A 72,089-nucleotide genomic window follows, 5' to 3' on the forward strand; every position below is an offset into this window, starting at 1 on the left:
TTTCCTTGTCTCTTTCTGCTCCTGTTTTCGCATTTAAGCTTTCCACAACCTCAACACTGTAATTCAAAGTACTGACCAAATGTGCCCAGAATGTATTCATGTTTTCATAAGAAATATATTTAAAATATTTAAAATCTCTACAACCCTTCTTATTCAGCAATCTCATTTTATATTAGGGAAAGAGATATCATTCCTTATTTATAAAATAAATGCTCCTTTCTTTTTTTTTTTTTTTTATTCCTTCAGAACATTATATATGACTTTCCCTAATGTATTTACAGTGTTTGTATTATAATGCAACTCTTTAGGCAGGAGGCTTATTTTTGTTTCTTCCAGATCCATGATGCAGAACACTAAATCTTATTTTGGGATGATGCGGACTGAGTTTTGGTAACGCTTAAACTGAGCCCAAACCGAGAAGAGCGAGAACAGTGCGCTCACAGCTCTCAAAAGCAGAAGCACTTTTCTGCCAAAAACATTCACAGCTGCCTTCTCATTTCCTGGGAAAGTCAAGGTGTTCCCCTGGACCTACTTTACAAATTTGTGATTATGCAAGTATTCTGGTCTTCCTTTGTAATATATGCAGATCAATTCAGCCTTGTTAGTATTACCCCATCCTCATTCCTGCAGGCTCGTGCCAGCCTCATCTGTGAGGGTCGGCAGCTCTTAGCAGCTAAATATGCCAGCATTCACAGCTGCTCTCACTTTGCGTGTCTCTCTCTGCAGTGAGGTTGTCCTTGTTTAGTGCTGTCTGCTGCTCACTGGATACCTACGCCCATGCATACCAAATGCTGGGCAAAGAGGGACATCAGCAGTTGTCTTTTCTTCTGCATGCTCATTGCTCTTTGGTATGCCAAAGAATTTGCCTTACTTACTGGAATCATTCTTAATACTGACAAAAAGTGATTACCCCATTGTGCCAGTAATGCTATTGCACCCTCCATGAATGCTGTTTGTCAAAGGTTGTACTTTTGTCACTTTTGCATTGACTGTACTCCAAAGTCTAGACCTCAAGTAGCCAATATAATCGTCATTCTGTAAACATTCTGGATTTTAGTACTTAAAGCACCAGCTCAGACAACACATAAAGAAGAACTACCAGCTGAATATTGCAACTTTCAGCACATGAAATAGCAGCATTTAGGTACAGAAATGTTAACGTAGCTCACTTTAACCACTTGCAGGTTAACAAATTATTCTCACGCCTTTTGGTCTAGCCCAGGTCTTACCTTGCTGTACAGGTAGTTTACTTCCATGATTATTCCATCTTTGGAAGAATCAGACAGGAAAATATTCATCATCATTTATCTGCTATTTTGATGTCACAAACCTGGAAAGTGTTTTAAAAAAGGTTTCTGAAATTTTTTGATGATATTTCTTCTTGAAGAGACTTACTAAGCTAAATCCTTCTTAGTTAACCCAGTAAAGATTAAACTGTACCTTGACAAGAAGGAAAATAAAAAGTTCAGTCACTATTACAGAAAATGTCATATATAGAGTCATAGAATCATAGAATAGTTAGGGTTGGAAAGGACCTTAAGATCATCTAGTTCCAACCCCCCTGCCATGGGCAGGGACACCTTACGCTAAATCATATCACCCAAGGCCTCGTCCAACCTGGCCTTGAACACTGCTCCAAAATACTTGCAGATGCAACTACAGACACTCAAATCTAGACTAGAAACACAGATCTCAGTTAATCACAGGAGCAATTCATATGGATCACCTTCAATCAAGACTTTTAAATTGGCTCACAATTTTTCTGTAAGAGATTATGCTCTAGCTCAGCAGAAGATAGATACATGTATAGTGTAGAAGTGGCTGAGCTCCAAAACTTGTATGTTACAGAAAATCAGCCTAGATATTTTCACATTAATATTTTACCAGAACTGTGGGGTTTGACTGGGAACACAATGAATGAAAGAAATGTATATATGAATGTATGAATGAATGAAGAATGAAATCAACTACCAATAATTCATAACTTTGATGGAATATGAGTCACTGTATCTAAAACCTGGAGAAAAATAAGATCAATAACTGGTTCACTATGTGTTTATCTGACTTGCTAATAGAGCCCACATTTATCAAAAATTATTTTTCTTCTGGACAGTAACTGAATCTGATGTGTTTACTCTTTTCACTTTCAACGCATTAGGAAGTGGAACACCTTTCTCATTTGGCCAACACCAAAAAGCGAGATTCAGTTACCAAACCCAGGGTTTTAATTCTTGCTTTATTCAGTGTGTTTTATAATATACTCTTCTAAGCTTCAGGAAAGATCCTAGTGACCTGTTGGAGCATTTATGTCAAAAGGTTGATGCTGATGGCACCAAAGACCAATATGGCAAATAATTTAAAACCTAAAAGCTGAAACACTAACCTATTACAATGAACATTTATTGGTCAAACACAATAGCAGAGTCAACAAGAGAAACAGAACAGTCCGTCTACAACTGCTCTGCGTGGTACTCTACGTCTTGATATCTGTATCCATAGACAATAGGAAACTGGTCATACCAGCAAAGAACAGAATTGAATTCTACCTTCTAATATTGTGACTGAAACTGACTATTATATTTTCTTCTCAGCTGAAAGTATTTGCACATTGCATGATTTCAACCACACTGCTCTACCTCCAATTATGAAGTACCTTCCTGCAATCTGCTTTGTTACTTCCTGAGCCCCAGAGCAGTTCTTTTTCTGTGAATGTTTCTCGTGGCTTGTAGGAAGCACAGACCTTTAAATATGAAGGGTGTGAATGTTGTATCAGACCCAAGTAAAATTAAATAATATTTCTCCATTTTAGTATCAAAGCTGTGAAAACTGGTAACTTGGCAAAAACCCAATACATTTGCATATGTTTTGGGTCAATAAGGATTATTACTGCACCCTATCTAACATGCTAATGGTGTAGCCAAAAACATTTTAGTCAAGACTAGATTTTCCTAAGCAATATATGCACTCCATAATTTCAAACAAATAATATTTACTTAAAAACTCATGGGGAAAATATATTTCATGGGGAAAAGGCTGCTGAATTTAGGTAGCATAACAAAATACCATGTTTTAACTGGCATTCTACAATTATTAAGACAATACCTTTTATAACTTTTAATAATACGTTTCACTTCTGGTTTATACAACAAACCTCTCAATCACCTGATACTGAAATCACCCTCAAAATTTATTTCCTACTATCAGGCATATGAAACGGTTTGTTATTTATAGGATAAATGTTATTATTGTAGGGTTTTCCGTGGATGTTTACTGGCAACTACTGACTAACTGACTTTGGAAAAACAAAATTACTGTGACTTTTTCTAAGACAATAAACCAAGAAATTCACAGCCTTTATAAAGAAAACAATTCTTCCAAATACTACCACCTCGAATTATTCACTGAAATGGTTCAAGTTGCATATATTAAGTTTGGTCTGAGAAATACTACTATTTTCTGTTTGGTTATTCATATATATTAGGCAAGTACTGTCACATTTTTCTGGTCATTTAGTATTTTGGTTGTTGAAACAACAGTCTTAAACAGGTCATTAGAGCTGAGCCTTTATGACTCCTGTCATCTCTCAGACCAAAGTACCTAAGAACCACAGATGAAAAGGTTTAGGGAACAGATCCTGAAAAAAATAACTGTTAAACTACAAAGTCCAGACTACAGATTATTTACACTGTAAATAAAATTAATAGATAAAACCAAATATATTAAATTTTACCAAATTAACATCTGAATTAATGTAATGAGAATTTTTAAAAAGATTACTCAATTCACAGAGGCGAAGATTGAAATTTCTTTGGGCCAACCTGCAAAAGGCGTGGAACTACACTGAACTTTCTGTTATAAACATTTCACTCATCAGTTAAAAACTAGTGTTAAATGTGTACAACTCTTCTGAATTCTGATTGCTGTAGTTTATATTTAGAGATTTTAAGAACACTCTTGATCTCCAAAACTAAACCTAATAATTTGTTTCATCAGTTAGGGGTTCCAGCTTCAAAGGCTGAACTTCCAAACAAGGCTCAATTTTTGATTACCATCTACAAAGAGACAGAGGAGTTCCATGACTGTGTTTAGCTTGCATCGCCCTACAATAGTAACTAGTAACTCCTGCTAAATACAAGTAACCCTACAATAAAAAACAGTCTGCAATTTGGCCACCTAGGTTAACTTTTGGTCTCAGACCCTTATATAATGGAAATTTTCACACTACAACAGGTAGAGCCAGTACCAGCTGGTACACTGAAACCACTGTTTTCCATACTGGCCGTATTTTGGTCCCAACCATGGATACTGTTATGGTATGAATGTCATTAATAATTCTTAAGATCATTAAATTCATTGTCATACTGCTTGCCACCAGTTTACTCTTCAAATTCTGGAAAGCTAAATATAAACATAAATCGATCATACACTGACGTGATTTTTTTTTTCATTCTACAGGTCACTATTATAGAAGCAGACTGCCAACTAATGAAGTTGTGACCTTATGAGCAGAGCTCCAGCTAAAGCAGGATTCTATATTTGGAAATTGAAAGCTTTAGTGTCTAACATTGTATAGACTGCTCAACACTTGTCAAATTCTTTTCTAAATCAATGTAGACCAACATAAAGCAGATGGCTAATAATACTGAGAAGCAAGTCATTAGTTCTATTCATTTCACCTTATGAAAGCTATTACTTTTCTTCATGGTAAAAGAATATCTGAAAACAGCAGAATTTTCACGAAATACACCATAAAGCTATAAAGCCAACAAATTCACCACTTATTCACTACTTTCTTTATGTCATTATCTTACTTTGGCTGCACCATTTTAAACTGACAAATATCTAATATCTTTTCATTTTCTGTTAGAAAATGATGAAGTCTCTTTCCATTGTGTCTACTGCAGTGCGCATGTTGACTCATAATATGAACTTTCTGGATTAGAAAACTGGCAATTTTTTACAAAGTGAAAAAAATTTGAAATTCTCTGCTTTGGAAAATGACAAGTTTTGCCACCGAGGCTAGTGACAGAAATCTTAAATTGTGTCTAATGCAAATAGGAAAAGCATCTTGGAAAAAAAAAATAAAAGTCACATTTGGGTACATTTACCTTGTTAGTTCCAATGGCACAGAGAAGTACGATGTCTAATCTTTCACTATGCATGAGCTTCATAAACTGCCTGAGGGACTGGCAGAAAGGGACAGAAAAAAACAGCAGTGACAACCATTTTCACATAAGAACACAGCTGGAAGGAAAGACAGTAATGATGCCCTCCTTATGCATAGTATTTCTGTGTTTGGAGCACTTGGGAACAAGTTTATTGCTTCTCTGGAGACTATGCACAAAGTCAAGCTACAGATTAAGTTGGGAAGGGGTTGTCTACTCTTCCAAATGAACTATGGACCTCTCCCCCTTGCAAATGAAGAAATGTGGATAAAGAAAAAGTAAACTGACAGTGCAAGAAGTAGAGTACACAAGAGGAAGTCAAGCTTTGCATCTTAAGGGTGAGAGCACTCAATGTGGCAGGGTGGGTAAAGGGTTTTTTCTGTACTATTATTGATGTATTGATAACAGTACTGTTATCAATGTATTCTGTTATCAATGGTTTCACTCTGGTGACTGAGCAACAGAGAACTACCAAAATCATACTCTAGGAGGCACATCCTCAGTACTCTGACACAAGATGCATTCAAGCATTGTAAACCCTAGCAGGTCAAATCTTGTTTGTCTTGCAGGAAGTCAAGAGATACCAATAACATAGTGCTATCCCTTCTTTACCTCAAAAAAATTAAAAGTATATGCAGTCTGTCAGGTTCACCTGAGTTCTCTTTTATGCAGTGTACCATTTCAAAATGCTAGTAATTATTTTTTTTTAAATTGAAATTGAAAAGGGAAACTTCAAGCTAAAACTATGAAAACAGGAATGTGAAGATCAGGCTCTTATTCTAGTTGTCACCTACGAAGCTCCTGTGGGCTATAGCAAAAGGTGCTGAAACCATACCCTGAGCCCTTTATTTCAGGAAACTGTAGGATTTTGGAGGCAGGATGGCAACAGAAGTCATATTCATTCTGAATGAGTTCATTCTAGTGGTACAGTGTGGTATGGTATTGTCCCCAGCAGCAGGTGCTTCTCCCAGCAAGTCCACTGCCATCACATTGTACCACTTTTTCATTGCCTAATCTAGGAGAGATGGAAGCCCTCATAAAATTGGACTCTACAGGTAGGATGGAAACTATCCCTCAGTCATTAATTACATACCTCAGATAACTGGTTCTATTTCAAGCCTCCCAGTGGATATTCTTGTGGTACCTCAGGTTACAATTTTACTTAAATATTTTTTTTCTGATGACTCTAACAGTCTTCATTAATCATTTGGATGCATTTGACATCAACACAATAGAAATACTAGGTTGACCTTAATATAAGTCATTAATGCCTATGAATAGAACTTCCAAGATTTGCTGAGATCATTCTTTAATTTTTGCATGTTTGTTTCATCTCATGTAACTATTATTGGTTTTGAAAGCAAAGCTGGTCACTGCATTTTGCACTGAGTAAACAGAAGTCTATCTGCTGTTTCAAAATGCTAGAGATTTCTTTCTCCCCCCCAAAAAAAAAACCACAACACTACCAAACTTAATATTTTTTAATAAAAAACAGTTTCTTCTGATCTTTATATGATAATAAACTTTCCTAATATTTTCCATTGAAGATTAATACACTTCTCTAGAAAGTTATATCTAATTTATGTGACTTTAAGGGTCATGCTTTAATAACAATGATGAAACACGATTATTACTTCCTAATGCTGAAATTACAGTTTTTACATTGTAAATTTTTCCTGCTATGCGCCCTGTGGCACTAACATTTTTATCACTCCATGTGTTTCTAGTTTTAAAACCTTTACCCCTGCTGTTTGAAAAATATTTCTCATTTTCGTCCCCTATGGAGTACAGAAATCCCTAAAGGCAAACCATTAGTGATCTTTCTGCCTTTTCCCAAACACTTATTATGATCACCAGTGTTGCTTCCACTGCCTCATTGGCTTTTGGTAAAGTATGCAAATGAAATGTTCAAAACACACACTTTTTGCAACTGTGCAAGTTCATACTGATTTATAAAATGGGAAGGCTATTAAACTGACTGAAAATGTCAGCAAGATTTATGCATGGGTGACAAATTGTATTGGAAATGTTCATTTTTAACATGCTGGCCTGGGTTCCTTCTCTTTTTAAAAAAGTATTGTATGTGATACATTTGCTTTAAGGCCATTTGCCCCTCCCATCTCCCCATTTGTTTTAAATATACACTGACAGTGACTTTTTGACCAGGAAAATAAACAAAACTATTCACATCGATTGTTTTTTATCATGGAAAGCAGAAATTGTTTTTCTTCTTACTTGTGTTTTTCCAGGAAGCTATTTAAGGAATTACTTTCACCTTTGTGTTGCAATGAAACACTTGTGGACCAAACAGCTACCTTCCTGGAAAAAAATACACTATCTGAAACAGCACAATTCTCCAGATACTGATATACTCAAGTCCTGTCTCTGGGTATGCACACATGAGAATTCTCCTTTTGAGAATGCAAGGCTTGTATTTCAAGTCAGAAACTGCCCTGACACATGTAGGACTTGATCTTTGAAGCAATGCTCATTCTCAAGCAAAAATTCCATATCCAAATATCATAAAGACCATTAAAATGCAAACATGTGCCATGTGCAAATATTATAGCTGTTAAATTTGCCAAATACATATGAAGCATTTGTGGAATCGTGTGAAAACTAGTAAAGAAACTCTATTTTATAATTGTATGATAAAGAAATATATTATAAAGCAATGAAAGCACTATAGTACATTTCACAATAGTAAGGAAATGATGGAGAAATTTATGAGGGTTCATTTCAATTTCAGCACCAAAGGCAAAGAACCTTGTCACTGATGTTAAAGAGAAAAGGTTTAGGCCCATAATCACACATCATATTATCAACATATGTAAAGGCAAAAATGTTGTAAAGAAAGAAAATCAACAAACTATTGAATGCCTTGAAACACTCATACATCATCTCAGCTGCATAATGAGAAATACAGGTCTGATAGCAACATAAGTATAATTTCTGTCAACATGTACAATATTATGTGAGGTTCTTTAAATAGTTTAAAACATAGCATGTTCTATGATACTAATGTTATGGAAAAGAAGCTGTGCTTTTGTGATTACTTTCTTCTATTCTTGTGTATTCATTTTGGTGTAAATCCCACTCATACAAAAGCTTAAACCAAGCAGTGTTTGGGTTTATACAGCAACACCAGTGTGCAAGGTTTCATGTCACCAGTCTGTGGGATCAGCCGCCTAAGCCGTGTGCTCAAGGTATTTAAGTACCTACTGACCACAGATATAGTATTTCAACCGTATTTAGCAGCACACAAATTCAAATGAGGCTTGTCATTATCTTGTCCTTACTTCTTGGGGTTTGCTGATTTTTTCCTGATTAGTTTTTTTGTTTTGTTTTTTTTTTAAATTCTTAACCAGTACACAAGTGTGCTTACGCAGTTCAGTACATGAGATAGATAGCAGATCATTTGCGTACCCACAGCAACTACAGATGCAGTCCTCCTTCACCTCAAGTTCAAAATGCTTTAAAAATTATTATATAATCCTTTGTGTTGAAAAATTCAATACTGAGAACTTAATGCTACTTTTTATATTCAGATCAGTCAGTACCAGTACCATTATTGCTCTGATTTTCCTAATTAGTTCATTAAGTTGCATAATAATTGGTTTACTGCCACCAACTTTTTATTATGCTAGAACTGTGAAAATTAAATTGATTTAGGGCCTTATTCTGATCTAGTATGCTTACTCACTCACATATCCTGGTGCTTGTTTCAGGCTTTTTTTCCTCCTCATCTCTCAAAATCTGCATATTTTTCCCTAGTTTCACTTAAAATGCAGCCCATATTCCAGTTTTATATAGGTGGGCTTCAGATGTGCATTTTACAAAAATAAACAAATAACCAAAGCATTGCCAATGGAAAACATCTGCCTCTCACCTTAGGAGGTCAAGATAAAACTCAGTGTGTGAAATACAACTTACGAATTTGAATTTATTTCTATTGTGTTAATGACATATATCAATGCCTTGACATACAAGTATCTGGCATTATAATAATGGGGTACCATCCTAAAAGAGATGGCTCGTTGCCAAAACATCCAGACAAAAACATGATGGACTATATGGAAAGGAATAGGGCAACTATCTGTTGCTAACCTGTCTGAGTAGCATGATTTATGGTAGCAGTACAACAGAGATGGCAGCAGGTAAAACTCAGTACATTTCTCTCTGGAAGGCAGGAGGAACTACATAGTTGCAAAGTGTCCATTCAATGCAGATGCCTGGTGCATCTGTAAAGTTGCATATTTGCTTACAACTTGGGGCAGTTACTGGTTGGAGGCACTTCTGCACACTTGCAACACCAAAGTTTGAACAAGAACACCCGCCATTTCCTCCTGTGGCAAAAATAAAGTGATGTCCACACCTTGTAGTCCCCAGTGGTCTAATCCATAAGCCCAACACCAAGCTGTAGTGGTAAAATGAATAAAACTGAAATGAAAAACAGCAGGTAGAGGCTGTTTTCATGAGTTTTTGATACTCTTGGCCTGCTTCTTTATTTTTGGCTGTCAACTTTGTGGCTTTTGGAAATGGAACTACACAGACACTATGCAAATTGAATATTCCCTCCAACAGAAGCAAGGAACTGACCTTTGTGCAATTGTTTTAAAAGTTAAAAGTTTATTGAGATTGCAAACAGTTTAAAATGTTATTGGGAATGGAATATGGTGCATTATATTCTCATGTTTACCAGATGGCTGCCTTAGACAGATTCCATCAGTTATGCCGTTAACACTTCCAAATGAAGAGACACCAGTTTAGAGATGGCTAAGACCTTTCAGTCCTCCCTGCCAGAAACACCTTTTCTCTCCTGGGTTCCAATACACAATCATTGCATTTATTGCTTTGGACCATCAAATTCCAAAACTGTTATGCCAGCTGACTGTTGTCTACTCTCAAAGCCTCTCTCAGATGACAAAACACTCGAGTCATGAGAAATTTAGTTAAAACCTTCTGAAGACACAGTTGACAGATTCTGACTGTTCTTAAAACATCTAGATGACTGTGTCTTTGGAGTACAATCAGAGAACCACTGTCAATCCCATTTAATATACTCATAACAAACCTGAAGTACAACATTCAAGAGAAAGGGATTTGTCTACTGATACTGTGCTACACAACAAGTTCTGGAATTTCTCTTTATGCTGAGGTATTCATCTTACTATATTAATACTATCATTTTCTGGAAAAAGGCTATTGAGTCAAGAGCCAGTTCTGACCATGTAATATTTCACTTACATTACTCCATTTTCCCTGTTGTCCCAGAATAAGGCCTCATTTGATGAACATTTTTTCTTGCTGATGTAAATATTTTCAAACACTGCAATAAAAATTTCATTACAACAGTGATTGAGATGTTTTGGGTAGTTTTGCTAAAAAGAAATGATATGCACATTTTTCAAATATACACTTGAAGGGAATGATGTGAAGTTAGTGCTACAATAAAAATGTAAATAATATTCATTATAGTTCATAGATTTACTGATATCATCTTTATTGACTCGATAATATTGAAAAACGTAAAAATAAATATAAAATTATTTTGGAAATACATCAGTACACCTTATTTTATCATTATAAAATAATAATGGAAAATTTCTTTAGGAAAAAAATGACATTTACAATATATGAACTTGCTTATGTTTTCCACAAGTGTGATGTTACATAAAATTAATGCATATAATTAATGTTCCTCTGTTTATGAGCAGCATTGCTTTATTCTTACTGCATACAATGTCTCAGTGCCAAGATATAATATAGACCCATTGGATCCAATTTCCCTACAATATCACAACATTTTTATGGTTTCTTGTAACCATCTAAATGGTACTACTTGAATGATGCTTGTCAATGAATCTTGTAGCTTAATTGCAAGATGTCGTAAGTGTTTCATGACCTGTTTCTGAAGTTAAGCAACATTTATATCTCACTTGAGCAAATATAACTTTTAGGATTGAAATGCAGTATTTGATGAGTTATATACTGGACATCTGACAGATGTCAGATATGATTTGGTTTTCCGTATGCCTGATCAAGTGAAAAAATAATCTCTGATCAGGTTTCAAGAATATAATACAGAGACTTAAGGAGCTGTAGTGCCAAATGAGAAGCGTCATGACTATACAGCAAAAAGTCCTAATCCGGTAAAATATCATTCTGCCACTTGAAAACGGTTCAAATGTGGCAAGGGGTCATAGAATCATAGAATCATAGAATGGTTAGGGTTGGAAAGGACCTTAAGATCATCTAGTTTCAACCCCCTTGCCATGGGCAGGGACACCTCACACTAAATCACATCACCCAAGGCCTCATCCAACCTGGTCTTGAACACTGCCAGGGATGGAGCATTCACAACCTCCCTGGGCAACCTATTCCAGTGCCTCACCACCCTAACAGGAAAGAAATTCCTCCTTATATCCAATCTAAACTTCCCTTGTCCTTTCACTACAGTCCCTAATAAAAAGTCCCTCCCCAGGATCCCTAAGGCCCCCTTCAGATACTGGAAGGCTGCTATGAAGTCTCCACGTAGCCTTCTCTTCTCCAGGCTGAACAGCCCCAACTTCCTCAGCCTGTCTTCATACGGGAGGTGCTCCAGGCCCCTGATCATCCTCGTGGCCCTTCTCTGGACTTGTTCCAACAGTTCCATGTCCTTCTTATGTTGAGGACACCAGAACTGCACACAATACTCCAGGTGAGGTCTCACAAGAGCAGAGTCAAGGGGCAGGATCACCTCCTTCAACCTGCTGGTCACACTCCTTTTGATGCAGCCCAGGATACGGTTGGCTTTCTGGGCTGCAAGCGCACACTGAAGCTGGCTCATGTTCGTTTTCTCATCAACCAACACCCCCAAGTCCTTCTCCGCAGGGCTGCTCTGAATCTCTTCTCTGCCCAACCTGTAGCTGTGCCTGGGATTGCTCCGACCCACGTGTAGGACCTTGTACTTGGCACGGTTAAACTTCATGAGGTTGGCATCAGCCCACCTCACAAGCATGTCAAGGTCCCTCTGAATGGCATTCCTTCCCTCCAGCGTATCAACCAAACCACACAGCTTGGTGTCATCAGCAAACTTGCTGAGGGTGCACTCAATCCCTCTGTCCATGTCAGCGATGAAGATGTTGAACAAGACTGGTCCCAACACCGATCCCTGAGGGACACCTCTCATTACTGGTCTCCCGCTGGACATTGAGCCATTGACCACAACTCTTTGCATGCAGCCATCCAGCCAGTTCTTTATCCACTGAGTGGTCCATCCATCAAATTGATGTCCCTCCAATTTAGAGGCAAGGATGTCATGTGGGACAGTGTCGAATGCTTTACACAAGTCTAGGTCGATGACATCAACTGCTTTACCCCTGTCCCTCAGTTCTGTAGCCCCATCATAGAAGGCCACCTAATTGGTCAGGCAGGATTTCCCCTTAGTGAAGCCATGCTGGCTGTCACCAAGCACCTTGTTGTTTTTCATGTGCCTTAGCACGCCATCTAGGAGAATCTGCTCCAAGATTTTGCCAGGCACAGAGGTGAGACTGACAGGTCTGTAATTCCCCGGGTCATCCATTTTCCCCTTCTTGAAAATGGGAGTTATATTTCCCTTTTTCCAGTCATTGGGAACTTCACCTGACTGACATGATTTTTCAAATATGATGGCCAGCAGCTTTGCAACTTCATTCGCCAGCTCCTTCAGGACCCGCAGATGGATCTCATCAGGACCCATGGACTTGTGCACATTCAGATTTTTAAGATGGTCTCGAACCAGATCCTCTCCTACAGTGGGTGCAAGGTCTTTATTCTCACAGTCCCTGCGTCTGCCTTCCAAGACTTGGTCAGAGCCTTTGCCAGTGAAGACTGAGGCAAAGAAGTCATTCAGAACCTCAGCCTTCTCCAAATCCTGTGTAGCCAGTTCTTCCGAGAGCTTCCTGAGGGGGCCTACATTCTCCCTAGCCTGTTTTTTATTTGCTATGTACCTGTAGAATCCCTTCCTGTTATCCTTAATACCCCTAGCCAAGTTTAATTCTAACTGGGCCTTAGCTTTCCTAACCTGGTCCCTAGCTTCCCGGACAACATCCCTGTACTCTTCCTAGGCCACCTGTCCTTGCTTCCACTTATTATAAGACTCTTTTTTCATTGGAATTTTCCTCAGGAGCTCCTTATCCATCCAAGGAGGTCTCCTGGCCCTCCTGCTGCATTTCCTACTAATTGGGATGCAACACTCCTGAGCTTGTAGCAGGTGATCCTTCAATATCAACCAAGAGTCTTGGGCTCCCCTGCCCTCTAGGGCTGTATCCCATGGAACCTTACTAAGCAGGTTCCTGAAGAGGCCAAAGTCTGCTCTTTTGAAGTCCAGGGCCATGAGCTTGCTGCACGCTCTTCTCACTGTCCTGAGGATCTCAAATTCGACCATCTCGTGATCGCTGCATCCAAGGCTGCCCTGGAGCATCACATTTCCAACGAGCCCTCCCCTGTTGGTGAGCATGAGGTCAAGCATGGCACCTCTCTTTGTTGGCTCCTCTATTACTTGCAGAAGGAAGTTGTCTTCCACACAATCGAGGAACCTCCTGGATTTCTTGTGCCAGGCCATACCGTCCTTCCAACAGATGTCAGGGTGGTTGAAGTCACCCATGAGAACAAGGGCCTGTGAGCCTGAGTTTTTTCCTACCTGTCTATGGAGTGCTTCATCCACAGGGTCTCCTTGATCAGGCGGCCTGTAACAGATACCCACAGTAATGTCTCCCATAGCTATATTCCCTTTAACCCTGACCCACAAACTCTCTGTGGACTGCTCACCTGTCCCCAGACAGAGTTCCATACTCTCCAGCCTATCCCTAACATAAAGGGCAACTTCCACTCCCCGCCTGCCAGGCCTGTCTTTTCCAAAGAGCCTGTAACCTTCCATTCCAACACTCCAGTCATAGAAGCCATCCCACCATGTTTCAGTGATGCCTATTATATCATACCCCCGTAGACGTGCACAAATCTCTAATACCTCTTGTTTGTTCCCCATGCTACGGGCATTTGTATAGAGGCATCTGAGCCGAGCTCCAAATGAAGCCGGCTCATTGGCTGGAGTGGCTGGGATATCTCTACATTGCTCCGAGCATTTATTATAGGTGCTGGCAACTGACTGGGAGTGTTGGAATGGAATGATGCCCCCCTCCCCCAGCACAACTAGTCTGGCAAGCCTCCTACCAAAACTGCTCTTTCCCTGCTTTAGACCAGCTCCACCAGCCCCCAGTAGACCTGGCCTACAAACTTGGGTCCCGTGTTCAAGAAACCCAAACCCCTGACTATGACAGCACCCTTTTAACCATTTATTAACCTGTTCAATCCTCCTAGCTTTTTTTAGGTCCTCCCCTATATCCTGGAGAATTGATGAAAAGACTATCTGAGCTCCAGAGCCCCTAACCATCTCCCCCAGGGCTCTGTAGTCCTTCTTTATGTTCCCCAGGCTACCACTATCTATATCACTAGCACCCACATGTATCACCAGAAGTGGATAATAGCCCCTTAACAAATTTTGTACTAGACCAGGCACCATCAGCCTTCCTCCAACCAGCATAAAACCAACAGAAATTTCTCTGAACTATACAGCTTACAAGGATTCAATAATGTGTAGATGCTGACTGAGAACAAATCAGTATTTCTAGGCAACCTGGCCATGGCCACCTGTAGAACTCCTGGTCACATCTCTGCTCCACAGCCTCCGCTTTCCCAGTCATAACAAAGCAAGTCATGAAACAAAAGCCAGCATTTTGATACTGGCCATGAAAAATCAGAATACTTTTTTTCTGAAGAATTATTTTAAATAAGCTCTGAATATCAAGAATTACACTGTTCCCATCTATAAACTCCATACAGCTGTAACCTTTAACCCAGCCCTGTAATCAGCTCTGGGTAGAATTGAAGTATGACACCAAATCCTGGGATAAGCATTTTGTTTTTCTACAGTGGATAAACAGGCATCCTTCTCTGTGCATTCCTCACTGGATTTTCAAGCCTTTGCCAAGTATGATTACACAATTCTTAACTAAATATTTGCCAACTGCAGCTGCCATACTAAGCAGTGCTGCTTGAAAATTCCTTCAGCAAAAAAAAAAAATATATTGTTACAGCACTTTTAGCATCTTTTACTTTTATGAAAAAAATCCATTTAGGAGTATTAGATAGCATGTAGAAATGAATAAGAACTTTAAAATATATATCTATCAATAATTGTATATGTAGTGCACTTACTTTAACGAATTGTTGCACAAACTACATAGACAGCATTTTTCCTGTGAAATCATTACACTTAAATGAACTTTTGACAATGTATTAATTACAAGGACATGACCACATTTATTTTGCTGATCCAGTAATTACATGCATTAAAGAAATATTTATTCAGAAACGATGGTTCACTTCAAAACAGACTTTTATTGCCAAATTACATTTCCTGTATACAACTGCTTCTTTGCCATTTATGAGCCTTTTCAAACTTTTACAGAGGGCAGAAAGGGGAACAAAAATGCTTACTAAACTCTGGGCTGACAACTTTCTCTGCACATTTGAAATGATCAGGAGTCTCTTGGTCAGACATAGATCTCAGGCTGCACGGAGAGGTTGGGGCAACTTTGTACACATTTGTCCTATCTGGGTTTTACACTGCTGCTTTATGAGAAAAATGTAAGAAATAGGTTCAATGATTTTCTTTCTAGCTGGCAGTTTTTTTTTTTTCCTCTGGACATGAAATTTATGTGACCCAACATTCTTGTTATTGCAATACTAAAATTATACATTTGACTTTCTAGATATGTATACAGCCCTGATAATAAAGGTTTTCGCTATTGTAGCATGCCTGACCACTCATATGCACAGGTAAAATGGAAAAGTATTTCAGTCTTTGCTCTTGTCACAGAGAGAGATACAGAATTATAGATAAATTGACCATCAGGTTTATTTCTTATAGGACAAGGGGTAACGGTTTTAAACAGGGGAATTTCAGCTTGGATATAAAGAAGTTCTTTACTGTGAGAGTGGTGAGGCACTGGAATGGGTTCCCCAAAGAAGTGATAAATGCTCCATCCCTGGCAGTGTACAAGGCCAGGTTGGACAGAGCCTTGGGCAGCATGGCCTAGTGTGAGGCACCCCTGCCCATAACAGGGGGCTTGGAACTAGATGATCTTAAGGTCCTTTCCAAACCAAACCACTCTATGATTCTAAGATTTTGCAGTTTGTGGTTGTCCTGGGTTCAGCAGTAGCAGTCTTTCTTTTTCTCCTTCTTAGTAGCTGGTGCAGTGCTGTTTTTTTGACTTTCTGCCTGGGAACAGCACTGGTAACACCGATGTTTTTAGTTACTGCTCAAATGTTTAGTCTGACCAAGGACTTTCTGAGTCTCATGCTCTGCCAGGGAGGAGGGGATGCTGGGAAGAAGCAGAGATAAGACACCTGACCCAAACTAGCCAAAGAAGTATTCCATACCACAGCACGTCATGCCCAGGATGTAAATGAGAGTTATGTGGAAGGGCTGACTCACTGCTCAGTTGGGCTGGGTATCGAGGGATGGTATTGTATTCTCTTCCCTTGTTATTTCCCCTATCATTATTATTATTGGTGGTAGCAGTAGTGGGTTTGTGTTATACCTTAGTTACTGGGCTGTTCTTATCTCAACCCGGGGGAGTTACCTTCTTTTGATTCTCTTCCCCGTCCCTCTGGGAGCAGGGTTGGGGAAGAAAGGGGGGGAGGGAGTGAGAGGGCTGTGTGGCTGACTAACAGCCTGGGCTTAAGCCACAACAGTGGTGCAGCCTTTGAGTTTTACTCAACATTAAAACCTGTGAGTGACTCAAATAAAACCCCCAAAGTGTAAAAAACAATAGGTATCATCTCCAAATCTAAATCTAATATTTCATTTTAGCCAGTGTACATAACACTTAAATTTTCATTTAATTTCTTATTTTCTTTTAAGGCCATCTTGTGCTGTTATATTTGATAGCTAGTGAAAAAACCTGAAATATTCTTACTTGTATCACAATCTTTCCATTAAGCAAAGGAGAATACTTTAATGAAAAGAGAGTATTTGTCTAAATAAAAGTGACACATTTCTGTCCTTTTGCCTAAAAGGATGTTTCATAATGCCAGGAAAGGTATTTATGTAGTCCTCTAATAATGACCTGTTCTTGACTATCAGCAAAACCAAAGGTCAGAGTCACATGAGAAAAAAAAAACACTGCATGTTGAAATAACCTAATTCTACTCTATAGTTGTTCTTAGCAGTTGCTATATAGACCTGGCTTTGGATTTTTTTTTTTTTTTTTCTTACTTTCATTTTAAGGAAAACTTGTAATACAAGTGAGGAAAGAATAAAATTTGAAATTGTGAAGGAACAGCTTTAATTATCATAACAACACCAGCCAAAAGAAACAATTTATTATAAAAGAAGGAAAGTCACCCACTATAAGTGTCTTTCACTAAAAATACAAAGGAAAGCACTAAGGGAAACAAGCACTGTGGTACAAATATTCTGTATGGAAAAATGTGGTTTTATATTCATTCATGGTTAAAGTCTCTAGAGCAAAGGGACATTTCCTACCCATGTGAAAAGATTTACTCATGCAACTTGGTGTGCAGAATGTTATTCCAAGGTAATGGCGACTGGTCTACTGTATTTCTACCTTAAATAGTTTAACGAATATTTTTTCTTTGACTGACTGAGAAATCCTTTGAAAAAAAGTGAAATGTATCAAACAGATAGATGGAGGGACTGTACTAAAAGCAAACGAATACTGATATAAGTAATCCTTATTTACTTTCAACTGCTACATTTTGATAAAGTCTGCCACAAAAGCATGGTTACTTCATAATCTCTATAAACCAGTATAGAGGAAAAATATGGGAATTTCTGTTAAAATGTAGACTAATTTAATAATTTGTTTTACTCATTACTAGCATATAAATACATATATATATATTCCACAAAAAAAATCATTAAAATTGTGGGTTATTTGCTAGAGCTGACATTAAAAGAAGTCTCTGGTGGCAAATACATCAAGCTGATCTCAACATTACAAGCTCTTTTTCAAACCAAATTTTAACTTTTATAGTTTTCACGATTTCTGGCAATTGATTTTCATAGCTATCTAAATTCTACTGCTGTTGTCTTATGAATAATCTTAATTTTCTGCATAGCATTTACAACAGCAATGTAAATGCCAAGCTACTACTTCTCTTCATATCCAATCAACAGTTTCTGAAAGAAAAATAATTATTCAAAACACAACTGGCAGAAAGCTAAGAAAACCTCTGGCCAAGGACTTAACTAGCTGATTCTCCTTTGCTATACATGATTAACCTGCAATCCTTTCTAGCAAAAGTGCTGTCTAGACTACATAATCTATATTGCTACCAAAAAATAACCATTTTCTACCCATTGCCATTGTCAACAATAAGTATTTGGTTAGGAAACCATTGTCTTCTAGACATTTGTCTGAAAAGCTTTTCTTTTAGAAGCATTAGCAATGAAGTAAGTAGAAGACAGTAAAAGACAACCGTAGTGACTGTAAAAATATTTTTCAGCTTTTGCTTTCTCAGGGACCTATTTTATGGTTTGCCCTGACACCTAACAAAGATAATTGTTCAAGCTATGATATTTCACAGGTCCACTACTACTACTATTACTTATTCTGCCTCAATTTTATAGACACGCTTCATACAGCATTCCTGAACTATTTCATCAGCTCTCTAGGAACTACTCAGGCCAGCCAAAAAATATGTAATGTTCAAAGAGCACTCACAAACAGGTACGTTGATGGCAACCTTTCAGGATATAAGTTCACATGGTACTTTGTAAAGTGCACTGACTCTCATGGACACCTGCTTTGGTTCTGGACATTCTTTCTCTGGCCTTGAACAAACTTCATTCTTACAGTCCATTTTAACTACCTGTCCTGGGCTCAGCAGTAGCAGTCATTTTTCTCCTCCTTTGTAACTGGTGCAGTGCTGTGTTTTGACTTTCAGCTTGGGAACAGAGCTGATAACAAGGATGTTTTGGTCTGGCCAAGGACTTTGTGAGCCTCATGCTCTGCCAGGGAGGAGGGGAAGCGAGGAGGAAGCAGAGACAGGACACCTGACCCAAACTGACCAAAGAGGTATTCCATACCACAGCACGGCATGCCCAGGATGTAACTGGGAGTTAGCTGGAAGGGCTGGGAGACTGCAGGGTTGGAGGAGGTATGGGTCGGTGCTTGGTCGGGCTGGGGGGGGCGAGTTATCGGTCGGCTGGTGCTGAGGTGTTGTATTCTCTTCCCTTGTTATTTCCTTTATCATTATTATCATTGGTGGTAGCAGTAGTGATTTGTGTTATACCTTAGTTACTAAACTGTTCTTATCTCAGCCCGTGGGAGTTGCATTCTTTTTGATTCTCCTCTCCGTCCCTCCGGAAGTAGGGGGAGGGAAAGAAGGGGGGGGTGAGTGAACGAGTTACCTGACTGGGTTTAAACCACGACAGTTCTTTTTGGCGCCCAACGTGGGGCACAAGGGGTTGAGATAACGACAGATCTGACAGGATTAATAGTCACTCGTCACAATGCTGATTTATTGGCTCTCAGAGTTGTTCCTCTTGATCTCACAGTTTCAGAATGCAGTACATAGAGACGGTATTCGCTGTGTTAGTGTTTATCAAGTGTGGGGCTTGGGCTAAGGTTCTTGTCTCACTGTACTTCATGGTGATGACTTGTAATACGGGTGGGCTCCAGCAGCAGGGCGGGACGTACGTGGCCGTGGACTTGTACCTGGCCGTCCGGCTGCTCTTCACCGTCCTGGCCCTCGCCCTCGCCTCTATCTTCGTCAGGCCGCGGGGAGCCGAGGGGGAGCGGCCCCGGGAGCCGGCGGCGGGAGCGGGGCCGGAGGCCGCCAGGGGACGGCTGCCGGTGGAGGTGGTTGAGGAGAGGAAGGAGGCGGCTGCTGAGCAGCGGGAGAAGGCGGCGGAGGAGCCGAGCCCCGCGGCCGAGCCGAGCCCCGCGACGGCCGAGAGCATCCCCCGGAAGCCGCCCGCCGAGCCCCAGGAGGATGCAGGAGACCACGCAGCATTTCCCAGCAAGGCAGAGGAGGAAGAGCTGGACTCCGGAAAAGAGAAGCTGGCGGTGGGAGAGCCGGCAAGCACAGCAGCTACACCAGCCCCAGTGACAAGTACAGCAGCATCAACTGAGAGTTCTGGAGGTTTTGAATGGCCTTTGGGTATCCTTGGGACCTGCCTGCTGATTGTGATGGGGATCAGCATGTTGGCACACACACAGGCTGTGTTCTACCCACAACCATTTTGTCTGATCTCAAAAGTTAAGCAGAGTCAGGTTTGGGTCTTGTCTGGGGTTAGACAACAATATAGGGGGACCAAGAGGTTTTCCCCAAGGCTGGATAGTCATGAGTGGCAGGGTGTGTGGGATAGTATGGGCAAGTATCTAGTCCACTGGGCCCCTCCAGTGCTTTGGAAGCGTCGGAGATAGAAGGCAGCTGCATGGAGTCCCCAGCAACAAGCTGCAGAAACTGCTTAAGGGGACAGTGAATTATTTTAAGCCTGGTGGGCCCGTGGCACTTCAGGCCATCAGAGCAGAGATGCAACATAGAGATGGACTCAAGATCGAGGGGTGGGTTTAGCAATGGACACTATTGCCCAGATTATTCACAAGTGTGAACACTGCACACAGTCTCTCCTGCTCTGACTGTTACAAGAGATGGAGCCTGCCATCATGGACCAGATGGACTCAGCAGCTTTATAGGGACTGGTCCATGCACTAAGATAAGAGTATATTGAAAATGTGGGATCTGAGCATGACGTGAAGGTATGGAATAAGGGGTGGATAATGTCCTGGGTTCAGCAGTAACAGTCATTTTTCTCCTTCTTGGTAGCTGGTGCAGTGCAGTGTTTTGACTTTCGGCTTGGGAACAGAGCTGATAACAAGAATGTTTTGGTTTGGCCAAGGACTTTGTGAGCCTCATGCTCTGCCAGGGAGGAGGGGAAGCCAGGAGGAGGCAGAGACAGGACACCTGACCCAAGCTGACCAAAGAGATATTCCATACCACAGAACATCATGCCCAGGATATAACTGGGAGTTAGCCGGAAGGGCTGGGTGTCTGCAGGGTTGGAGGAGGTATGGGTCGGTGCTTGGTCGGGCTGGGGGGGGAGCGAGTTATCGGTCGGCTGGTGCTGAGGTGTTGTATTCTCTTCCCTTGTTATTTCCTTTATCATTATTATTATTGGTGGTAGCAGTAGTGATCTGTGTTATACCTTAGTTACTAAACTGTTCTTATCTCAACCCGTGGGAGTTGCATTCTTTTCGATTCTCCTCTCTGTCCCTCCGGGAGTAGGGGGAGGAAAAGAAGGGAGGGAGTGAGTGAACGAGCCCTCTGCCTGGTTTTAAACCACGACACTACCTCTTTACATGAGCATCTCCTCCCTAGACCACATGCTGTTGCAAAGACATAGCCGAATACTTTCTGACCAAGCCAGTGAAAATAGAATACAAGAGAGATGCAGATGGCAATTGAAAGAGGCTACCAAAAAGAATAAAGTAAGTTATCAGAGAGATCTTGGTAGAAAGGCTTTCAGGAAAAGATGTTTCTGAAGTAGTTCAGAGGAACAGAAAAAGCTCAGTGACTGAAAAATGAAAGGCTACGAGACATTAAAAAAAAAAAAAAATGTGTTGAGAAAAAAAGATAAATAGCTAAAGAGAGGAAGTAAAATGAAATTACTGAAATGTAGTTGAAGCAAGGATTATGGACAGCCCCTTCTTGACTACCAGGTTGTAATGAGAATTGAAGGTTAGCGTACAAGAAAGGAAGAAAGGAAAGAGAAGCAAGGTGCTGATAGGGATGGAGAGCAAGGTATTTCAGAAACTGCTCTCTGGAAAGAATAAAGAAGGGGAATGAAAAGCTTAAAAAGAAAAGATTACAGTAATCAAGGTAGCTAATGGCCATGACAGGCACGGTGGAGGAAGAGAAGATATAAAGAGAAAGCTGTGAGAAAACTAAGCTGGAAAATTAGTATGTAGGAAAGAGAAAAGCATTAAAATAGACTTGGAAACCACAATCCTGGCACCAGAAAGAAAAGCAGAGCTGCCTGCCATGGTAGTTTCAGGATGGGGAAAGAAAGCATTTGAGGGAAAAACGACTACCTGCACCCAAGTACTGCTCCATCTGACACTACTTCCAGCCTGAGAACCAAGTAGTCTTTTCTGAACACGAGATAACTATACATTATTTAAGTGAAAACTGGAGCAGATTGTCTTTTCTTCTGGTTACTGTTAAGTATATGAAAAGGCCAGTAAAAAGTAAAGAGCATCTTTCTCAGAGTAATTGCCACAATAGACAACAGCAATGCTAGACATTTTTGCTATAGCTATTAAGGCAGGTGGGGTAATGATCACTTTTATCGTTCTTTAGTCATCTAAAAAAAAAACCAACCCCAAAACCACAGAGAGGCATCAGTCTCGAATTCACATTATGATACCTGCATAAGTTAGCTAATGGTCTGACATACAGAATTACAGCAGAAATTCTGATTTAGTGGAAAGACATGTTGACACACACTACAGTGGTCCATAATTTGGCTTTAAGCAATTATGTCTTAAGTTGTACTGCAAGACAGCTCAGCCAAATAAAGCCCAGGTGTTTTAAATGAAGTCGGACTGGTATTTTCCACATCTAGTGCTGGTTCCTGATGTTAGTGATGACACTTATCCTGCCACACAAGGCTGTTGGGGAAGCCTGGTGACAGCAGCAGTTAAATACATCTATTTGAGTGAAAAAAAGGTATAATGTATAGCTTTGGTGAATTCTTCACTGGTTACATTTATTGGGGAACTGTGTTATAATTGAGTCTGATTGAAACCTTCCATATCTCATGACGTTTTCCCAGTAATATGCATACTGAATACTTAGGCTCAAAATTTGTTCATTAGTGTATTTCAATGCATTAAATGTCTCATTCATCCTTGCTCTAAACCCAACTTGTTTTATGACACTGAGAAAGTGGCTTCTTGGCGATGACTGCCCTCTCTAGGTCATCCACAGGTCATCTGAGCTTGATGGAGAGCGAGTGGTGTATCACAGTCTGTGCCAGACCATGTGAACAAAATGGTCTCCTTGGGCCTTAAATATCATACTGATTCAAGCCACTTTTACTGCTGAAATATTTAAAAACTAAGTGGATGTTATGTACCTGACAGGAACTGCTATGGTACCTGCAGAGGCAGTTAGCCTTTGCTTTTCATCACTTTGCAAGAACAATAGCCATGACTGTCAGACTAGACAGATTTTGTTTCTCTCACAAAAAGAGCCAACAAAGTCAAACAGACATATCTGTAGATGAAGGAAAACAACAGGCTATTTGACAGGAAACAAAATAATTGTGTGATTTTAGACCTTTTTACTACTATAACTAATATCAATTTTTGAATATAGAATAACCACTGCAAGGTAGATCTAAAGTGGATGCTGCCAAAGGTTATGCAAATGTAGAAAATTATAATTCTATCTCAATGTCATTACATGTGTCTACTTAGATGCACATTTTCTGCTATGTTTAAGTTAAACAAAACACTAAATGACTGTGTAGTATGACATCTCATTAATATGTTTCCATTCACATCTGTGCCTTTAGTATTAAAAAAATAGGCTGTTCTAGTGATAAGAGATTAAGTCCTTTAATTGGAAACAAATGACAAATCACTGTTAACCCCATATGATGCTTTCTAAAACTTCCATCATATATTCCCCTTAAAACATTATTAAGCAGAAGTTCAGCAGATCTACTTCCTAGAAAGTGCTATTTAACTAAACTCAGGCAGGATGTTAATACTGATGCTGAATTACAGGTTGCCAATGCATTTCCTGCAAGGGGATTGACAGGGGATCATTTTGTTATGGGGCCACCTCCAGCGTGTTGTGACAACCAGTCATTACACCTCTGAGCATAGCACTCAGCTGTAGGTTTCTACAGGATGCAAATAGCTCCAAATGGGTTCAATTTAGAGATAGGAGATAATGTATCATTCAACTCTTTAAGGTAGAAGCTTTTAATTTTCAAGGAAAAAAAAAAAAAAGAGGAGTTATGTTTCAGTCTCCGGAAATAAAGATCTACTTAACAAAGCATGCCAGAAAAAAAATGAGAATAGAAGTAACATATAAAAACAGAAAGCTTAACTTGCTTTCTCTACTTGTCTCAGAGACACAAAGGCTGTGTTAGCCACCGACTTGATTTATTTAGAATGCTGTGCAATTGTTCATTTAAAACCTGTGCTTTGCAACTAGTGACAAATACTAGGGAGTAAGATTTCATATTTACATAGCAACCCTTTCACCTCGAGTAATCCCAACAGATTTGCAAGATACCCATCAGTAAGATCAAAATAGAGAACAATAATTAATAGTTACAACTAATTCATAACATAGGCAGTGCAGTTAGAAAAAAAAGGAGTTTAAAAAAATAACAGGGACATAAAAATGTTCAGCTTGTTTAAAAATAGCCATTTTTATGAAATATGAGAAAAAATTTGCTACTTCAAACCACAAACATATTCCCAGGTATTGCAAGCTTAACACATTTTGAAAATAAGTGCTGAAGATGTAGTAAACAAAGACAAAATTTCAGGTATGGAATAAGCAACAGGTTCAAAACATTTTGATTGTAATTTCTGATTTCTGACATTTTGTTCTTGCCAGTAAGCTACAAACACATACTTTAAACAGTGTTATATTTTCACAAAGTCCACTTCTTCAGGAAATTTTCAATAGCTAATAAGTCAAGAGGCCTTAAATATCTATGGTTAACAGATTACTCTCTCTCTCCCCCCCTTCTCTATGTACACGTACATACATACATACCCAACTACCTGTGTCTGTGATACTTTTAAGTATCTTATATGTAACAACAGGGGGTTGTTTTGTCTTGTATATTTGGGTTTGTTTAATGAAATATGGGTCCCTAAAGAAAGACACTTCAGTGGCAAATGAATACTGTTCCCCACAACTATCTATCCTCACAGCTTTTAACAAGCACCACATAAAACATCAAGAGTTTGTGTGTTTATTTAGGGGTTTTTTGAGCTGGTTTGTTTTTTATTTTCTGAACATCCACTGTGATTTAACAAAAATGGAAGTTATCATCTGATAAATCCAAGCAGAAAATGTTTGTGCACTGAAAAACACTGGCCAAAAATGCAAATTTGGTTTCACTTTTACAATCTTATTGTAAATACAGTCCAAAAGGGAGCTACTTGTCTACTACATGATATATTATAGAGTTGGAGATCTGGTATCAAGTGTATTTCTTTGTCTTCAAAGTAAAGGAAGGAATATCCAAATCAAAAGCCAAAACAAATTAAAGGTACTTTGTAACTGACATTTTAATTATCTAGTTTGGATATTATTCATTTTATTTATTCTTCTAAATGCAAACAATTCTGGACCACTGTATAAATATTATCTCCATTGGAAGTCTTCAGTACCTCTAATAAAAACGTACAATTTCTTGGCTACCAAATCCAATTAAACTTATTCTAAACATACTGCATTCATTGTAACAATGTATTTCTGAATACACAAAAGACTTTGGAAAGAGGGGACAGTTTAAAACAGGCCACTGAAAAGATGTAATTAGAGCTGTGTGGGCTTGGCAAAACTGGCTCAGCAAACAAGCTTGAGGTTACTATTGCCAAAGCACTCTAGGCTTACTGAGGTTTCATTATGGCAAGGAGAGCTTAATTCTGGTAAGTATCAGATACAAGAAGATGTAATCAAATATAAAATAATAACAACAGAAAAGCCAAATGGGAAAGAAGAAACTGATCCCTACTCAACGAAAGAGTTAAAATACAACCAGCATATTAACTGGCTGTGTTACATACAAGTGATTTCAGTTGTGCAGGGTTGTTTAGAAAGAGGAAAATGGGCAGATGAATTAATAGGATTATCATGAGCAATTTATTTTCTGCAAACACTGTCAGGGCCCTTGTTTGCACTTGGACTTCACCCACAAACATACAGGGAGTTTTGTATCTTCTGATCACCACCCAGATGTGTTTGATGAATGCTGTGCACACACAAACACACACTTACGACTTGCTTACATGGCAGCTATTAGTTATTCGGAGTTGTTTCATCTTCAAGGAGGAAATGAACCTTTCTAAAAGGGAGCATGTAAACAACTCATCCAGCTTTGATTATCCTTGGATGAGGGAGAGACCACAGAATATATTTGAAGTGTTTCAAAAGATTTAGAGCTTCAGAGGGAAGCATGCAACTCCTGGAGCTCAGGCACAGCAGGCAAGGACCTTCCTGTCCTCCACTAAGCATAGAGCTTTTTGCAGAAATATTCCCACCCATGTACAAGCAACATCCTGCAAATTGAGTAACATCATTGGAAGCTGGCTTGTCCCTGTAAAATCTGACTTTCAGCAGTTATCCTTTAGAATAACATTAGAAGTGCCCCAGTGGATCCTATACATCTGGTGAAAATACACAGATGTGCAAACCAGAATCCTTGTCTCTCTTTTGGTCCACTTGGCAAAATCAATCCTACCCCAAATGGAATACAAGGTGCCATAATTGGATCTCCCTCTCCAGGTACACAGCTGTCCTATTTTCTCACTCCTACTCATGTCCTGAGCAAAATGTGCCATGTTAGGAAAGCAGGTCTACACAATGCCACTACTCTTCATTCTTTGCAGCAGACCTTGTCCTGCTCTAACTGAGATGGAGAAGGACCAACCATGATAGTACCCTCTGCCGCTTATAAAAGGAACATTTTTCAGCATCTGACAGAGCATAAAAACAGCTGTAATAGCTGTTGCAACACCACCCCACACCCCTAGCCCCTACCCCGTCCATCTTGACATTACTACCAGGAGCTCTGAAATACTGCATCCAGGAAATAACTCATGAATACACCAACCTATGTCACATATCCATCTCTTGCAAACAAAAACTAGGCTTAAACCCCTATATTCTTAATGGAAGACATGAGCTGGAAAGGTGTGCTGCACTTGCACATCTGCTCATTTTGATGGGTGCTGTGTGCAGCTCACCAGGGTGCCAGGGTGGGGCACCATACCACTTCAGTTCAAAGGCCTAAATATAGGCCCGGGAACCTAAATTTAGATTTGAGGCCTTAAATTTTGCCCTAGACTTCATCTGGAAATGAAATACTTAAGCCAGTTATTAAACTGCATCCATGGTCAGATGAAATAATAAAAAAAAAAAATAAATAGAAAATTAAAGTAAAGTCCTGTAAGGTGCTATTATATTACTCCTCATTACAGAAATCAGTGTGCTTTTAGCAGTTTCTTTGATGCACTCTGTATTTCTGCACTGCTGGAGGAATTCTTGGGCAGCAACTGGTGCAATGGCATGACTAGTGCCAGCCAACAGTCTTGCCATGCCACAGCAGAAATTCAGCCATGGCATCCCACAGACTCACTGGATGGAAAATTGACGGGATAAAAAACACACAGATATCCATTCTCCCAAATATCACAGGGGGGAAACAAGGCTGAGGCCATCCAGCACCACCAGCCCTGCACCATGGCTTGATTTGCCCCAAACCAGGTCCCATATGCATGTTCCTGTGGGGCAGAAGAATTACTTTCAATCCTTCACAGCCCACAAGATATTTTGTCATTACGGACATGTCAGAAAGGCACGGTGTAATCACAGTAATCACTGTAGACAGCTGTAATAATAATAGTAGTAAGAATATTTAGATATTTTCACCTTCAAAGCACTTTTAAAACATCTGCTAACAGGTTGCCCCAGCCGCTGTTTAAAGAAGACAATAATTATAACCCTGCTCACACTCAGGGGTGGTAGAGATTTCTGTGGGGATTAACAATGCCATTCTCATCACAGACAAGCCGTGTTGCTACCATGGTGAAAACCAAGGTGCAATGAAAACAGGTGGTTCACCCCATTGTTCCAAGTAGCTGCATGGGAACCGACATTTTGGTGCTCTCAGGTCTCTCTCCTCCTCCCACTGGGAAACGCTACACTTGGTAAAGAGGCATAATTTGGGGGGTAAGGGGGTTGTCGAGGGGACAGTGGAAAATTCAAGAATCTGTGTTTTGGGATTTCTAATGCTTCTTCAAATCTGAGTTAGGATTTGCAGTACCCAAGGATTTTATTTCCCATGCACTCTCACCTAGGAGCCAAGCGGGATATCAAGGGGACAGAAAAATCTTCACTACCAGCCATAACCTCTTTACCTCTGGGCCTGAAACACCTCCTGCTTCTTGTGAGAAGTCTGCAAATTAGAGTCATGACCTGCCTTTGAACATACTTCCACCAAGTTTACTACTGTTTCATACAACTCCAGTCTTCCCTTTAAATTTAATTAGTAGTTTAGGTTTTGCATACCAAAAAACCCAGCCATGTATTTTTAAGGAAAACCACACCAGTGTTCAAAATCTCGACAATCTCTTTATCTGCAAGGAGTGCAACGATGTCTTCAAAGCATGCTGTGCTAATGTGAGGTTAGCAAAATTGGCTGTGGGTGCATACAGCAATGAACTAAGTTACCTTGTGTATATATAGGTTGGTTTTAGTTCTAATTATTATTTCTTTGGATCTGAATCTCAAATCAATTGAAACCAGATGAACTGCCTCCCTAGAAGCCAAGTCTCAAACAGGTAGATTGCCTGCAACCATCACCTTCACTGGCCCTGACTTGGCTCCATCATCTCCCATAATAGTTATATTCCCATTCTGGCAGTCAAAATAACCTGTTTTTTTAATTAATTATTTGTTAAATATTAACGAATAAAATTGTGCAATTAACCCAGGTTCTGGAGAGACTTTTCTTTTGTAGAAGGTTGCAGCCCAAAGCTACAGCCTGATAAGAACCTGAAATCCCAGTGAGAAAACACTGTTTAACCCCTAGTTCAACTTCTAATAAAAGGAAACATAAAAATGCAGCTATAATTCAAGATATCGTATGGAAGTCTGTTCAAAGTTTTTTCAAAAATATAAATTACAAGAGATTATTGATTTTTAAAAAGCTTACTTCAACAATCAGCTTTCTATCTCATTCTATTTCACTCTAGCCTTTATTCATTTCCTTATGTAAAAGAATTTAACCAAAGGAAACTAGCATTTTAATTCAATTTCTCCTATAAAATATATAATTTTATTTTGTCATAATGGCTGCTTTTATTTTCAGAGTCAGATTTTATTTAAATTTCAGTCCATTAGGAACAAAACTTGCCATTTTCTGATAAACAAAATCAGCAGGGAAGCCTCTTCAAACTAGGAATGTATTTTCTATCAACCTTTGTTCTAGCTGGTCTAAATGACAGGTATATTCCACTTTTTCTGCCTTTAGTTTTAAAGATTCTATGGGGAGAAGGGCGAATAAAGAGAGTGACATTTTTAACAACAAAACCAGCAATCAGAAAAGCAGCCCCATGACAGGCATATGGAAGAAATGGGGGGGAGGAGGGGAAATATAATCCATCGCTTTGGACCACCAAAGAGGACTAATATGAGTCATTAACAGAGAACCGTTAATTTTCCTCCCTATGAAGTACTCAAGCCTTTGAGATTCAGTCATTTAACTGTTTCTTGTTAGGCTGGAAAACAGATGCCAAGGAATAAATTTAGGAAAAGAAAAAAAAAAAAAAAAAAAAAAAGGCAAACCCCCCAAAATTAATGTCAAAGTAGAGTTTGTTAAAAAAATAAAAATTCTTGCTTAAAGCTGCACTTGTGAAAATAACATCCTTTGGTGTCATGTTCTGTTTTAGTCAGACCAGCATTGCCAGTCAGCTTTCTACCTTACATACTGAAATTTAGATCTGTGGCCCAATCTGACAACTGGTATTCTCTGAGAACTACCTTTCAGCTTTGTGCTTTGCTTGGAAGGAGGTGGCAGCCTCAAGCTGGCAGCCTCAAGCATGAGGGCAAAGACAGCAGCTGCAGTAAGTGCGTGTAAACCTAACCTCACCAATGAGCTGGGCAGAGATTTGGATTTAATGTTAAAATATTTATTTGGTCCGTGGGGTCCCCATTAGAGAATGAGGCCATATTGCCACTTCTGAGGATTGTTAAAGATTATTTTCTTAATTCTCAACTTTTCACAGATCCCACAACATGGCACATAGGTGAGAACAGCAAGCACTGTACAGCTGTAAGTTTGACCATTCCTTGTAATGCCCAGCCTGGAGAGGGAAAATGTTACAGAGACATCTTTGCTGAAGAGCAAAGGCACAACACCACAGAGAGAATGGCTCTCCCAAGGATGCTCTGCATCAGGGTACAACATCCCACTTCCATAGGGACAAGCCGTTTCAGAGCAATGACTCAACTGATGTTGGACAGTTGCACAGCAAGGACTGAATAGAGCAACTGTCCATGACTCTTTTCAGCAGCACTTCCCACTGCTACTCAATGACTGCAGTTTTAAAAACGTTATTCCACATGTAGGGGAAGCAAATACAGAAGAGGTGCTTTGAGCAAATCTAAGAAATTGGGTGATGAAAGCAAGATCTTCTCTCTGCAAACCTGAGCAGTTACGGGCAGCAGCATCCAATGATTTGGAAATAGAAAACTGCCTCAGGAGCTAAGGAGAACAACAGAGAGTGGATATTTCAGTACATCTAGCTCTAAAATATTTCCTGACCTCCAAGCAGCACTCCTCTTAGGCAGCATTAACGATCAAAATTATAGATTGAACCTGTGGGATATAAGCCAGTTTCTTTCAGGTTTTATGCAACCAATATAACTCCTCTGTCATTACTCCATGCTTTCATTATGGTAAAGGAGAAAGGCATCCTGATATACCCAGACTGTACTCAGCACCTGGAGTATAACTTCCCAGAATCCAAGCCCCTTAGCCAGAGAGGGAGGGAGGCAGCCCAGCAGCCCAGCATCCAACTGTGTGGGGCTTTTTTTGGTCACTGCTAGAATATTTCTGCAATCTCTTTTCTAGAATTGTTTTTTCTGGTTAAAAGAGTTTCAGATTCTTCTGATCTTTTTTTTGTATTTTACTAATTCTGACCTGAGGATTCACAGGGTATTCCAAAAAGGGTAGGAAAACTAAGGAGTTATTTCAGCCCTAAGGGACTTAAAGGATTATTTCCTTGTAAAATACAAATCACAGTTTTCCTGTAATGTTTCCCCTACTTAAAACACATGTTAATCCATAATTTCCTTTGCCAGATGCAGTGTAATCCTCCTCCTGCAGACACCACAGCACAGCTGTTGTTGAGAAAACAGGAGCAAGAGAAGTTCATCCATTCAAAAGTGGTAAAAGCCAACTTCACCAACCAACTTCTTGGGTTACCCTGGAAGGCAGTCATGCAGCCCTAATATAGAAAAACACAACTTCCTGCATTCAGAGTTCACTCCGCTTTAGAAAACAGCTAAATTTCTTTCATTCCCTGATTTCAGACAAACTCCTTCCTTAAAGTGTGAGACAAAGGGCCATTATTACTTCAGCCACTGAAGCCAAGTCCAACAAAATCTACATCAATATATAGATGGGGGGTTCCATGAACATGTCACAATCCACTTGTTTAGCAGTTACTTTTTGTCACTTGTTAATGATTTGTCATGCAAAGAGGCTATGCTATTAATCTTATGCAGGTTCAGTAAATTAGTTTGTAAACAACATCTTAAAACTTTTTAAGTAGGTAAGCAAACTCAAGGCATTTAGGAACAAATCTATCATGCCCCATTAAAAAAAAAAAAAAAGAAACAAAAGAAAAGGGGGGAATCTGGATGGACAGAGAAATGACTGGTAAACCACACAAATATATTGTCTGTTTTCATTAAGCCTCTGTATATGTACTCTGCATTAGTTTCTCAAAAGAATTATTCCACTGTGGTACATTGAGTTTTATTCCCAGATATGACTGAAGGAATAATTAATTACCTTTCTCATTAGTCCTACCTACAGTAGTACTCTTAGTAGTACCATTAGTCTGGTAATGATATTCAGAGTGGAACAAATTTGAGGGGTTTGGGCTACTAAGAAAGTGAACATCCCAAGCTGTTTCGCTGCACCTAAGCCTTCCTTTTGCTGCACTGAAGGGACAACAAAAGCCAGCTCTTTAGCCCAGCAGCAGGACATGCTTGGAGGGGAAACCTGGCTCCAGCCTGGGCCAGCCCTGGCATTCTCAGGGACAGAAAATACAGGGTGAGGATCTTAGCAAGACATGCTATGCCTTCTGCTGGCTGGGGCCAGATGAGTTTCCCCTGTTTCACTTGTAAGGGGAAATACTTTTTACAATGAGGGTGGTGAGGCACTGAAACAGGTTATCCAGAGAAGTTGTGGACATCCTGGAAATGCTCAAGGTGGGACAGGGATTTGAGCAACCTGGTCAGGTGGAAGGTGTCCTTCCCCATGACAGAGGGATTAGAACTAGATCATCATAAAGGTCCCTTCCAAACCAAACTACTCTGTGATTCTGTAAGAGCAGTTTCTAAGCAAGGAGTTAATGCAATCAGCACCAGCCTGTTGTTGGAGATTTAGAAAAAATCATCAGTTTCACAACCACATGTGGGAAAAAGAAACATACATATTTCCCACAAAGATGCAATACCTTGTATATTTTATATGCATAAACATATGGTCTTCTTTTCTAAAGACACATTACAGAAAAAAACATAAAGAATAAAAGACCCATCTCCTGACTTTCCTTTTACACATACAGTGAAAAGTTTTTTTCTTCATTTTATAGTTCTTTGAGCATTTCCTCTGTGTCTTTCTTTCTTTCCTATTTGATCAGTGCAGGGAGAAGTGTAAAGATCTCCACAGCAAACAGCCTATCCAGCTCCTTCGTTTATCCTCTGCTGAAGTCAGAGGGAAATTTTCTGAGCAGCTGAAGCATGCAGCAGTTTACCTATTGGTGCTCTGATCTGCCCTTGAGACCAACACAGCTGAGAAATTCTGTACTGCAAAGTATTTTAAAGTCATCCAGGTATTTCATATCCACTCAGTTAAGGAATTAATCAAGCAGCAGCATGAATCAGGCAACAAGTGCCAAGTGCCCATCCGATCTCTCCAAATACAGCACCCCCAAGGCTGCAGAAAGAAACTCCAGAAGAAGTTTGTTTTAGTCAGAGTCTTTGCAGATGGTTTCTGATGGACTCCCTAAAGCCTCAGTTGCTCCCCACACACCAGCCTGGGGAGAGGCCCAGGGGTGAAAATGAGCTTCAGATTTTAAAGCATGCAATTATTTGAGTAATACAGAAGGACTGCAAGAAAGACACTGGAGCAGCAGGCACGAGGCCCTGCAGGGAGCAAGACCTCAACATCTCCCTTTCACCCTAAACGTGGGTCTGACATGCATGAACGCACCCCACACCTACAGATCTGAGGCAAAATCAGGGAGTTCTTACAAAAACTTTCTAGGCTTCGTACATCAACAGCTGATGGTTACAGGCAACAAATCCTGTAGTTCTGTGGATACAGTCTATGCAGTTATCCAGGAGATCCTGGTGATATCTATATTCCCACTCGATTGTATATTCACTCTCCATATTCCCACTCCATAATGTACATTCAAGCAATACATACTGGAAAATAGTTGTCTTGAGTAATTAAAGTGTAAGCAGTAATGCTAAGACACTGTGTTGTCTAAGGCATGAAATTCTACAGTTCTCCTAAGATTAATGTCCTGCTCCTGTAACTTGGTTGTTCTTGGCTTAAGTATTCAACATAATGCTACTCATTACAGAGAGCAGTGACATCTCTATCCAAGGGGGAAATATGGTTCAAGTCAGCTTTAGTGTTTAAATATTAGTAGTAAATTCAAATTCAATTTCACATGATCAGTGTATGTGACACTAACTACATCAAGGTAGACTTGGGGATTTCTCAACTCTATATTGAAGAGAATTACATGACTGAAAACTAATTAGGAAAGCACATAAAGTGAATTTATTTAGTATTCTCTTGTATGTAGTTAACTTAAAGTAATGTATCAAATTTCCTACAGAAAAATGTGGCTACATAACACAGAACAAAATGCATCAGAAATCAGATCAAGCATATTATCTTTTTTTTTAACTGAAAATGTTTAAGCTGTAATGAAAAAATTATAATAGTAGGGATTTTTTTCCTCTGAAGGAGTGCTTTGGTACCATGTCTCACAGAAGAAACAGCTGCAGTGTAAGTAAGAAAGAGCAGTCAAATGTTATTTGTCTCTCCTGACCAAATGGCCCCTGAGTTTTGCTTCCCAAAGCTCCTGAGTGCATTTCTGTGACAGCAGTGTCCAGTGCACAGCCAGAGCAAAGTCCAGCAGCCACTGCACAAGCAGGAGTGCTGGGATGGCATCCTGCACAGAGCAGGATCATTGCCATAACAGTATTCAAAACGAAAGTGTGCTTCATGCTGAAAATTACTCTATAAAAATCTTCTCTCTCACAGACACCTCTCCTCCTATCTACATAATGTTTTAAGATGGACCCAGAGCCTCCCACTTCTCCCCTCCATGGCACTGCCTTGCAATGCTACCCTGTTGCAGTTGGGCTCTCCATCTTCTCCTTCTTCCTCCAGTCCCTCTGCGGCAGGCAGGTTACCTGCCAGTGTGTCAAAGAGGAGCGCTGCATCCTGAATGCATGGTGCTACTGACAAAATTCTACCTACAAATGCATAGTAAATGTTTTATAACGCTTTTGCTGTGCCTTATAAATGATAAATAGATGACAATAGATGACAATAGATGTCTTATAAAGTATTTATATCCTATTGTTATTGTTGGGCTACAGCCTTGAACAAAGCATTAAAGCAAATGCAAGTTAAGTGCTGGTGATGACATATATTGACAAAGCCATTTATGATAAATGGACAAACCTTTGAGGGTCAACAACACTTAGAAAAGTTTTATATAGGTGTTTTTGTCTGTAATGTTTTCGGTCCATTACTACCACCCAAATGAAGTAGCTGCATTTTGACCAATAACAAAATATTTTAATAACTGGGAATAAGCAAATAAACCCATCTATCCTGAAGGCAAGAGGACTGAAATAAGAGGGTAATATGCCTACAATGGCAAAGGGATTCATCCCATTCATTAACTGTATTACTGTCCTGAAGAGCAGAACAGAGGACCACATAATGTCCAAAAAGATTTAGCACTGCAAGAGGGTAGTTACTTTATCTTCAGCCTGGGTTTATGGTTGCTTTTTCTAAGGTAAAGCAATCTTAGGAACCTTAGGTTCCTAGGTTAGGTTAGGTTAGGTTATAGGTAGTCCTTAGGTTCCAACCTTAGGTTTTGCACCCTACTAGAAATCATATCTACAATTGGAACTCCATTGAACTTTGCTTATTAATGCATTTCAGTGGCATTTGTGGTTAAAGACTACCTGCTATATACAAGAACATGGGAAATGGAATATTGCACTCTCTTTTCTTGTGGGAGAACTCCAAAATACAGCCATTGACCCCTGGACCAAGGAAGTGTCGTTCCAAATTTTTGTTCTGCATATGTATTCAACAACAATGTTTAGGTTCATATGTTGATTAAGTCAGATGAACTAGATGAGGTCAGCACCTGTCTGCAAATCTGCTTTAAATCAAGTAAGCAAAAATCCAAACTTATCTCCTCATATTGTAACCATAGCTAGGAGTCTAAGAGGAAATGTCAGCAAAGCTGATTGGAAGCGTGCTCAGGGACTGCCCATTTCTCTGCCCGACTAGGAGGGCAGCTGGGTGATTAGCTTGGCTGTACAAGTCTGTGTTGCAAATACCAGAAGTCAGATAAGGCAAATCCTATCCTGGGGATAATCTATTTTTGCTTGCTCTAGGAAGACTAAAGTGATGAGTAAACAGATTTTTGAGGACACAATTTTAAGCTGTGCTGAATGTGGTGGTGGGGAGACCAGCCTCTTGCATCAGGAGATGAATTTGCCCACAGCTGGAAAGTCAAAGTCTGCTCCCTGCCAGCCCAGGAGCATGCTGCAGGGCCTTTGTGTCCCAGGAGCTGGGTTTCCTTACTGAAGTGGCACTTGCCTTGAAAGACATAATTCTGAAGTTACAAAATAAATTAGAATAACTTTCCAGTTTCTTACATGTACTTTTGGTAAATGCAATGCTGCTAATTGCTCAGGATTTTCCAAAATGGAACACTGTCAGTCTTAGACACCCACACTTTTTGTACAAGAGGCAGCAATACAAATCTTATATTCAATAAAAACAACAAAACCTAAATTTAAATAGAAAACAGTGGTCAAAAATAGATGGTGAATGGAATGGGGAACTTTAAAAAAAACAACAAACAACAAACCCTACACAAACCCCTATTTTAAATAAAATAATTTAACAAAGGTCGTCTCAACATATAGGTGCTTATCTGGTAACTCAAATATGTGTGTGTTACATAAACAAAAAATAATAGATCTTATTTTCTTTCTAGTACTGTACATTAATTTGTTTTTCTCTCTCTCACAAACTATTTTTTCTGGGATTAATATGGGTACAATAATCATTGTCTGTTATTTTTCCTTAAGATCCAAAAATGGATAAGTTGTTGTTGTTTTTTACGTTTATGGTCTGTGTCATATATATGAAGGTACAAAAGGTATTTTCTGCCATGAACTTCTCTGTTTTCCATTTTAAACAAAGTTGTCAAATCCTAAAATTATGGGCTTCTATAGTCTTTAGAACACGGGTCTCAGCCATTAGCAATGGTTTCCTATACAAAGTGCAAGAGAGGGGAAAGCAGGAGAAAAAGGACTAGTGTGCTGCACTCTACTCTTCCAGCTTTGCTGCAAAGATCTTTTTGACTTCTGCAAAACCAGTTTACATTAAAAGCAATTGTTTCAAAATGGTTTTAGAGATATAATTTCATTGCTGCCTGACTCATTGAGTTTGCCGATGAATCATAGAATAGTTAGGGGTGGAAAGGACCTTTAGATCATCTAGTTACAAGCCCCCTGCCATGGGCAGGGATACCTCCCAGTAGCTCAAGTTGCTCAAGGTCCCATCCAGCCTGGCCCTGAACACTTCCAGGGATGAGGCATTCTCAACTTCCTTGGACAACCTGTGCCAAGTGCCATTGTCACAGTAAAAGCAATGGGTTTAAAGATAAAAGACTATCCCTAGTTTCAAATTATTCCATCCCTGTCCCACATAACTATAGGATAGAATGGGGTATGATATTGGACCCTACATATTCAGAGCAAAAGCTAGTAAATACACTCACAGAAATAACTCCAAATATCAGCACTCATTTCAAATTATTGTAATTGATTGTTTGTGGCTTATATATTTACTTGGCTCAAACATTGCTCATTTTTACATAATTTTTCATCCATTAATTCTTCCTCTGTCTTAACTCTTGAGATAAGAAACAGAAGGCTGGTTTGACCTGGAAAACATGGTCTGTATAAAAACTCATAATTGAGATGGTTAAACCTAAAGGGAAGAATAAGCAGTGGTAAATTTGCACATAGATGGGTGGTAGCCGCAAAGACATTTTGTTTGTCCACTTCAAAAATAATAACTAGTAACAGGCTTGAACTGCTGAGAAGGAGATTTTGATTAGGTATTAGCAGAAAGAGCCTATAGAGACTGTGAAAACTCCATCACCGAAGATATGAAGAGTAAGTTAGACAAGTATCTGCCATGAACGATTTAGGTATTGTTGATCCTGCCTCCTAGCTCTATTTCCTATAATATCTAAGCTCTTCCCTCTCTACTTGTATTGTTAATTCATACTTTGTTTTTACCATGACTAAAGTGAGAATAGTTTTGTATTTTTAAACCTGTACACAAAAAAAATATTCCTGTTCTTCATATTGTTTTCTTAACACTTCAGCATCAAGGAAATAAGTATGTATTTTTAAAAAAGTACAGTCTCCAGTAAAGCATATATATTTCATTTAGCAAATAACACCCATGTTAAAATAAACATTTTTCAATGAGACATACAAATGACAAATTAAAACTGAATAAAACCTGAATGGAATGAGTAAATAACACATGCCAGAAGCACTAAAACACAAAATGAAACTGGCATCAGACAATCTTTTTCAGATTTTTCAGATGATGCAGGGGGGTCTGTGGGGATGTGGAAATCTTGCTAAGGTCCTAATTTAAACTAAAGATTAAAATGAAGATGCAAAGATATAGATGAAGTGGTTTTGTTCAAAGGACAAACTATTAATTTCCGTGAAGAGTGCCCATGAATTTATCTACATGATACTGCATTGACCAGAGATGGGTAAACCAGTCTTGGAAGTGAGAGACAAATGAAAGTGCAATGCAAATCAAAAACTACATACGAAATTTTCCTGAATTTTGAAATAGTTTGAATTACATTCTCGGGGCATTTCCAGAAATAGAAGTGCCCAATTCTCAAGTACAGCAAAGAAAGCAAATATTCCTACTGCAGCAAAATCAAAAATAGTCACAGAGCTTTCAAAAGCTCCTATCATCATTTCTTTAACCTTGTCCCTCTTGCCTGTGTGAATTCTCAGTCTGTGCTCCTCCAATCTACCCAAAGTGTTGGCATAAAATAAAATTAATGGCACTTTAATGATTCAGTCCTAGCCACACAGACCTCCTTCAGCTGGAACTACTTCAAATCAAGCTCTCCATCCTTCCTTTCTAGGCTTTTCAAAGCCTGTCTCACATTCAGATTTTTTTCTGCTTGACAAACATATTCCATTTTGCATTTAGAGCTGAACATTTTCTCCTTCCTCATTTTTTCCACCAATGTAAAAATAATAATTTTTAGAATTGTTTTTTTCTATACACACCATTATATTTAGATTTCCATTGTTATTTCTATATACTATATAATCTACCTTCTTTGTACCTACCTCATCCTTCCTCAAATTAGCTTGCTACTGCAAATACTCCAATGTATTGGAACATAAGCAATAAATCAACAAAATGTATTTCTCCTAATTTTTGAAACAGTCTACAACAGAAGTTACACATCAGAAGTGACTTGAAAAATTAGAATAGAAGGGATACATCAGAAAAATGCCTTATGTTTCCATTTTAGTTCCTCTTCCTACTAATATTCCCACTGCAGAATTTGCTCCAGGAACTGCTCGTTGGAGGCTACTATACACAGTATTTAAAATTATACAGTTTAAGCTGAAGTTTAGAAAAAGTTAAGATTTGATTTCTAATCACCTAATACAAAAATCCCAATGTTTCGTAATGACATCATACATAATCAGGTAAAATGGGATGCCATGTATCAGTTTCACACTATTCCCCTTTGTCTTATTAATCAGAACATATTTCTGTATCACACTTTTTCTACTCTACAGTTAATTCATGTAGCCCTTTTTGTAATTCTTGATTCATCTTGACTTCAGGTTTTCACTACCTATCAGCTCATCAACATATTCAGCATAAAATTGGTTTTCCTTGTTTAAATAAATGTATTTCTTTAGCCTTATTGCCCTTATTTGCCTGTTTTAAGTGTGTGATTGGGTCATAACTAATTCCAAGAACTCACAAGAAATTTCAGTTGTGGCGTAATGATATTTCAATCATATATACTGAAGACACAGATTTTTTTTTACTTTCTTCCCATTTTGCTCAAAATTCTTGTGGATCATAATGTTTGTCGTGAACAAAATTTACTTCATGTTTATGTACAGAACTTATTACATCATTGCCAGTATTACTTTACTTCAACCTCTCATAATAATGACTACTACAGCTGACCATGTGAGCGCATTATTTATCCTAAACATTTCTAGGAATAAAAAGACCCTGATTCCAGTCCAGCCCAGCCAGTGGTCTGTGCTGGCCATACAGACATTTTCCTTATTGCTACCATCAGAACCTTGTTTATACCCAAACCCCTTACAGCATCTGTAGAGACTCACATCATTTCTAGTAGATGGTGGCTGACTGTTAACATGCAAAAATATCCCGTATGAGGTTTCTAAACAAAACTGCTGTACCAGTCTGAAAAATAGACTTATTTTTCATAAGTCTGTTTCTGTTGAATGTATACCCATCTCACCCCCTCAGCCATGAATAGGAATATTCCTCCCAGCATAAACTCTTTAGGGTACAAACTGTGCCTGCATCTATATTTGAAATTACCTAGCACATTGCAGCATTCCCCAAAACAAAATAATAATATGCAGACTGCAGAATGTGCTTCTCCAGCATAAAGCATCTGGTTTCACAGTTCATTAGAAGTTTCTTTTTCTCTTATGGCTTTGTGGATAACTTTATACATGCTATTTAGAGCCAACAGTAAATTGGCATTTCCAACGTCACAGTTTGAACACTTTTCAAAAACTACGGCAGACACACGTTGTTTTGGCTTTGTCACCTTATGTCCCACTCTCCTTGTTCTCCTGATAGTTTCCTGCATGCAAGAAACTGATGTTTTCAGTAAACTTAAATGGTTGCTTTTCAGTTCACATTTTTAACCACTTCTTTTATGTTCTCCATTACAGGCTGTTCACGTTCCTGTATTGGGCAACACTACTTATACAGATGAGTGAGCTATTCATTTCTGGAGTTTCATGAGTTCAGGCCTGCTTTGTCACCTTTATTTAGGGATAAATGATGTAGGGAATCCCTAACCTTAGGGATAGATCTGATTTATCCCTTAGCTCTTAGGTATGCTATGTTTTGTCTAGTCTTGACGCTTTTAGCAAAAGGTCTTCCTGATTGTTAATCAAGTTTTATGAATCCTTTGTTAGCAGCTCTCTCTGTCACTCTGCAAACACAACCACCACCTTGCAAATGCAGACAACAGGGCTCATCAGTTTTTTGGTGCTGATCACAGGGGTGATATGTTGTCTCCCAGTTACCCAGTCACTCATTTAATACAACATTAATTAACTGTAGTGGGGATTAATTCCAGACTGGAATTTACATTCACTGTAAACCTCAAGCTTGCCACGCCACCTCCCACCCCACAACCTCCTATTTGACTCTGGTAGAGGTAGAATTGATCTGAATTCTTCAAACAAATTCAAAACAGCCTCTGCAAGTGTGTGGGTTTTCAACAAGGCTTTAACACAAACCAGCTTGAAGCAAAAAAAACCCACACGGCAGGTTGCCAGGGAGCCTGGTCTATTCAGGCAGATGAGGAGATTCTGAGGACCTAGATCAGCTTGGCATTAGTGCCAAGTCCCTGAGCATTCCAAATCTGAAGCTCCAGAGCAGTGGCCATGCTGCTGACCTAGCCCTGAGCTTCTCGTCACTCTGGAAAACAGAGATGGGTAAATTCTTCCTCCATAAGAAGGCTTCGGAACATGATTTTGGCTTGGTTTCATAGCACTATTGCCTTCCCCAGTGGTTTCTCGGTGTGCAATGATGGAGCACAAAGTCAGCTTTGAAGCTCTATCTGATCACAAGGCTCTTTCTTCCAAAAATATCTAGTTTATTATATAAATAACTATTCCCTTTATTTAACACTCCCCTAATTCTTCCATGATCTGCAAGCTTTAAGAGGAAAGGTTTTTTTTTTCAAGGTCATTATTCACATAGTGAAAACGCATTACGCCATGACTAGATCCTTATGAGGTGTTGCTGAAAACATCCCAATTACTTTTTGCAATTAGTTTACCAGTTTTAAATCTGTTTAATATGGGGTACACTAATCTTTTATTGTATCAAAATGCCATGCTGTACTAAGTCAAGTATATGATTTTAAGTATATTATGACAGCTCAGTAAGCTTTATCAGTCTCTTTAGCTCAGATCTTTTCTCCCAAGGCCTGAAATCCTAGAGCTAGTTGCCTGCCAAACTTTTACATGTATCTGCAATTTTTACCATGATCAGTGCCAAGACTCATCGTTAGCTGAAAACAGTTCACACTGTGTCTTATATACAAATCAAATGAGGGGCAATTAAATAAAATAAGTTAAGCTTTATTAGAATTCAGATGTGGGGTGTACTGCTGGTTTGCCTTTTTTATATTTTTCTTTTTCATTGTGCTTTTATTATTTGGTGTTTTTTAAATAAAACTGTCCTCACAGAAACTATTCCCTCTTGGAAAAATACCCCTTTTTCAAGAAGATAATTTAAACTCCTTTCTTATGACAAACCCACTCTCAGTTTCAAAGGAGTCCACCTTTGAAAACTGGTATCATCAAGTTTATAACTATTTCTAACATAGTCAAGGAGCAGGAAGATCCCTTGTAAACAGATCTTTAAATGCAATTAGGTATCTAAAGATAAGATTTCTCTCTCCTAGGACTCTCTAACAGGTTTAGGTTTTTTCTTTCTTTCAACAAATCTCTAACTAGCAGTAAAAAAAGCCTTTTTGTTGTGATTTTCTGGTTTGTCTATCACCAAATCATGGCAGCTCACAATAAAGGCCAGGGGAGGAACAAGCTGGGAACCTCAAACCAGGTATATTTTCTAAACCACATCTTACTGGGTTTTTTCCTGCCTTGTATTATTAATTACATATTAAACCTGCCCTTATTTATCCAAGAGCCCAGGATCACATGATGCTTTAACACCACTGGAGATGCTGTATCCTTAAAGTCTGACCATTTGACAGCAGGTGATGGTGACCATCTACAGAAAAAAATGGCTTTATGGCAGGGTCAGAAAATTTATATGGAATGAGCAGTTAAAATTTTCATTTTTCTATGTATTTAAATCCTTTGGTTTAATTAATGATTTCTAGCTCCCAGGGTTTGAGAGATGCACGTTAGTTTTGGTGGTGGTGTGTTTGTGGAAGTGCAAAAGCACAGGAACATTACAGGGACACTCATCTCCAATAATGGGACACTCAGCTCCAATAATTCCATTTATGCATATTTATATATATTAAAAAATACATGTATGTGTATGTGCAAATATAAATTCTCTCTGTACTAGTTTCCATTGTTGTTCAATTTCTGCCCCATTTTTCTACAAGTATATTTTGCTCAACTAAGGAAAAAAATCATATGATTTAACTAAAGAAGTTCAAAAGTTTCAACTACAGTCCGTAAGTCTGGATGTACTGCACTAATACTAATACACGTTTCCAACAGGCAATTAGTGTTCCCATTCACTCCAGGTTCAGTATTTCCATGGTTCTGTCCATCCTGCACAATACTCGTGTGTGGTTTTTGGTACAGTCAATTCTAGTGCCTCTACTTGCTCAACCAAGGATATATTATACTTGTAGCAATTAGATTTGACTGTAAATCAGCAGAATGGAGATTTCTCCCAATCCCATTTACAATATTCTTGAAGAAAATAGGTATGCTTTCCAATCTTATTCTCCCTTACGCTCCATTATTATACAAAATGGGCCCCAGAAGCTATGCATAACTATAAAATGATTATGATTTATCTGGGTATTTTGTTCCTTTAATATATTATGCCAATTGTCCTGATTCAACTAAGTAATTCTGCTAATTTAACTTTGGGGTTAATCTTGCTTTAAGAACACTTTTTGCTGAAGACCACACTCAGTGGATGCATTTTCTCATTTTTAGACCTGCATGTAACCTTTAAAAAAAAACCCACAAAAAATCAACAAAAGTTTCTAGCATATCATGTGATCAATAGATACAAGTACTTTCATTTTTTAAATTAGTCTAAGGCTATTTTCCTTTTACTGTTGTATAAACAGGGAATTGAAGGGTAAAATAGTTAAAACTTAATGCTATAGTGCTAATGTGGCTTTTAAATCACGTCAGCAGCAATCACTGCATTATAATTAACAATTTATTGAACCAGCAATAAAATGAACATCACATTACTTCTTAAAGCAGCAGAATAAAATGGCTAATAAATAGCATAAGCCAGACAAATTGCAGAGTAATAGAAATTTTCTTAAGATTTATAGTGTGCAGAAAGATGGATGTGCTATTAGTAGGAGCTCCAATACTTGACAAAATTCTTTTGCAAAGACATAGTTACTATGCATGTCAGAGTTCACAAGTCTAAGTGGTTTATCCAAATTTCAACTCACTGCTATTACAGTGGAAAATACTCATTACAAGGTTTTGTAACTGCAAGCAATGTGTACATTTGCCAACATTCAAACTGCTACTGCCAAAAAGATACTAAAATATTTTCTAAACTGTCAAATAACAAGTCTGTTAGCTTAATCTGAGTCTATTTTATACTTCACAGGCAGTAAAAACTCCTGGGCCCTATCCTGATGTCTCCACTCGGGCAAAACTTTCCTTAACTTCAATACTTAAAAGTTACCAGGAGTTTCTGCCTATGAGAATGGCTGGCTTGGGCCTGACTTTACAAGGAAATTCATTAGGGAAGAAACAGATATTCAGTGAAGCTGGAAGCTCAGCTAAATACCTCATCTCTATCAGGGCTGAGGTTACTGACAACACAACCGTGTTACGTTTTTAATGTTCCTGCTGTTAAGTTGTGTTGTGATTCGTCATGTCAAAGTGTCTTTCTTATGTTCTCATTTCAACATAACAGATGCAGTTTTACATGACATGTCACAACATGGAGCATCAACTGGAAAGAGTCTAAGAGAGCTCTTTCTATTTCTTTTTTTCAAAAAAAAAAAAGCGAGAAAGAAAAAGGGAGATTAAAAACCTTGCTATGCAGATTTTGTGAGCAGACAGTATATTTAGTCACTCTAAGGAAAGGACCTTCAGTCTTTAGCTTTAAATTGAAATATATCGGAAGCTAACTCATGTCCAAATTTCATATGTATTTTACATACAAATTTTAACATGAAATCCAGAGTTAATCTCTGCAGTAATTAGCTGCTAAAAAAATCGAGGCTGATAAGAACATGCAGGTATTTAATAATGCATTACTCTCTGAACCTTGAAGATAAATTACAATTAACTTGCTGGTTAAAGGTGTTGATTACATTATGAGATTACTGTTTTACCACTTTCAAATAAAGCAGTTCTAATGATGGTGCATTTCAACAGAAATGAAAATGGGGTGAATTTGAACACACACCATGAACACAAACCCACTCACATGTGAGGAAATTACTGGCTACAATCATTCTATAGTCATGGTGCCCATATATGCTGGATACACTAAAACAATTATAAAAGACCATCACAGCTGTCTGACTGAATGGGTAAGTACCAGTCTAGCTGCACTGAAGTCATTATTTACACTGAGACTTGGGAGTTTGGTCTCCACACATCAAAGCAGGATTTTACTAAGCCTCCATTCAACAGAGCCTTGAATAGAAGAAGGTATTTTTGCCTCTATTAATAAAATCCTCTAACAGGAGGCTCTAAAGAAACACCAGCAATTGCCTCTTTGAGACTTGTAAACTTTTCTCTTTCACCCATCCCTGCTAAGCATCTGCAACACCCATTTTCACAGCTTATCCTACATTTTTGGAGGTGGTTGAAGCACATCCATTGAGCAGCAGCAACCACAACTCTCACCTGAATATCCAAAAAACCCCAAATTAATCTGAAAATGCCAAAGATGTAGATGGAGCCTCAAGTACCCACAGGACTAATGCTCATTAAAGTGATACCAAACATGCTAGGGTTTAGTTCATTTGACAAAATGCCCCAGCGCATGGTTCATCATGTCAACATTCTTAATTTCTGCAGAGTAGTGGGGTACAGTTCTTAATTAAAAGGGGAAGAATGTATTGCCAGCCCCAATGGAAAGGTCTCATATTGCAGGGTGCTTCATTCACCCTGAAAGTCAGAGAAGGTACAGAGAGGAATAAACCACTCTAGCAGTAGACAGGAATAAACCGGAGCCACAGGGATGGTTTTTGCCCTAACATTAGTTCAGCTGTGATTCATTGCTGGCAGCAGCTTTTTTAATTTGCCCAAAGATACAAATTCTTCTGTATCAGCTAAAAGAGCTACCAAAGCATTCAATAATCTATTGAACATTAAAAAAAAAAAAAAAGTACTTGATTAAGAAAGTATTTAAGTTGTATGCCCTTCCCTCATTGCTATTTAAAGGATTCGTAATCAAGGCACATTTCACAAAACAATGAAATTGGGAATAATAACGGCACAACAAATTAAACTTATTTCAAAAGTAAGTCTGATCTCCTAATATTTTGAGGGTAACTGTTATTTACTACTATCTACTGAAAAACTTGTGCAAGTCTTCTATTCCATGTTCAAATCACCCTCTCTAGTAATGATGGTTTTGAATAAGACTCTAAACTTTGGATGATTGTCCAAGTTGAAAGAACACAGTTAAGCAGCTGTGGTTGCTTACCACAAAAATAAATACTATCATTTAGTGTGAAGGGAGAAACATACGAAGTATCTGAAAAAATTTAAAAATAAAAAAATGCATTGTACAAAAATTAAAAATTGCATAATTCCATCATATGAAATCAGTATCTACGTTTCACATCATGCTGAAAGTTAGTACATGAAAGACCAAAGTTATTTTTTGCTGTATAGGTCATAAAAGGAACCAATATAAAAAAAAAAAAAAAACAAAAACAACGTATCTGGTGCAATTTTGCTATAGATAGACACCTTCAGGTCAATAGTGTGAGATGGACAGTCACTTATTAGAGTCATCGCTCATTATCACATCAAAGAGATTTCTCTGAAATTCTGGTGATACCTACACCCAGCTTTACCAAACATAGCAAAAAATCAAGATATCTCAACACAGGAAATGCATATCAGCATGGGAATTAATTAATTCCTTAATTCACCCAAACCATATCAAGTTCTGCACTATGCTCAGCTTGGTTCTGGTTTCAGTGAACTCCTCACAGCAGCTCAGCTTTCCCCAACCCTAAAAAAAATTTTAGAGTTTTTGGATTTGGAGGAGTATCATTTGTATTTGTGTAAATGCACAGACACACACATTTCTTTTTTGGACACATAGGTAGATAAAGAAAAACTGTTAGTACATGAAGTGTAAATACTAAATGAGACAGATAGCTGCATAGTTTCATCTCTGATCTACGTACATTCTCATCACTGTTACAGCTCTTTCACTGGCTATGCTGCCGACACCCAGCTAAATCCATGAGAAGTGCCCAGTTTGTGCCTTAAAGTTGGGGAGAAAAGAAAACAAGAAAAAAATTGGGGTGGGATATGCTTAATTAAAAAGGAAATAAAGTTTTGCTATTACTATGTATATCGTCCATAAATATGTGCAGATATCTGCAGTATTACACATTAAATCTAAAGAACATTGTCAGGTTCTTATTTTAACAGGTCTAAGTTGCAGGTGAGAAGGAACAGGACTGTAGTGAACTGCTTCATAAAAAAGAAGCCACCTCTGTTTACCTCTGAAATTACATCTAAGATTGTGGTGTGCTTCTGAGCTTGTATACAAGGAGCAAAGCAAAGGACATCAGGGAAACTCCTTTTTTTATCATCTCTACAAGTATGAAAGTGAACTATGGGTTCTGCATCCATAGAAGTGATACAAATAAGACAAGGGGACAAAAGTTGCTGCAAGATGACAGGCGGGTGTAAGTATTCTACATGAAATATTGATGCTCCTGTATCATTTTATTGCATTCTATACATATAGATCATAAAGTATGGAGATTGTTCAAATTAAGCAATTCTGTTAATCAAAGCGTTCGGAATAAATGCATTCATCTTAAGCATATATGCTCTGTTTCTTTGAAATGTGGATCAGACAAAGGTGCTGAGCTGCCTGTGTTGGAATGAAGTGGGGTAGAGCCTAGAATCATAGAAACATAGAATGGTTTGGGTTGGAAGGGGCCTTAAAGCTCATCTAGTTCCAACCCCACCTTCCACCCGATAAGGTTGCTCAAGGTCTCGTCCAACCAGGCCTTGAACACTGCCAGGGATGGGGCAGCCACAGCTTCTCTGGGCAACCTGTGCCAGTGCCTAACCATCCTCACAGGGAAGAACTTCTTCCTAATACCTAATCTGAATCCACTCTCAGTTTAAAGCCATTCCCATTGTCCTCTCACTACATGAAGTTACAGCTTGTTTACCAGTGAAGTGAGAAAACATGCACATAAAGGAAACAGGCAGGGATCAAGGGTGAGAATTAGATCCTCTTTCTTCATTCTGAGTATTTAAAATATATTTAAGCCACATTTCCAGGTTTTGGTTGGAACCTTGCTCTTTTACATTACTCATAATGAAATACATGTTCATTGGATAGCTCTGAAATTAAGAGACACCAGACATCAGAAGACTTGCAGTGTCATCAAGAGAGGCCAACAATGTTTCACTAAACTTATTTCTTAAAAACAAAAAGCAGCATCATTTGGATTAATGAAAAGACAGTAAATAAAAGCTTCAGTGGTGCATGAAAACACCAGTACAATCTCCCTGTATCTTTGCAGACTGTGCAAAATATAAATATTTAGAATTTTATAGCAAAATATATAGATAACTGAATCTGGCTTCCTTTCAAGCTCTCCATTACTACATGAAGAATATGCATGACATATTTCTGTCAGCAAGCTAGAAAGCAACGTGAACGAAAGTATGCTCTGGAATACCCCAAGCCTGTTAATGGGACAGATTCCATCTTCAGAAGATGGCATTATACATACATAGACACTTGTATAAACAATGGGAATATGGATCACCTTCTTTGGGTTTTTCATTTTGTTTTTTTATTCCTCGAATATATTCTATGTGAAACAAAATGCTGCTTAACACATTGCTGCAGATATTGGAGGCATGAAAAGGTACAGTAAAGCCCTATATTTTAGATCATAGCTAGGAAGACAAAAGAAATGAAGCAAATTGAGAGTAAAGAGCTACATTATTTTTTTTTACCCAGAAAAAGTCAAAGGCTCTACCAAAGCTGCATATTTTGTGAAACAAAGTCAGAGACTAACATTGCTAAATTCAGCATGGAAGTGTTTAATTTCCCATAATTTAGCTTTCTGTTTGAAACAGACCACTGTGCCATGACAAGTACATACTAAAGGGGAATATGGAGGACATTTTATGACAAAAATGCTGTTTGGTAAAGTCTATAAAGTCTAAGTTTCCTGCTGATCTTACTCCAGACAATAACTGGGGGGAGGAAGAGGAACCAGGAAAAATGTTTATTAAAAATGACATTTGAGTTAAGAAAGCAAATTTTTTATAAGATATGAGTTCACCGAGGCTTTGAAAGAGGATTTTTTTTGAGATGATCAAGTGATTGTCTTAGTAAGAAGCTTCATTAAATCTTTCTAAATCTGCAGAAATCATTTTAAAAACTTAACTAGTACTCACACACTTCTGCAGCTTAGACAAGTTAGCTATTTCTGAGATTAGCAAATTTTCCTTATGCTGCCATCTTGTGCCACACAATCCAAGCATACCTTAACAGAAAAAAGAAAAAGTGGGGGGAAAAGGGTGAAGGAAGTAAAAAACCAAACAAGCCACCACCTGTATATCTTTGGTCCACACAGCTGTAAAAATACCCTTCAAAATATAAGCAGGGCATACAGGGTAGAAAAAAGTTTTGGCAGTGCCTACAGATAGGTTGGAACAACAGTTCAGAGTCTTATGAAACAAGTCAATGTTACAGAAAAGGGGAAGTTCATCTAAAATAGCGTCACACTTTTGTTGCTATCTTGCAATATTTTCATCTTTAAATGCTTTTATTGCTAATAAAATTCAGTCTGACTCAACTATTGATAAGAGCAGTCCACCATGAGGAATCAGCAGGAGATGCTCCATCTGAAATCAGGCGAGTTCAGTTCCCAAGCAAAGTTCAGCACAGCTCTGCTGTTACTTAACTGCTTTTCTTTCTTTAAATTTCAGCATTTATCCACAGCCAAGTAGATTCAAAAGTTATTTTAATTATGCGTTTCCCTTTACACTCACCTTGGCTTTCCAACTCCTAACATATTCGTTATGCCAACATTACTATTGTAGCATAAAATTCTTCACCCACCATCATGTTTTAAGAAGTCATATCTGTTCTGTCACTTGTGCCTTATTTGTTTTTCTAAGAAGAAACTATTCAACTTTAACTACTGAAAAAAAAAATCACTAAATTCACCTAATGTATTTAAATAGTGGTTGTGGTAACAGTTAACAAATAGAGCTGTTTACTTATTTTGAATAACTTTCATATTTAATGGGTAATTTTCCTGACCAAGGCCCCCAAGGCTTTTCATGAGGACTAGTGCTCCATTAGTTTGGGTTCTGTAGAAATACAACATAAAATACAGGGGAGCGATGTGTACAGCTGGATGTGAGACAGTAAACTACACTGAGGCATCAGTAGTATACATGTGACAGACTTAACCTTTATTAAGTTTCCCTAGCCATTTCTGAAAGCTAGGAAAAGTACCGCTTTAAGGAAGGACGTGAAGGAAAATATTGAAATACGATTGTGAAAGTCAAGGAATGCTCCTTCCAAGCATGATAGGACACACAGAGTGCTAGTTAATTTATTATGTACAGAAACACCACCAGGCTTTGTGTTCTTATGCTGTAGAACAATAAAAACCAAGCTGTCCTGTTTTGAGGAAAGTAACAGCAACATGACAAGAGTGCTACAATATAGCATTAATGATCAGTCTGACTAGTTGTGTAATGCAAGTAATAGTAAAGACGGCTCCACAGCATTATTGCCTCTTCTTCCTTCTACCTGTCTCTTAAAATACTACCCTTCTATTTCCTGTCCTGGCAGAAATTATATAAAATCTATACCTCTTATGATTTTTTTTTTTTTTTTTTTTTTTAGCTAAACTGCAAGAATCGTCCTTTTTCCCGCTTAAGTCCCCCCTGTAAAGAACAGGTACATGCATGCTTTCCACCTCACATAACTTCTTCACTCCAAAACCCCTAAAACTCCCCCAAATCCCCCATGCTGAGAACCTAGACCAGATGATTTTTGAAAGCCTGCAAGGGTAGACAACCTCTGAGAAGAGCCTCCATGCACCTGATGTCATCATCCAGGTGGGGGACAACGCCTACAGAATTGCACAGGCCTTGGCATCAGCCCTATGGAACACCACTGGTAAATCGTCAGATGCTGGTTACACCTTGAGCAGTCATGTGCTATGATTTTTGCTCAGCAATTCAGCCAGTTTCACACCCACCTGGCAGGCAGTCCATGCACCCAGCCTAGATTTAATGCACTTGTTTTCCATCTCTAGGTTGCCTGAAAGCTGCCCTCTGGGTTTTGGAGTAGCTCATAATAGTTATGCAAAGTACGAAGCACATACGTAGCCCATAAAAGCTTCCACAACTCTTCCCCGTGTTCCTGATTAATGCCAGGAAATAAAGATAATTTTTCTAGGAATGCGCATACTTGCATATCATATTTATGTCTATCAGGAGATACTCTTTATGAAAAATTAAGAAAATGCTGCTACAAGATTCCCTCATTTCCAAGTGAAATTTTGAAAAAGTGCACAAACTGGACACAGCACTACAAAGTTTTCCCAGAGCCATTGATACTACCAAGAAACCAGAAGGACAATATTCTTCCCTCTATTTGTAGTATTGCCTATAATCTCTCACCTTCATAGTACAGACCTTTAGTATAGAATAAAGCTAAAGCAAAGGAGTTAAGAAATAAAAGTCTTTCATAGATGGTACAGATGCCTTCAGCACTACCCTTCCTGAAACAGATTTTAGGCCACAGCTTCTGCACTTGCTTGAAAAGGCAGAAAGACAGAAATGGCTTGATATTTACTAACATTAACTAGTTTATTGGGGCTATAAATAATTTGCATTGGTTCTGGGACCCTGTTATTGTGCAATAACATCAGACTGCTAAACCTAATCCATAGTTCACATCCGAAAAACATAAGGCAAGATGTCTTGGTCTAGCCAAGTATGAAAATAATATCACTGGGGAAAGATACCCAAACCGATAGGACCCCAAATCATGTTCCTGATTTCCTACAATACACGTATGACACTAAAAAAAAAAAAAAAGAAAAGCCTTGGATTGGTGATATTATTACTTATATTAATTTAAACTACTGAACAACACTTCTAGTGTCAAAAGTATAAAATGTGGTGTTTACTTCTCACAGGATTTCACAGGAGGTTATACTCAAAAAGTGACTTCCAAAGCATGATGAGTTTTCATTCAGGCAACTTCAGTTCATATCACTACATCAGGAAAGCATGATGCACAGTGAAATGAACTACAACAAACATAAGGAATTTGGCAAAATTATCCACAGTACCTAAGAACAGATTTTGTAAATGACAAAAGGAATGGCAAACCATACCCGCTCAGCTTTGCAGGTGCAGAACATTCTTAAGATTCCATGAAAGAAAGAAAAAAAAAAAAAAAGAAGAAAAAATGATAATAAAAAAGATTAGGACAATGTTTTCCTCATTTATGACCTCAATTATACGTGCTTCTGTGAGTACAAGAAAGAGGACATATCATTAAATGCAACTTGGACAGCATACTAATTCTATACCTTGATGGAAACAAAACACCATGGGTATTGTGGCTAACTTGTAAGCAATAGCACAAATGCTTCTCTGGCAGGGCTAGATTAGCTCAGCAGATGAAACCATTACTGCTTCCAGGTGGTGGTAGTGGGGGTGATGTCTTCTCAGTGCTCGACAAGAAAAAAAAAACATGGCATAAATAATAAAGAGATGTGGGATCAGAAAGACATTATGTTTCAGATTTGTTTTAATGATATTTCACAATATTTCACAGAAAGGCCAGATGTTGCTCTCCCTTGTCAAAGAAGGCCAGTTGCTATATCTCAGATTCAGTATTTTCATCTATTTTAGTCAGCTGTCTGCATTACTATCTGTCTACTTGGTACTGAGTTTACTTTCTTTTAAAGAAAGAAAGCATCAGCTCTTGGAGATGGACAATTCTTGCAATGTTTTCACACTTACAGACATTACAAAGGTCAGCAAGCTGGGAGCTACCAGGAAAACCATTCCTTTGCACGTTCAGTGTTCCCATACTAGGGATGGGTTCATGGAAGGGAATCAAGAAGTAGGTATGTGATCCTCAAAGGCAGAGAAAAGTGATTGTCTTCTGGTGGCCTTCATCCCACTACAGAGAAACAGAGGAGCTTTATTTCCTTTAAGAGGTGTAGAAAACTGGGAGCAAGAAGTCATTCAGCTGTAACCCAGAAGCGCAGGGGGCTTCCAGGTGACCTAAAACAGTTCAAATAAACAACTTTTCACATGGAACCAGAAGATTGATATAGTGCTAAGAAGTCACAATTCCTTCAGATGGACAGAGCTATGAAGCATGAGCAGCATGAAGATTTAGGTGTAATTGTGGGATCTTCAGAACTCCAGCAAAACCTACACACCCAGCAGTTCTGGGGAGTACACCAGGTGAGCTATGAAGATAAATGTACTGAGCCAGCTGTCACTAAATAAAGATGGGACTCCTGTGATTACTGATCTAAGTGGACATTGGGCTGGAAAATACAGCACTTTGTGTCCAGACGCAGCTGTGGCACAGTCCAGAAAGTCTTCAGTGTCTGCACTGCAGGCACCTTCTCCAGCTCCTTTTTACAGAGCTGCAGCATCTGACAAGGCCATCCGTCCTGCAGTGCATTTGGGAAAAAAAACTTAGACTTCAGGAGGGTATCTGTGAGCATTTTAATTCTGTTAAGATCAAAATAATGATAAACAAGGATAATAGTCACAAAAAAATTCCCCCTCCCAAAAGAGTCCTAGAAATCCTAATTTACTGACTGGTAGCTAGTTTCACTAAACAGAGATATAGTAATTTAATAATCTTACCATAGCAGTTTTCAGTAAGGAAAATTAACTAATTCATTATCACTTATAATTTGCTGAGGCATAGCTGCCATATTTGTAAAATCAGCAGGTTCAGAAAAAAGCAAGTTTTTAATGAATGTTCTTTTTTTTCCTTTCTAGATACATAAATGATACAATTACTTAGCTCCCTCTAGTGCCAATTTCTAAAATAAATTTCCCACTAATGACTGTATTCACCAATGTAATCATAGGAGCAAATTAAAAATTCACTTGGCAATAATTAACTAGTGAACTCTCAAAGGATTTAGTAAATTGCCATGAACTGAAGCAGAATTCAACTAGTGTCACAGTTACAGAGAAAGGTCAAATGTAGGCTCTTTGAAATAACAAAAATATGACATCAATGTTAAGACACTCTGTATTTTGAACAATTGAGGCACACATGCCAATAAAGAAGAGCAGTCAAGGAGCAGCTATAGCAAGTGCAGTAGCTCTATCATTCCTCTGACATTTTCAATGCTATTATTAAAGTTGTATCTGTGGGTTTTTTTCGTTTGCAGTCTTCATTTTTAAGGATTGATAATTTTGCTTTCTAAAGATACTCCAAGCTGAAATAGGGCACACACCTAGACTTTTTTTTTAAGCAGTAAAAAAAAAATCTTTTTTTTTTGGTTTGTTCTGGATTTTGAAAATGGGTAAAAAATAGTATCATATACAGTTGCCTTGTTCATAGATTCTTCCCTTGGTATATTCTTTTGGCCATAGAAGGTGCTGAGCTAGATCAAACTTTGAAATAATCCCATAGAAGTACTCTAAATTAATTAGTAATAATAATAATAGTCGCTAGTAGAACTAATAACACACAAGCATTCAGTGCATGCAGAGGAATGCTTCTGCTCATCCAGATGTTGGAGGAAAGAGAACCACAGGGGCAGGAAGGGTCCTTAGCTGGTATCACTGGTATGGTTCCTATGAGTTACACTGTGAATAAAAATAACCATAAACACAGCCATATGAAACATTTTATTTGTTAGGATATTTGGGGCTTTCTTATAATTGTGGTGTGGATGGTCTTCGCCCCATTTCTAGGTTCCTTTGCTATCTTCATATAACCCACTTCAAGAAGAAATAAATATTCTCCGCAGAACATATGTTCTAATTACTTTTTGCTTGGGGTTTCAATATTGTAGCCATTCTGCAAATACAGGTCTGTACACTAGTCCATGCTTAACTTGGAAGAGATGGCACAGCCTACCAGGAACCAGGTGTTGATACTACAATATGAGTTTTCATATAACCATTCTATGATTCTATGGTTCTATGAATATATATTGAGATAAAACCGAGGACTGAGGTGGGTTGAGCTTCCATCAGCATGAGTTTGGCAAGCCCTATTGTTCAGTTACCAGATTAAACATCAGTCTGGGTCAGGCAGTTAATTTATGGTTACAGAATCATCTCAAAAGCATCTCATTTCCAGGAAATTCATCTCTCTCTTTTGAGTTACAAAGAATATAAACCCAACAGCTCTTTACAAGGCCTGATAAACACTATATGCAGTGGCAATGCAAAAAAAAAAAAGGTTTTCCAATATAAATACAACATATTTTTTTTTTACTTCCCATTTTTCTTAATCCCACCTTGGATTCACTTATTAAATACCTACTCCACATACCACAGCAATGACAGTAACCAACTGATAGGACAACTAGATTTCTGCAAACACCAGCCTTAGGGCTTTCTGTAGAAACTGAACTAAACATTTATATTAAAAAAAACCAAAACAAGCAACTAAGCTCTTGTTAAGTATGTGAAGGAAAGGGTAGTCCACCACCTCTCTGTGATCTGATTCAGACTTCAGTCACCCCTTCTACAGGAAAGCTGAGTCTCAATTCCAGGTTGAGGTGGCCTAACGTCAACTTCCAATACTGTCTGCAAAGTAAAAAAAAAAACAAGAAACAGAACCTCCAAAGAGCAGCTAGTATCTTTCTATTCCGAAGCAGCTCAGAAGGCACACAGGTCACCTCCAAACCATCAGTGACATGAAGGCTGACCTCCTTAAGCCTCACATCGTCAGGCTCATTTTCAAACAAAACTGTATTTGTAGTCATTGTGTGAACTCTTGTCAGCAAGTTCATGCTCCTCCTGGAAGTGCAGACACTAGAAATAAAAGAGCAGCCCTGCAGCCCTCTTAACATCACTTGCTGTCTCTGGGTGATAGCCCGTTTTGTAATTCAGGGATTCCAGTAAGTTTCTCCTGAGGGCTCATGTGAACCAGCTGGTTGGTCAGGTTTCTGGGAGGCCTCAAGGTCCCTGTGTCAAAGAGTCCGGGCAATGTCCCAGACTGCCTGATTTCCTTGCAGGCATATTTTCTTCATTTTGGCTTTACTGAAAAATGTTTGAAACACCCTGTCCGCAGCATCTCATGGAGTTCCTCACCTGCTTCTTTTAAGAATCTTGAATGGAAGTCAGCTGGTAATATGGAAATAGTCAGTTTAAGCATATGTTGTCTCACAGAGAGGGAATTTTCACATTTCATCCATGCCTGTCTTTTTTTTTTTTTTTCCTCTCCTCCTATTTCTGTTAATGAAATGGGTAATAGCAATTGATTTTAATATTCCAGTTAAACAGTCTGTCCCACAAAATGTCAGTAGTTCTATCAATACCACTAAACAGCATCTCCACCTCCGCTGTTGTGGTCTTTTCAGTAAGAGACCTAAATACAGAGACACCTAAATTAGCTGCATGACATTAGTTACAGTCTACATTGAGATTTTCTAGCTCAACCATAAGCATCCATATTGTTTCTGATCCTTAAAAAAAAACAACAAAAAAAACTAACAAGGGCTTAAATAAATATCACTGCTGTTAAAGAACATATCTTTATTACCTGTAGAGCAAAAAAAGAATCTGAGAGATAGACATTCAAAGCAACACGCAACCAGTTGTTTGATGCAGGCCCTCAACCCTAACCAGATTGCTTGCTTTGTGCAAAGAACTAACAAAAAATGCTCAAAATTATGTCAGATAAAGTGAGGAGTACATTTATTAGCATTCTGCAAATAGACATGGCCACGTATTTTAAAAGCAAGTATTTTAGAAGGAAATATTTTAAAAGCAATTGAAAAGAATGAAGTCTAAATAATAATTATATATTTTTAAAGCCATGTGAAAGAATAGATCATATCAGATTAGATTAGATTAGAAGAGAATTAATGTATAATGCATGACAAAATAAAATAAAATCAATTCAGGATAAAATTTTAGATAAATATTATGTTCTTAAAAAAACACATTTTTTCAATCTTCAGAGAAAGATCTCTCATAAAACTGGTCCCAGTTGATCTATAACTTATACAAAAAATCTAGATTTTCCACTTTGGTGCCAAAATGTAGGCTTCTATATCTATTTTCATTATCAAATTATCTAGTTGGGATTTCAGAAATGTCAAGAACCCCACCTGCAGCTGGTATCATTGAACAGTATCTCAGAAATCAAATAATTTTTAAATGCACACAGTGACTAGTCAGTACTTTCTGATATAATTTTCTGATACAATTATTTTCTGTACAAAACTGTATTTAAATGAAGATTAAGAATGAGCAGATGATATTGTTTTCCTTTATATTTTTTCTCATTCAAAAATCCTTTTAAACAAAAAATTTATAAAAGTTTTTTTTATTTACTTTTGTGTTAGTTTTTCAATTTAGATAAACAGTATTTTAATGGCAGCTGAAATTTTCTACTCAGATAATTAAAACCAAGCAACTTACGTTCAATAAGATTTTTCTAACCTGTTTAGATTTTATGGAAAGTTTTTCTGAATACAACTGCATTTGTCCAGCTTTCATCAAACAAAATGGAACCATTTAACTCCAGGTTCTCAGTTTTGAAGGGTACATGCTTTATGCAGACTCAGCATGTGTTTTTGCATATGGGTGCAACAGGACTAAGGAGGTTTTTAATGTTACAAAAAATATTTTGCTGGTAGCTCTGCTAAAAATAATTTTAAACTCATACTGTGCCCACTACTTTTGCCACTTTTCTCTTTTTTTGACACTTTTAATTAATCTTTTATCTTTTCCTTTTTTGTATCTTTACTGCTTCCCCTCTAGCCAGCACCGTTATTCATTACCTAAAACCTTTGCATATTTTCTTTTGACTATTATTTCAATTTTATTTTATATTTCTATTTCCTAGTATTTTAAATGTTTTAATGCACACTTTCCTATTTGCTTCTCAAGCTTTCTTTTTTTTCTTTTGCATTTTTTCCCTTTGTCATATACTTTGGTGCTCAGGTTAAATTTAACTTGTCTCTTGCTGTCTTCTTGGGGAAGAAAGCAAGGAAGAAATGAAGGCAGCTTGTGTTTTAGGAGGAGAGTTGTAAATCATAACGAGGGCAACATTAGAAGTTTCAGTTGTCTTGCACTGCTTCCAGATTTTTCCAGAGTGATTATTGAAGGCACTGCAAGAATTTTGGAAGGGTGAGTGGGGCTGGGACGGGGAATTTACATATGACTTTTGTGATTTTATTAAACTACTCCACTGGCTTTTGATGAAAGAATTCCTCTAATATTCCCTTTTCCAAATTGTTCCAAGCAACAGCAGTGGAGTGATCAGGTCTGTTTCCCCATAAGCCTATATTCACCTCCCAAGATTTTTCTGAGCAAACCATGTTGGCTTTAAACAACAAAGTTATTTCTCATGCATATACTTAGTCTTATCTGAAACTGTTTCATTTATACTTTCTTTGTAATCTAAAATGCAGAATAGCCTGTGCTACTGACTTTATTCACATATTTCAATAACTCCTTTCTGTGGACCATGTTTCCATATAAAATAAAAACAATAATAATTAAAAGAAACCCAACAAAACCCCACAGAAAACTCCAGTGGCATTCAGTAATAAATTACTGATAAAGCCTACATGGCACATGCAGAACACAGTAGTGTTCTCCATGAGCTAAACTGATGAACTGTTGAACATAATTCTATTAAAAAGAAAGGTACATTATAGATAAATTGTACAGCAGTAATTTCTAAAATGCATGATACTTCTTCCAATGCCACCACAGGACCTGCTGCTAAGTATAAACATGATTAGCCACAAAGTTACCCACTACAGAATTATTATCAGTATATATTTGCACAATGAAGAACTAATGGGAATTATGCAGATTGTATTTCCTTTCCTGCTGAAGGCAACCAAGCTTTACCATCAATAGCAAAACGAAAACAGAACTCAGCTGTGGAAGAACAACACAGGTTTTATTTTATTTCCAATTGTGTATTGTTGATTATTTCAAGACTTTAAGACACATGTTTCTTTTTTACATAATTACATGACAAGCAGTCCAGTATCATTTTTAAAGGCATACAAAAATTTTCGTGCATTTTAATGGCTTTAAATACATAACTCTACTGCTGTATATAGAAACCGGTAAACACACATCGAAGTGTTTTTTAAGAATTATAACATAATCAGTAGGTAGTGCAAATCAGTAGTGATTGGCTTCCTTAATCTGACTGGAAGTGCTACTTTAAATGCTCTGCCTCCAGAGCACTTAAGGAGGGTGAAAGCTGGTTCCCAATCCCACTCCTCTGGTTGGTGCACATCTCTGGGTTGGCCAGGCTTCCTAGTGGCATGCTGGGATCTTCACCTGCCATCACCACTGCAGACCAAAATTCAAGTCCAGGCAGGGTCTCCTGCTAGAGTCACCAGCACAACCTCAGGGGCCTCTCTTGTTCAAATAAATAAAGAGCTGTTGATTTAATAGACCTCTGTACTTTGTTCAACTTGAATATATCACCTTAAATACATCACCTTAAAAATGAACAGTTAGGAGCACTATAAAATTAATAGTTGGTAATCTACAGGCAGAAACAAAAACTGGACTACCTAGAAAAGCATTTTTGTGTGAATTTTTTTCAGGCAGCTTCTTCAGGCACAGGAAAGTGGTTGAAGGATTTAATTTGCTGTGCTTTGATTTCTTGTTTCTTTAAACTTTTGCCAAAGGTGATGGGAATGCCAGATGCACATTATTTTGGTATAATTTAAAATCCAAATAAATATAAGTAACGTTTGCTTGGTCTTGGTATTTCCTCCCATTCCTCCCCCTGTGGAGAAAGCATTTAGTAGAAGTTTAAGTATTTCTAGTCTGTCATAAGAGCAACCACAATGAGACTTCAGTAAATCTCTCTTTAAAAATCCCTTACAGAGAGATTGCAAGCTGAAACATTTTTATGGACACGATGAGATGTGTAATGAGTGGTTTTCTTTTGTGCTGTAAGTGATGCTTTAAAAAAAAAAAATCAAACAGAAAACCAACAAACCCAAAAATATTTACTTGAGTACCAGTATTTAATGTTTCAGCTTGGAAAAACAAATAGGAATGAGAAAAAACGCAAAACAAAACAACTCAGACTTAAACTCTCAGATGATCAGCTTCATTGCATAGGTCCTCTACAGTTCACTCAAATCAACTAAATACTCAAAATAACTTTCGCATTCTACTTTGTAACAATAGTCTGAAGTTTTACATTCATTGTATGGGAAAAATGAGGTTATTTAAATACAGCCTTAATGAAAACTGACCAGCATACCTTCAAATGATTTTTCTGTAAAGCATAGAATAATTTACAAAATCATATTTAGTGCATTGGTTCATTGTATTTGCATGTTCAAGTTCCTTAAATACATGGAATATTCTCCAGTACAGCCTGAAGTATTCAAGGTTTTATATCACTAGCAATTTCTTTACATATGCTGAAAATATGGACTGCTTACTGGAAAGGAAATCAAATGCATATTTGATTAATTGATGTAGTCACATATTAAAAACTTTTGCTTCTTATCCCATTAAAAGTAACACTAATGAGCAATGGCTATGACCTTCAAGTAGAAAGCCACATGTGCTTCAACCCCTCAATATTTACCACCCAAATTTAATCTTTATAATGGACACCTTAAAAGGAATCTGATAGAAAATACTAAGAGCTGCTCCAAAACTAAAACACTTAAGGAAGATTTTGATTAATGCCTTGTGATTAATCAATTGATTAATATAGTTTTCAATACAGATGTTAGGACACTGTCTACTTTAATCAACCATCCTGAAAATGGTGAAGACAAATGATCTATTTTTTTGTCGATTGAAAAAAGAAAGCCTATTTTAGCTGTTACGTAAATTATAAGACAAGCCTTCCACATGATGCACAGATTTTTCCTTTTATAAAAACCTTACGCACTGGAACTGTTAATTAGCTAAGTGTCATCCTTCTGGGCAGGAACTTGGTATAAACCTAAAAAAAAGTCACACATTCAGCCAAATGAGTGCACTTTTAAAAAGAAATTGTTTTAAAATTGCACTATAATCCATATTTAAAGTCCCTCACCCTGATATTTTTTTTATTCTGATACTGTTTCTAATTTGTGATTATGCTTTCTACCATACTAAAACTGAAATCTTTATTCCAGTCAAAAATAATCACCCCGTAATTACTGTGACAAAGTGCCCAAGCTGTATCATTGTGGCCATTTCGACTAATGATATTGTATTAGAATGCCTAGCAATAGACTTCAAATGGAAAATATAATTATGTGCATTAGTTTGTCTAAGCATTTATAAGATCACATATCCATCAGTTATCAGGTCTCATAAAAAAAGCCATATATCACTGTCACTGCTAGTTTTGTTATTGGAAATGTGGGCTGTTATGAACTCAGCTTAAGATGTGTGTCTTAAATTTCACTTATTTTGTTGTCCAGTAAATCCATGTAAGCTGAAACCTTATAAAATTAGCAGAACTTTCAGCTGATGCCACAGGAACACTTTTTTTGACTGTCTCACGAAACATAAACTAAATGGTTTAGGTACTACTTAAAGCTGAAGGCCTTAATTCTGAAGATATTTTTCACTTTGCACACTAGACTGTTCACTGTGCATAATGTTAAGTGGTTCCATATACTTTTGCTGAACATCTCTATGTTCTCCTGTTTTGCAAAGCTAAGGCAACATCAGAGCAACCTCTTCACATTTCAAGCAAACTGAGTATCCAACACAGCTTCATCTTGTAAAAAGCTCTTCAGTAGCAACTGCCTTAATTTCTTTCATGCTCTTTCTCTATATGCTTTGCTTTCCTTTGGAAAACCTAAACTGACAATTTTGCATTCCAAAAGTAAATGCCTCTTTGATTTATGATGCCCAATATCCAAAAGCTCTGATGCAACAGCTACCAAAACCCCAAAATAAAACTAGTAAAGTCAAAAGAAGAAAGGTGTGTCTATCAGTTACTGTCACTTTCTTTGCATTTTAAATAGAGCCAGAAGAGAAGCAATCCTTTTGCTGTTGAGTCATCACAGTGGTAGCAATAGCACCTGATAATGCCTGGCTATCATTTACTTTGGAGGCCCTCTTGGGCATAGTTATCACAAAACGATAGGTTTTGATTCTCAGAGAAGAAAGCAGCAGGGTCAGCAGAACTGCTGCCTCGGAATTCCGGTGAGTAGACTTTGGCCTGTTTAGAAGAGTGGCTGACAGAGTCCCTAGGGAGGCAATCCTGAAACTCAAAGGACTCCAGAAAGGCCAGGCATTCTTCAAGAAGAAAATGGAGCAAGAGCAGGCTGTCCTCATGTATGGAAAGACCAGCCTGGCTGAACAGAGGGATTTGGCTGGAACTCAGGAAGAAAATGAGAGTTTATGACCTTTGGAAGAAGGGGCAGGCAACTCAGGAGGACTACAAGGATCTTGTGAGGCCATGCAAGGACAAAATTAGAGGGGCCAAAGCTCAACTAGAACCTAACATTGCTACTGCCACAAAAGACAATAAATATGTTTCTATAAATATGTTAGCAACAAAAGGAGCGCTAAGGACAAGCTCTATCCCTTACTGAATGTGAGGGAAACATAGCAACAGAGTATGAGGAAAAGGCTGAGGTATTTAATGTCTTCTTTGCCTCAGTCCTTAATAGTAAGAGAAGTTGTTCTCTGAGTACCCTAAGTACCCGGTCTCCTAAACTGGAAGACAGGGATGGGGAGAACAGAATGAACACCACATAGACACACACAAGTCAATGGGGAAGGTTCGGATACACCCAAGGGTACTGAGGGAGCTGACGGAACTACTCAACGAACCGCTTTCCATCACGTATCAGCAGTCCTGGAGAACGTGGGAGGTCTCAGTTGACTGGAAGTTAGCAAATGTGATGCTAATTTGAGAAGGGCCAGAAGGAGGATTTGGGGAATTACAGGCCTGTCAACCTGACCTTGGCAATTCTGTGTTCAGCTTTGGACTTCTCACTACACAACAGTGAGGTGAGTGACACTGAGGTGCTGGAGTGGGTACAGACAAGATCAGTGAAGCTGATGAAGGGTCTAGAGACCAAGCAGGTCTGTAGATCTGAGGAAAGGAACTGAGATTGCTCAGCCTGGGGAAAAGAAGGCTTCATTCTAGAGAACTTCTTGCTCTCTACAATTACCTGAAAGGAGGTTGTAGCACAGTAGGAGTCTGTTTCTTCTCCCAAGTAACAAGTGATAGGACAAGAGGAAATGGCCTCAAGTTGCACCAAAGGAGGTTTAGACTGGATATTAGGAAAAATTCCTTCACCGAAACAGTCATCAAGCATTGGAAAAGGCTGCTTAGGGAAGTGGTGGAGTCACCATCCCTAGAGGCAATTAAAAGACACATAGATGTGGCACCTGGGGGCATGGTTTAAAAGTGGACTTTGCCATGCTCGGTTAACAGTTGGACTTGATGAGCTTAAAGGTCTTTTCCAACCTAAAGGATTCTATGATTTTATGTCAAGGAGGATACATCTCCCAACATCTGATGTCATATTAGTCCACAAGGGTAAGTTATTACATCAGCTATTATTACATAACCATGATGAGTTGCTCTCAGAAAATATAACTAACATTTTTCTTCCACTTTCTGGGTCATCTGAGATGCATATCTGTGGTTTCAACACCACACAAATAATAATGCTTACTGCGTTTTGATGCCAGTATAAATTTAAGCCATCCAAACAAGATTGTATATTTGAACTGACAAAGAATAAATTATTTGCATCTGGCATAACTGATTGTTGTGTCAAAGCCCTGGCATATAATTCTTAATCTTATAGATGCCTGTTTACTTGTGCGTAAGATAACTCTTCTGAGTCTCTTCCCAGAACAATTATCAAGTTATTGCTATGGGCTAGCCTGGAACTTCCAGGGAAGCTGCATATAAATGCAGCCATCCCAGAGCAGTCTGAAAGGGATATTTTGAATTACAGATCACTGCTCTGCTTTTTCCTCAATGCCCTAAGTAAAATGGGAATCAGAGCATGCTGGTCAGGCACAGAGCCGCAGGTATGCCTTTTGTTTCCACGTGCTTCCCAGCACAAGTACCCCTAAGTATCATGTAATCAGAGGAGAAATGTTACTCACCCTCCTCCATGGCTGAAAAGGTTCTGTGATAATCTAGGTTATGTAATGCAATATATTTCTTTAATGAAAAGTGTCTTTCAATGGCCAAGGGTTTTTTATTATGGTGGGTTTTAATTAATATTGATTTTACATGTTTATAAAGGAAATACACCAACTGAGACCTGGAAAATATTTAAGATATGTTGTTTTTCTAAGAGAATTTTCATTGATTTTTATTAATCCTGTAGTTTGCAATGACTAGGTTTTACATGTTGTTATCTATTTCATATTAGGATGCTAAAATAATCTATCGCATTTGATATTCAAATATGTACCAGAATACATGTGAACTAGAGATCCTCAAAGGAACCTTTCTTTTGCATCTACCTGTTTTACACCAATAAAGGGCTGGGGCCCTATTTTGAAAGATCAATAGGCTGTGAAATTTCTGCCTCCTTATTAGCAGAATTAATTTTAAAGTGGCAATCTACATCTAGAAAATATGTTTCATATTGAGAAGTCCAGATGTTTTTGGTCTCTCTGACATTCCCACCATCAGAATAAATTGTATTTCCAGATAATGTAATAGATAAGAGGTATGAATAAATCTCACACAGTTCAGTTGATAAAATTAACATGCTGATGATATTTTAATGTTTCCATATAATCAAGGGGGCATGGATCATGCCTCCACCAGTTCCAGTGTAATTCTGTCCTTTAATCTTTTCTCAAGAAAAAAAAGGGAGCATTAGAGAGAATTATACAGTAAACAGTATGTGCACGTCTTAAAGCAAGTTGTTTGTGATATGGTTGAATAGCTTTGCCCAAAGGTATTGCAGCAAAGCAACTAATATACTGGAGAGTTGGGGTCAGAACCAGTATTTCAGCAGTGTGTCACTTACTTACGTATTGTAGCTTCTGGTGGCGAAACTCCACTGACTTGGAGAATAGTATTAGCATATCGTAAACATATCATCCATATGACCTTACACAGAGGACATAAAATAACAGTTGTCTTACACATAGGAAAACTGACTTTCAACCTAGGGCAGTCAGAATTTGGCCCAAAATGCAGATATGTGTTTTGTGGAGCAGGATGCAGGTATAAGGCAACTTAAAATTAAACTACATTTGGTGGCCAATGACAAACTAAAGACAAAGACACCAAAGGCAAAGGAGACACGGGGTGGGGGGTGGGGGGAGGAGAAATATCATAAAAGTATTGAGCCTAAGAAGTATTCCTGTTTGGCAGAAAGTATTGATATGTGGTGGAATTTACCAAGCAGCCTCAAATGAAAAATGAAATTGACATGCTTTAAAGACCCAATTCCCACTACATTTTGATACTTCTTGGGTATCTAACTGACTTACATGGCTTTAGACTTCTGGCTTTATTCTTCAAGGTAAGAAACATTCAGAATGCATCCCCTTCAGATATTTGCAAGAGAAATGTTAATCAGCTCCAGGACTAAATGGTACACTTTGAGATTGATAATGCTTAATCTATATTGCTCTTTCTTCACCTGTGATTTTTTTTAAAGTACAGAGAACCCATTGTTTTTCAAGCTAAAAATGGACACAATTAAATATGAATATCATTATATTCTGTTGATGGAAAAGGAGCAGGTGATCCTTTACTACAGTGAAGATCAACATCATGAATGCAATATTCAGAAAGGAACAACCTTAAGTTCCCATGGTGAATCCTCATCTTGCTTTCTAAAGGCATTTTTTTGCAATATTCTAATGTACGTTTGAATTTTCACGTGGAAAGAATATCGCCATCCTGTTTATCATAACTTTTATAAAGAATCTTAACATTCCTTTAAAACTGACAATTAGCTGATGATATTGTGAGGACTAAAAATTCACACACAAATAATCTGAAGAGATGTAATGGAGGTGAAGTTAATGAAGATCAGTTGCCAACTATGTACACAACCCCACGTTGGGTGATGCTGACAGAAGAAAGAAGCAAGCTCAAATAGCCAGAGCTTCCTCTGGAAACTAATCTGGAAGTCTTATCAAGATTCAACACATTCCCTGGGGAACATGCAGAACTCAAACCTTTCAAGAGCTGGAATTATTTTCTAGTTTCTGCCCCAGTCATGAGGATGTGATCCTATTTAGAGATAAGGAGCCGTTACCACAGCTCATCAGCTTTCTGCTTAGGAAAACAGCTCTCTAGCATCTTACCTCAAATATCCCCCGGCATTTTTCATGTGTGTGGCCCTCTACCATGGTGGAAGAGGTGAACTTCAGGCAGAAACATTTCTCCTTGAGCCAAAATACTACTTCAGGATAGAACCCTGTTTCACCTAACTCTATTTCAACCAAGCAATAATTTTGACATGGGATTGACTTTTAAAGCTGTCAACTGCATTGACCTGGAGAAATCATGGACAGAAAGTTCATGCAGGTCTGCTCTTTCTGTTGTCATGAGAGAGACCACCAAATGATGCTCCTCCTGGCAGATGTAGGCCTTTTACATGTAAAGAATAAAAAATGTCAGATTTCATTTCATGAAAAAAATATCAGTCTATTCCCTATTATAGCAAATACTTTGAAGAAGAGGCAATATTGTCTTTACCTAAATGCACACATACACATATACATTGAAAAAAAATGTATCTCTTACCAGAATGTAAATACCCAGAGGTCTTTCATTATTACTGGGGAAAACAACTGGCAGCTTAGTCTAAAATGTACCACAGAAAAAAACAGTGATTAGCAAGTAACAAACAAAAAAATAATGTTGTGTGTATACATAACAAATATTTTTATAGATGGGCACTGACAAGAATTGTTAGAAGATTCCTCTACAAGTAGAACTCGAAACAAATTAAATACTTCGGCTGTATGAAAAGAGATAAGCTTTAAGTGAAATCCCTTTTCCTATTACCCTGAAAGGACCCATGCCATATGCTAGAGACACAAAGGAATAAGAGATACATACACTTTTACAGAACACATCCTGCACCTTTTCAATTCACTCACATATGAAGAATGCAATATATTCATATAATATGCGTACTGTGAGCACCTGTACACAACTTCCTTTGGCATAGTTAAAAATAACTATCTTACATAAGGAAGTTATTTTAATTAAGAGCATTGTTTAAAACTATTTTTGTAAAATAACAAAAAAGAGACCATTCCAACTGAAAAATATAGAAATTTTATTCCAAAGTAATCCCTGTATCTTTACAAGTACCCTGTGAGTTAGGCAAAATCCTTCTAAGCGGGAAGGGAAAGGCAGAGCTGAACAGAAACGATAATTCTGAAGACAGGCAACTCAGTCTGTCCAATAAAAGACCCAGAGACAATCCACACAGTAATTGTTTCAAACCATCTCAAAGTAATTCCATGTAAGGAAAATGGGAATGCTGAAAGTGTTCTTGCAGGTGTAGGAGGATGAGAAAGAGGAGGCACAGGTTTGGATATAGGTTTATATTTTACACATTTTTAAAAAATATTTCTGTTTTCTTACTGGTGACCAGTGCACTTGCATGGTCCCATCCTCCCACCTAGCATTTCCTAACCTTGGAGGGACGGACCAAAATCAAACCATTCTGTCAGAGCATGGTACATTGGAACCGTGTACACAGTGCTACCAAACACATGCATAAGGTGCTGCAGAAACAGACAGCTCAACCTTTGCTTCATAAGTCATCTCTTTCAAAGTGATCTAAGAAGACTCTTTGAGCAGCACAGCACATTTTAGACACTACAGAACCACTCTGAGCTGTCAGCATATTTCCAACAGATTGATGACTTTGAAGACCTCCAGTGTAGAGGGTAATGTTAAGAATCTGCAGTTACTCAGCTAAAGTTGAGATGAGGGATGCCTTCTCTCCAGTCTTGGTTATTGAATCTGAAAACCCTCATAGGTTTTGCTGTCAGAGTTGTTGCTTAAAACAGACTATTAAAAGAATGAGTTAAAAAGAAATGACTGGGAAAAGTTTAAAGGAAAACCAAGATGTATCTTCATCTTTTTCAGGTTAACACAGTGACAAAAAATAGTTTTGCAGTAAAGTAAAAGAATAATCATTGTGTTAGATTCTTGTCCTTAGAATAGCTTTTTTTTTTACAGCCAAAACCTCATTAATGTAGAAGTAAGCTCAAGGCCAACACATTTTATTATACAAAAGTTTACTATAAGCAGAGGCTTACCATGACCTGAAAGCAATTTACATATTTTATTTCCCTAATTTTTATTCTATTTCAAAAGGAATAGCTTTCAATACCAGATAAAAATACTAAAGATAGAAAGTAAACTGTAAATAAATGCCAAGATATAGAAACATTAGAAACCAAGGCAGTAAAAAACATTTTTATTTTTTAACTTGTTACATTTGAAAGGTAAAGAACTATACCTATCACTGTAATTCTTTCTCATTTTCTTCATAAACCCATTTATATTACTGAAGTAAGATATTATGCTAATCGTCTGACTTCCCGTTTCCTCACATTCCTTCACTTACCCACCTATATCTCCATGAACTAATCACCCTGTAAATTTGGCCTTCAGTGTTCAAGGTATTTTCGTGTAAGTTGCATTCTGTGCAACGTCTGCAAAAGTTTAATGAGTATAAAATAGAAAAAATGTGAATTGGAACATACAAAAAATACTGGAATAGCTAACAAATTTAATGCTTATGTGGTGAAGCTTTCTGTACATCTGGAAGTTTGGGAGAAATGTATTTCAAAAAATTAATATAATACTGAATATGTGTATCTCTCTAGAGGGTAGTTTCATTGCACTAGAAAACTACATATTCATTAAACATAAATAACAAGTACATTTTTTATTAGACATCAGGAAGGTAGCCAAAATAGTCTAGTATAGCTGGAATAGAACACTTTACACTAAAAGGAATAGGTTCAAAATTGCTTTTTTTATTGATTTTTCATCTGTGACCTAAAATTGAGGGTTGTCATATCATTCTGACACTGCTTCCTAGGAGGTCCATGGGAAAATCAGGACTTCATGAATCTTCTTGAGAAGTAAGTGCTTAAATTTCTCCTCCAGAGGCATTTGCTTTGCAAAAGAAGGCTTTCTTTTCTTCCAGTCTCCTGAAGATATTTTATTTCTTCACCCCTAATCAAGCTTCCAGCATCTTTTATGAAATCACCAGAAGGATTTTGGATAGTTCTATCAGGAGCATTAATTAGCTGCAAAATGGGCTCATAAATTCATGGAAATGATATATCACTCTGACATCCCTCCTTCCGTCTCTAACCGTATCTGGAGGACAGCCCATCCCTGCCTGCAGCCAGCTGTCAGGCATGCTCCTGGTAGACAACTGATGTGGACAGTACCTCAAGACACTTTTGCTTACCCAAGAGCTCTTACTTCTTCAGTGAAACATTGGTGTAAAACTTTACATATAAACCAAAAAGCAAAGCCGCTCACAAGGGTTTTTCACTGATCTTCATATGACAATGCAATATTTAATGAATCAATCAATGTAAAGTCTCTAGGCAGGAAGAGTCTAAACTTTCTGTTGTAAGTAGTCACTTAATTTTGATTTACTGAGGTGGTTATTGCTTATTAATCAGATAACATTATGAAAGCAGAGTACATGTATGTCAGTTATACGTTAATTAGTTAGTATAGTAAGAGATACTAAATAGCACTAGAAGATGCTTAAACATCCCTTGAATAAGTTTAATTACCAGGAAAGAAGTTCAGGAGCACATTATTCTGTATGGGTAATCATTCACATGAAAAAACAAATTGTAACAAACAGTAAGGTCTTCAGACAAAAAAATGGCTTCTGGAATTCACATAAGGAATACTGTAGGATAAAACTACACAGAAAAAATTTCAAGTATGTTTTAGAAGTTTGTGGGTTTGGGTTTGGTTTTTTTGGGGAGGGGGGTTTGGTTGTTTTTTTTTTGTTGTTGTTTTTTTTTATTATTTTTTGTCAGTAAACTCATTAGGTATGTATAGGAGAATCAGAAGTTAGCTTTTTTCAGAATTATCTATATTTTATAACTGTGACTTAAGAACAGTTTAGTTATAAAGCTGGACATCCCATCCCACATTTCTAATTCCCAACACTCTTAGTGGTTTACTGTATTTTCACTTTCTGTTCAAATGCTTTTGTAAGATGTTCATTGGATGAAGCTCACAAGCACAAAAAAACCAGGGTTTAACCTGTCTTTTCCTATGCTGGCCATTCCACACTGCTTCTGCTGCAGAGAAACAGTCTGAGACTCATGGATATATTCCCAGTGATGAGAAGGTGCACTTTCTTGCTGTAGCCACATTACTTTGCCTCACTTTGTCCACCACTTTGGTTTATGTTCCCCTTCCAATATGAGCTAGAAGAAACTTTCTCAATTTGGTAATTGCTTTGTAAATGGCCTTTGGAAATCTGATCTATGTATGGATATTATTTCTTAGAAGGTAATCATGTAGTTTCACTTACACATCATGTTTAAAGTATTTGCTGCAGCTGAATGTTAATCCCAAGAACTAATTTCTATGATTTTTCTGGTGATATCCTAATGCAACCACATAACTCTGTAAAAGGGCAGACATGCTACCCAGTCAGTGCTAGCCCTCCTTTTACATCTCCTCCCCAGCTAGCCCATTGTTCAGTGAGAAAGTCAGCATCTCTCAATTCACATACATCCTGGAGAATGTAAAAAAAAAGTAATAGTGTCATATGGTGACAAATACAGTTCAAAGTACCGTTATCACTTGTTCTCATGGTAATAATTAATCTCATCATTATAATAATGAGGAACTACATTCAGAAAATGCTGATTGAAAAACTCCAATATAAAAAATACAAGTCATACACTGCCCTATCAACCTGATTCTTACATTTGCTGTTGATTAGCACACAGTCTACCAAATAATTTTTATACCTCAATCCAAACTTTTGTAGTGTTCTTATGTTTCACTTCATGATTTCTTAAAATGTTCCATTCTAGCATGAAGTGCTAGGATCGCACTTTTGTTCATTAATTTGTGATGGATCTTTAATCAGAAACTTTTCCTGATTCTTCTCCTCTCCCAGTGATGTGATGACAAAGAAAGAGAAAGAAATTGAGAGATATATAAACAAAAAGTGAGCAAGAAAGAGAGAAAGGACGAGAGGAAAGGAGAGGAAAAGAGAGGAAAGGAAAGCAGAAGAGTGGAAAGGAGAGCAGAAGAGAGAAGACCAGAGAAGAAAGGAGAGGAATAGGGAAGAGGAGGGGAGGGAATAGGGAAGAGGAGGGAATGAGAGGGGAAGGGAGGAGAGAGGAGAGAAGGGGAGAGAAGATGAGGGGAGGGGAGGGGAGGGGAGGGGAGGGGAGAGGAGAGGAGAGGAGAGGAGAGGAGAGGAGAGGAGAGGAGAGGAGAGGAGAGGAGAGGAGAGGAGAGGAGAGGAGAGGAGAGGAGAGGAGAGGAGAGGAGAGGAGAGGAGAGGAGAGGAGAGGAGAGGAGAGGAGAGGAGAGGAGAGGAGAGGAGAGGAGAGGAGAGGAGAGGAGAGGAGAGGAGAGGAGAGGAGAGGAGAGGAGAGGAGAGGAGAGGAGGAGAAAAAAAATAAAAATTTTCTCTGAATTGCCATAAACCTGCTACAAAGACATAGTTTTAGGAAGTGAATGGGTGTAATGACATGGACTGGCCCCTTATTTCCAGCCCTGTCCCTTTCCACCAGGCAGAAGTTTAGACCCTGCCTGTAGCTGCCAAGCATCCCTCGGTCCCCCGTCCCTGAAAACATCCCTTGCAGCCTCCCCTGTGTCAGACTGGAACCATGCATGGCTCACAGACACACTGGGGTGGGACACTGGCTGCAAGGCTTCAAGATGAAGTTGCCAAGCACATTTTGATGCTTAGACGCTTCCAGGTTCAGCTGTGCAGAGGGCTGCAAAGGCAATTACAAACACTTCAGCTCTTTGTTGCACTTTTGAAATGCAACTGTCTTATTTCAACTTTTCATACATCTTTTTTTTCTGTATGAACAGTCTGAACCTAATAAATAACCCAAGCCTAT

The 72,089-nt window shown here is 38.2% G+C and overlaps 1 long non-coding RNA gene across 1 annotated transcript; it reads right to left on the minus strand.

Moving 5' to 3' along the window:
• Positions 1 to 9,535: 9,535 nt before the first annotated feature.
• LOC133279495 (uncharacterized) lies at positions 9,536 to 52,497 on the minus strand. The gene is made up of 4 exons (XR_009746957.1): positions 52,403 to 52,497; positions 51,995 to 52,117; positions 10,413 to 10,494; positions 9,536 to 9,605 (listed from the first exon to the last, which is right to left on the minus strand). It is a non-coding gene; the product is annotated as an uncharacterized LOC133279495 (long non-coding RNA).
• Between the last annotated feature and the right edge of the window lie 19,592 nt (positions 52,498 to 72,089).

This window comes from Pezoporus flaviventris, unplaced genomic scaffold (genome assembly GCF_033815535.1).
Source record: "Pezoporus flaviventris isolate CSIRO_AGI_PZ_B2104156 unplaced genomic scaffold, CSIRO_AGI_Pfla_v1 ptg000001l, whole genome shotgun sequence".
NCBI classification, from domain to species: domain Eukaryota; kingdom Metazoa; phylum Chordata; class Aves; order Psittaciformes; family Psittacidae; genus Pezoporus; species Pezoporus flaviventris.